This window comes from Solanum dulcamara, chromosome 6, assembly GCF_947179165.1.
Source record: "Solanum dulcamara chromosome 6, daSolDulc1.2, whole genome shotgun sequence".
NCBI classification, from domain to species: domain Eukaryota; kingdom Viridiplantae; phylum Streptophyta; class Magnoliopsida; order Solanales; family Solanaceae; genus Solanum; species Solanum dulcamara.
The window spans coordinates 27,426,317-27,498,405 of record NC_077242.1 but is presented as its reverse complement, the minus strand read 5'-3'; positions in this window follow the sequence as shown (position 1 = coordinate 27,498,405).

Genomic DNA, 72,089 nt, shown 5'->3' with positions numbered 1-72,089 from the left:
CAATAACGATGTTGCTTGCATAGGTTTAAAGTGAAAATATGGTATGGCTAGTGAATCCACAAATAGCTTAAAGTTAAACAAAGGTCCCATCATGGATTCTACCTTGGCAAGTAGCCCCTCCCTTCACGATGTGGGAGTACATTGGATTCCATGTTATAGCTCGCATGGTCTTAAGTGTATGTTGATGTTCTATCCCATACAAAAAGTATATGTAAAAGTATAAAATCTTCATGATGATATTTTGATGCATTGACCACATGATTCTGATGTTTTAAGGTTTTCAAGGTTTTACTAATGTTTTATGATATTGGTCATACATCTCATGTTCATATTGATTATGTCTTATATTCATTGTTCATGCATAATTTTCATATAATTAGTTTATTCCATGTACTAATGCACATTTTTTGCCTATATTATATCATAATATAGGGTTGGGTGATCATCGCACACCTCCCACTTGTTGCTAGAGTTGAGCTTTACTTTCTTATAGTTTGTGAGTCCTCTTTCTTCAAGGATAAGACTTTTATATTTTCATCATTCTTATGACCCCATGTAGTTTAGTAGAGGCATGTTGGACATCATGGAGTCTATGTTGTCATTTCATTTTGAGTTTGAGACTTGTTCCCTTTTACTTAGACTTTCCATGTTGATACCTTATTTCTGCATCTATGTCTTAGCTTTATTTCTTTAAATACCTTATGTATGCTCATGTATGATATGCTAAGAGGCTTGGTTGGGTTACTTTGGGATTACAATCATTGTGTCACACCTAGGGCCTAGTTTGGATTGTGACAAACTTGGTATCATAGCATAAGGTTTAAAGTATTCTAGGGAGTCCAATATGCCGCATCAAGTAGACTCTTATTCATTGGTGTGAAGCATGCCATATTTATGAATCAAAGGCTATGAGGCATCTTACGAAAAATTTCACTTATTTTATGATCTCATCGTGCGATAAAGTTGAACTCTAAGTTTTCTCCCTATAACACTTTCTCTTTGCGATTACAGAAATATGCCTCTAAGAAGAAACCACATCCAAAGGAATGCTGAGAAGACTCAATAGGATCCAATTGAAACTTTGAATGAGTAAGTCTTTCATGCGAAGTTCTTGACTATGTCTAGATACTCAAGCTAATAGAGAAGTGGTAGATCCCGTGAACACAAATGTGGGTGCGATCGCTAGCCGAGTTCATAAATTCACTCAGATGAATCCACCTGAATTTCATGCTCTAAGGTGGACGAGGAGCCACAAGAATTCATTGAGCGTATTACTAAGATTGTTGTGACCATGGGTATTAATCTAGTGGAGAAGACGGAACTAGAAACTTATATACTTAAGGGAGTTGCATAAGTTGGTGTGAGAAATGGAAGGATGAAAGGGGTAGAGATGATGGTCCCGTTGATTGGGAGAAATTCAAGAGTGCCTTCCTTGATCGGTTCTTTTCTTTGGAATTGAGGGATGCTAAGGTGCAAGAGTTCATCAATTTTAGCCAAAGTTATATGAGTGTGAGAGAGTACGCCCTCAAGTTTACTAAGTTGTCAAAATATACTTTTTTCATGGTTGCGGATCCAAGGGCTCAAATAAGCAAGTTCATTTCAGGTTTGTCTAATTTGGTGGTGAATGAATGTAGAACAGCTATGCTCATCAAGGGGATGGATATTTTGAGGCTCATGACACATGCCAAATAAATAGAGGAGGCTAAGCTAAATGAGAGGTCTACAAGGGAGTCCAAGAGGGATTGAATCGATGGTGGTAATTTCTCTTATGGTAAGTCTAGGAATGGTGGTTGTCCTCAATTTCGTGAAAAGTATTCTGGCCAAGATTCATCAAAAACTCAAGCTCCAAAATTTGATAAATATGAGGTACCAAACCCTAAGGTTCAAGGAGGAGCTCTGAGTATTCAAGTCAACCTTCCATGTAAGAACCGTAGAAAGAATCATAAAGAAAAATGCTTAGCGGGATCGGATGTATGCTATAGGTGTGGAATGCCTGGTCATCAAGTGAAGGATTGTAGGATTGGTTCCAGACCCCAAGCTCAAACTCAGGCTACAGGCCATTCAGATCAGCATGGTACTACTTTGGGTGGCGGTCAGCGCCAAAATATATTTTATACCCTTCAAACTCACCAGGAGTTAAAGGATTCACCCGATGTTATGACTGGTATATTCAAAGTCTTTGACTTTGATGTTTATGCATTATAAGATCCGGGTGATATTCTATTATTTGTTACTCCTTTTATTTCTATGAAATTCATAGTTAATTCAGAGATCTTGTTAGAGCCTTTTTCGATCTATACTCATGTTGGTAATTCAGTTGTGGCTAAAAGAGTCCATCGAAATTACCTAGTTTAAGTTTTCCTTAAAGTTTCTTCAGTTGAACTTGTAGAGCTTTATATGATAGACTTTGAAGTTATTCTTGGTATGTATTGGCTTCATGCATGTTATGTTTCTATATGTTGTAGAACCCGTGTGGTCAAGTTTCAGTTTTCTAATGAGTCAATCCTAGAATAAAAAGGTAGTAATTTCGTGTTTAAAGGTCAATTCATCTCATGCTTTAAAGCTCAAAAAATAATTGCCAAGGGATGCATCTATCATTTAGTTCGGTAGAGATACAAATTTTTAAGCTCATACTCTTGAGTCAGTTTTGATTGTTAATGAATTTCTGGAAGTCTTTCTTGATGATCTCCCAGTGTACCTCTCGAAAGGGAAATAGACTTTGGTATCGATCTTCTCCACAATACCTAATATATCTCTATTCTTCGTTATCAAATGGCTTCGACAAAAATGAAAAACTTAAAGGATCAGTTGAAAGATTTTTTAGATAAGAGTTTTATTAGACCGAGTATCTCTCCAAGAGGTGTTGTGGTTCTCTTTTTTAGGAAGAAAGATGGTTCCCTCCGTATGCGTATTGATTATCAGCAATTGAACAAGTTTGCAATTAAGAATAAGTATCCAATTATAAGGATTAATGACTTGTTTGACCAACTTCAAGGAGCAAGCTACTTTTCAAAGATCAATTTTTGATCAGGTTATCATCAATTCTGAGCAAGGGAATGTCACATTCCAAAGAAGACTTTTAGAACTCGGTATGGTCACTTTGAATTCTTGGTTATGTCTTTTGGACTAATGAATGCTCCTGATGTGTTTATGGATTTGATAAATAGGGTGGTCAAGAAATATTTGGATATGTTTATAATTTTATTCATCGATGATATTTTAATTTACTCTCAAAGTGAGGAGGAGCATGCCGATCATTTGAGGATTGTATTACAAATTCTCAAGGACCGCCAATTATTTGCAAAGTTTAACAAGTGTGAGTTTTGGCTGAGGTCAATTGCTTTTCTTGGTCATATTGTCTCCAGTGAAGATATTATGGTATATCCCAAGAATACCGAAGTGGTTAAGAATTAGCCTAGACCTTTGTCTCCTTCTGATATTTGGAGTTTCTTGGTCTTAGCAGATTATTATAGATTGTTTTTGGAAGGTTTCTCTTTCATTGCATCGCCCTTGACTACTTTGACTAAAATAAAGGTGAAATTCCAATGGTCTAAGGCATGCAAGAAAAGTTTTCAAGAGTTGAAAGATGGGCTTACTTTCGCTCTAGTGTTGACCTTGTCGGAAGGTTCTGATAGGTTAGTTGTTTATTGTGATTCTTCAAGAGTTTGTGTTGATTTTGTTTGGATGCAAAATTGTAAATCGATAGTCTATGCTTCTAGACAACTCAAGGTGCATGGAAAGAACTATCTGACTCATGACTTGGAGCTAGCAGTGGTGGTTTTTGCTTTGAAAATTTGTAGACACTACTTTATGGTGTCCATGTCGATATATTCATCGATCATAAGAGTTTGCAATATGTGTTCACTCAAAAGGATTTGAATATTCAATAAAAGAGATGGCTTAAGTTGTTGAAGGACTATGATATGAGTGTGTTGTACCATCCAGACAAAGCGAATATAGTTGTCGATGCTCCTAGCTAGTTATCCATGAATAGTGTTGCCCATATTGAGAATACAAAGAAAGAATTAGTCTATGATGTTCATAATTAGCCTATTTAGGGGTACGTTTGGTTGATTCCAAGTATGGTGGTGGTGTTTTATTTTAAAATGGTTTTGAATCATCTTTTGTGGTGGATGTTAAGTCCATATAAGATAATGTTCATATTTTGGTTGAGTTGAAGAAAGCAGTTGTCAAAAAGTCCATTGAGACTTTCTCCTGAGGAGGACATGGTATTTTGAGATATCAAGGTAGCTTGTGTGTTCCTGATGTTGATGAATTGAGGAAAATGATATTGTCCGTAGTTCATAGTTCTTGGTATTTTATTCATCTAGGTTCCACAAAGATTTATCGTTATTTTAGATAAGTGTATTGGTGGACTGACATAATGAGAGATATTGTAGAGTTTGTCGCTAAGTGTCTGAATTGTCAACAAGTGAAGGTTGAGCATCAAAAACTAGGAGGTTTGGCTCAAGATATTGAGATTCCTACTTGGAAGTAGGAAGTCTTGAATATGGACTTTCATTATAGGATTTTCTCGTACTTGTAGGCAACATGATTTGATTTGGGTGGTCATTGACCGAATGACTAAGTCAGCTTATTTTCTTCCTATTAAGACTTCTTATTCGGCTGAGAAATATGGTAGATTGTATATCCGGGAGTTGGTTAATATCCATGTCTATCATTTCGTACTGAGGTACTCAATTTACTTCTCAGTTTTAGAGATCTATCCAAAAGGGTCTTGGTACTCAAGTTAAGCTCAGTACAGCTTTTCTCCCTCAGATAGACGGTCAGGCTGAGCGTACCATTCATACCTTGGAGGACATGTTGAGAGCATGTGTTGTTGACTTTAAAGGTAACTAGGATGATCATTTGTCATCTATAGAGTTTGCTTATAATAATAGTACCATTATAATATTCATATGGCTCTATTTGAGGCCTTAATAGTAGGAGGTATAGGTCTCCTATTAGTTGGTTTGAAGTTGGTTAAGTTGCCTTGATAAGACCTGAATTAGTGCATGAGGCTATGGAAAAGTGAGATTGACTAGGGAAAGATTGAAGACTACCCAGAGTCGCCAAAAGTCCTATTCAGATATGAGGAGAAGGGAAATTGAATTTGAGGCTGATAAGTGGGTTTACTTAAAAATTTCATCCATGAAGTGTTTGATGCATTTTGAAAATAAATGAATATTAGTCCCTCTTATGTAGGTCCATATCAGATTTTGAGGCGGATTGGCAAGGTGGCATATGAGTTGGATTTGCCTTCTAAGTTGGTATCGGTGCATCCGATGTTCCATGTGTCCTTATTAAGGAAGTTTGTTAGTGATCCTTGCTCCATTGTGTCTTTGTATAGCATTGGTGTGAATAAGATTTTATCCTATGAGGAGGTTCCAGTTGAGATCCTAGACCAACAAGTTAGGAAGTTAAGGTACAAGGAAATAGCTTCAGTTAAGGTATTATGGAGGAACAAAGAGGTTGAAGGTGCTACATGGGAAGCCTAGGTTGATATGATGTCACGATATCCTCATATCTTTCCTTCTGTTCCTAGTTGAGGTATTGAGTTCCTTCATTATCCACTCCGTCTAATTTATATATTTCAGTCATTCTCATGTTTTCAAATGCATTCATATTCATGAAATGAGTTTTAAATTCATGTTTTAGCTTTGAAATTGAATATTTCGTGTTTTATGAATTTTGGATATGTTTTGCACTCATGTTAGGCTGGTATGCCTCTTTCCTATTCCATTCATGCTAGCTTGAGTCCTATTTGATAACGAATGTTTCCAAGGGGGAGATATTGTAAGACACTGGAAGTTGGTAAGATAGAAAATAAAGCTTAAAATGGAAATCTCAGAAAAATCTGGCACCAGGATAGTCCCACAGAGCCCACCACGGGCCATATTAGGTACCACGAGTCATGGAGTGCCCTCGTGGTGGTAACTAGGAAAAGGGGAAAAAAACTAAAAGGGACCACAAATGGGTCCATGAATGGTAGTCCATACCACGGATCGTGGAAGGGTCCATGGGAATCCCAACCTCCAGAGCATGTCAAGTTCATCCCCACGAAGCTCTCCATAACCTATGGAGTTTTTCAGGGGCCGTGATGAAGCTCGTGGAGGGTGAATCCCTTTATTCAGATGCCCCATAAGATTCACAAGACCCTTCACAGACTGTGAAGGACTACATGGTCCATGAATATCCTCCGTCTAGGTGCCCTCGGTCAGGTTATGTTAGGGGTATTTTGGTAATTTCTCTATTATCTCATTAATGTATTTAGATGTTTTTGGGATTAATTCTTAAACTATAACTAATTTCTAACACTCCAAAACCCTTATTCTTCCAAATGACAAGATCAAACCTCTCAAGTCTCTCCAATTTCTCTCCAAGGCAAGAACTATGGAAAAATATCTAAGCTTCCATTAGAAGGATTTAATTCAATCTTTCTAAGTCTAGGTATGTGGGAATTCATCTATGGGTCCTTTCACCCATGGAGTGCCAAGGTTCTTTCCAAATCTTTTTATGAATTCTTCTTCTAAAATTCCTAGTTTTATGAATTTTCATTGGGACTTCTCAATTATGATTTATCTTATGATTATTGATTAAATTATGCATAATTCAAATCACATTGCACGATTTCAAGTTGAATTTCAATAACCATGTTATATTATATTTTTAAGTATGATTTCAAGGATTTATGATCATGAATTTCAAAGGATTTCTATGAATGTTGTATGAATGATTACCAAGGTTTATGAATGACTCATGAGAAGTAATGAATGATGATGAACTACGATGTTCCAATGATGCTTCAAGACAAGTATAAAGGTTGTGATGAGTTTTTCTTACACACTTATGATAAAGATGATGAGTGAGCCACTCTTATGATTATTTTATGATGAAGATTGATTTCTATTATTGTCTTTCCTAATAATGTTGGTGACTATATTTTCATGAATTCCGTTGGAATAATGACTAAGCACCGAGAGGACATTAAGGTGGGGTTTAGTTAGGTAGCCAAAGTAGCTATTCGAGGGAATTCTAGTAGCAACCTTTAGTCCCTAACTATGTTGCCCATGTAGATTTAAAGTATCAATATGGCGTGGCTAGTGGATCCACAAATAGCTCAAAGTTAAAGAAAGGTCCCATCATGGACTCTACCTTGGCAAGTAGTCTCCCCTTCTCGATGTGGGAATATATCGAACTTTAAATTATAGCACGCATGGTATTAAGTGTCGGTTAAGATCTTATCCCACACAAAACGTATATGTAAAGGTATAAAGTTATCATGATGATGTTTTGATGCATTGACCACATGATTATGATGTTTTAAGGTTTTCAAGGTTTTACTCATGTTTTAAGATATTGGCCATGCATCTCATGTTCATATTAAGTATGTCCTATATTCATTGTTCATGCATACTTCTCACATACTTAGTGCATTCCATGTACTAGCGCATACTTTTTACCTACATTGTATCATAATGTAGGGCTGAACAATCATCGCGCACCTCCCACTCATTTCTAGAGTTAAGCTTTACTCTCTTATAGTTTGTGAGTCCTCATGCTTTGAGGATAAGATTTTTATCCTTTTACCGTTCTTATGGATTTTATATATTTTTATGGGCGAGCTAGGATTTTGTCTTATTCCCCATCTAGTTTAGTAGAGGCATATTGGACATTATGGAGTCTATGTTGTCATTTCATTTTGAGTTTGAGACTTGCTCCTTTTATTGAGACTTTCCATGTTGAGACCTTATTTCCGCATCTATGTCTTAGCTTTATTTCTTTAAATACCTTATGTATGCTCATGTATGATATACTAAGAGGATTGGTTGGGATCCTTCGGGATTCAAACCATTGTGTCACACCTAGGACCTAGCTTAAGTCGTGACGATTTCAATTGTATTGCCCATGACTATAGAAAAGTAATTGGAGAATCTAAAGGCTGAAAAATTATAATTTTTACACCGTTAAGCTTTATGCTTAATGATAGTTGCTCATATCGTAGGGAATGCCCGCGAAAATATACTTAAAGTTGCCCATTGGAGTTAGAATTTTTGGAAGCTTTAAGGAACATCATATTTGCACGTAGGCATCTATATTTTGTAGTAGTCTTAGAACATGTATTTGATCACTGGTTGTACATGTATATTTAATTTTGAAGTCTAGTTTGACAATGAAATTATAGTAACTTAAATTTGATGATATATTTTATTGTTTTCTAGTGTGTAAACCCAAGTCTTATAATATACTAAATTTACTATTTAATTTGGAATATTTGTATAAAGCATGAACCAGTTAACTACTCGTGAGTTTTTAATAGTTTATAACATGAGTTGTAGTAGTGTGGAATGATACAGAGAAATATTGCAAGGTACTTTCAATTATTTTGAAAAGTTGTTCATCCATAAATTGGAATTTTTAAATGGAAAAAATTTATACTTTTAACTATTTTGAATGGGCCTAAATTCACGACTAGATTATTATTAATATGTTTTACATTAAGCTTTTTATAGATTTTGCAAGTATTATATAAATTTTCTTTTTAAGAAGTGGCATCCTCCCAAGAGGGTCTCTATATAGTTGACTGAATCGAACGAGCTGAATACACCTTCTGACCTGAACCTTTGGAGTAGGAACCACTGTAATTGCCCACATTATTGGGCCTCTTAGACAATACCTTGGCTTGCCCACCCTGACGAACTTCCACAATTATCTTAACATGATCTGATACCTGATAGAAGCTTTTACCTGTAAAGGTCAAGTGCACAGACAATACTTGCAATTCAGAACTCAAACCTTTGACAAACAAGCGAACCCTTTCTTCCTATCATAAGTCTGACCCTTCATGAGTGGAACCCACACTAACCCTTCAATGGAAGAACTAATAACTAACTCAACTTAACCCATCAACCTATTTTTTGAAAAATAGACATGCAATTTATAAGAGTAAAAGGTTTAAAAGTTCTTATAAACTCAAATAGTTATCAAAAATCATTACGAAAAAATAAACCCCCTAGAATCTGAAAGTCATAGTACCAAAACTCAAAAAGTGATCAATAAAGGGGATGCAACCTCAAAATAAAATATCCTAAAGTGTATGTGTAAAAAGATGGACAAAAAAATAACGATGAATCCATGGTAGCCCGGAAGAGTAGCTCACCCCTTGGGTTCGAACAATCACGCGTCTTTTAACTGAGATTTCCCAATAGCCGCCTAAATATACCATGTTCTCAACAAATAAAGAGCAAGTGCAATATCAGTACACAACCACAGTGCACTAGTAGGATTACACAGCCAGTCCAAAATATGAATGTAAACAAGCAACTACAACATAGTAAAATAGGCCAACACATATATGCATGGATATTACAATCACAATATAACCCAGATTTCCAATCACAATATTCTAAACAGCCAATGAATAAAACATGCCACATGATCACACAAAGCACATGTTCGGTCATCTCATGGAACTCACACACTAACTGTTAGTGTACCGGTGCGGTACCTGAGCCAATAATATAAATATCTTGTACCAATGTGGTAGCACCTATAAAGTTTATTCTTCTATAACCCCCCCCCCCCCCCATTATAGCTTCTTAGCACCTACAAAGTGTATTCTTCTATAGACCCTCCCCATTATAGTGGCTTACATACAATTAAAGCTCGAAAAATCCCCCAAAATCCCCTATTTTATAATGCACCTTCAATTCTTGACAATCCAAACCAACTCTTTCATGCTAAGTTCATTTGCGAGAGTTCTACTCACCCGAATTTGATTCCAAAAAGTCCTATCCTTGATGTCTTGGATATTAAAAAAACCAATCTATACTAAGAAATCAACCCAAATCCATTCTCAGATTGTCCTAGACCTCACCTCGACCATATTTTATCTAAGACTGGCCTAGCCTATAATCTTCAAGTCACTACCAAAAACAAAAATTGGCCTAATTCTTTAACCATTTGGTAAATCCATAACGATCAGAATTGATCGTTACACTTCATCAATATAGACAAGCTACGTAGCATAATGGGAAAAGGTATGGAACATAGCCTAATAAGCAGCTTTGGTCATGTTGCCTTGCTCAAGGGACATAAACTCATCCTTCTCCTGGTCTCTCAAAGTACGTGGCTCATACTTTTTCAAGAACAAATCATAGAATTGAGTCTAAGTCAGTGGAGGCAAGACTAATGATCGATATTCCACAAAAGCTCTCCATCATTGCTTTGCTTTGCTTTACCCTGAACCTGAAAGGTCACGAACTCAACTCCATACTATTGTACAATGCCCAGCTTGAGAAATCTCTCATACTAATCCAAGATAAACTCAAAAGAATCCTCACACTCTAATCCATGAAACACTAGAGGCTTCAATTTGAGAAACTTAATCAGCATCTCATGTTTTATGAAAGTCATCACAGGGCCCATCACTGGATGAAAGAACACACATGTACCCAATACTTCATCCACCTTAGGGACTATAGTAGCAACATGACGACTAACTAGATCCTGAGACTCCTGCATCGTAGGAGTGGCTCCAATACCTACCAGCTCACTCAAAAATGTCAATACTTGTTGGACTGCTTTATAAGACCTAGGGGGAGAAACCTGTACCCTCATGCTGTGTTGCTGTCTTTGACTCAGCATCCTCTTCGATCTCTATCTCAACCTCTTCTTCAACTAGGTCCTAGGGTGGGAGAGGGGTCAGTTTCCTTAGTTGTGCCTATTTGAGCTCCACCCCTAGCAGGTGTGGCTCTTCCTCCTCCCCTTCCCTTACCTCGACCTTGGCCTCTGCCTCTGACTCGGCCTTTGTTGCATGTTGCTTGATCTACTACTAGGTTCACTGCTAGAGCTATTATCCTTGCACCAATTCTTCTTGTGTCAACCATCTGTAGAGAGAAGAGTGAAAGAGGTTAGATACCAATTTGGATCGCCAAATACCAATTGAAATCAAATTGTAGCATAAAGGGAGGAAGAAGAGAATTTTCCTAAAGTCTTGTAGTCTCCCGAAGAAAAGTATAGATTTCTCTGTACCATTCCATAAGACTCTACTAGACTTATATTGGTACAAGGAGATCAACAAACTTAGGACTCTGATATCAATTTTCTCATGATCTTAACCTGCCATGAGTGACACCTATACTAACCCTCCGGTGGTAGAACCAATAACTAACCCAACTTAACCTATCAAATAACTTAAAGATGCCCAATCATGCAACTGATAAGAGTAAAACATTTTAAAACAACCAAAACTTGAGTTTCCATAAACTCAAATAGTTATCGAAAATCATTTGCAGAAAAAATAAACCCCCTAGAACCTGAAGGTTATAGTACCAAAACTCTAAATGTCTTAAATAAGAGAATGCAATCCCAAACAAGAATTAATAGTATTAAAGTCTAAAATATCTAAGTCTGAAATGATGGACAAAGAAATGAAATTGAACCCATGGTAGCCCAAAAGAGTAGCTTACCCTTGGATTTGAAAAGTCAAGCGTCCCATAACTGAGGTCCCGTATCAGGTGCCTGAATATGCCTTATACTCAACAATAAAATATTAACTATAGTATGAGTATACAACCATAGGGTACTGGTAGGATCACATAGACAGTTCCAAAACATGAATTTAACAAGATACTACAGAATACTAAAATGGGCCAACACATATATACATATTACGATCACAACATAACCTAGATTTCCAAATCACAATATCCTGAACAACTAAGTTGAATTAAATATGTCTAACATGATCACATAATGCACATGTTCAGTCCTCTCATGGAACCCATGCACAAATTATTAGTATATCAATGGGGTATCCGAGCCAACCATTAATGAATTATACCAAGCGTGGTACTAGAGCCAACCATATAGTTATTTTGTACTGGTGTGGTACCCGAGCCAACCATATAGATATCCATACCAAGTGTGGTACCCCATCCAACCATTAATCATAACCAACATGCACAATCACAATCACAATGAACAATCATACTTGAAACCACATGCATAAACAAGTTCATTGTATAAGATTATCAACATGACATAATTTCACATTAACCTTTTAGTTTACTTCACATGCATTGTCCAAGTAATACTACAAAGTAGTAGACATGCATACATACACAGTTTGGAATCACACAAACCATCACCTACCTCAAATCAATCCTTGAAAACTTTTTAAGAATCGAGCTATCCCATTTTGCAATGCCTTGGCTTATTCTTGATCTAAAATAATAAATAAATACAAACATTCAATTACAATGGCCTATTATTCTAGATTATACTCAAATTCTAACCCCAGGACAATTCATGATCATTCTACCAAAATCAGGACTTGTTCCACCATTAAATCAAGTCAAAACCCTCCATCAAAAGTAATATTCTAGATTTTAAGGCTTAGAATGAATTAACTAGATTAAGGAGTAATTAACAAACTTTTATTGATGAACACGATGGAAAACTGCGTGAAAACTTCCCTAAATTGTCTTTCTCAAACTCAAAAATGAAGTTGCAGAAAATAAGAGATTTTTGGGACTTTTCTACACAAAACCCGACTTACCCTGCTATAGAAGTCCAACCTCGCTATATCGGTCCTTCCATAGCGGTTAACCCTGCTATAATGCCTGGATATCCTTGTAATAGCGTCTGCAACCCGCTATAAGACCTGCATAAAAGGTCTCACTATAGCAGAGTGGCATTTGCTATAGCAACTTGTACGGGATCAGAGACTCCAAAACCCCAAAAGCCCCTATTTTACAACACACTTTCAACTCTTGACTTTCCAACCTGACGTTTTCATGCCAAGTTCGATTTCAGGTGTTCTACTTACCCGAATTCAATTCCAAAAATCCCTACGGACTCCTTAATGTCTTGAACATTAGAAAATTTAATCCATACTTAGAAATCGTACCCAATCCATTTCAATATTTCCTTAGACCTCACCTCACCTAGATTACATCTGAGACTGGCCTAGCCTAGAATTAAGTCACTACACAAAATGTTGTTTAGCCTAATTCTTTCACCATTTTCTACCCATAGCAATCAGAATGGTTCGTTATGATTTGTCACCCTTTTTTTAAATATAACCAGGCCTTTTCTTTAGATTTAATAATTTTATCATAGTCTATGCTATAGTGTTCAAGGAAGCAGGATACAAAAATTAAGAATTCAAAAAAAATGGACCAAGGCAAACATATGGTTACCAAACGAAAGGCTACAAGCTTAAAGAGGTAACTAATGATATAATATCTGAAAATGCAAAAATTTATGAAAGCCTATTATCATTTTTTAAATAAAGAAATACTTATTATTTCGCTTCAATAATATGCAAATCAATTTCTAGACAAAAATATAAAACATGGAATATATGCAAATAACCATACTACACATGGTACAAGTCTCAATCAAGATGGATCAATTATTCTTCTAGGACAGACAAGGTCATATAGCCACCTAGAAAATAAGAATAAGTTATATACATAGTCACAATCATGAGTCTAGGTATCTAAAAGTCTACTTTTTTATTTTATACTCAAACACTTACAGAAAAGAACTACTCAAAGTCAGGCCTGAATTGCTAGTATCAAACAAGTCAAAAGGTCTTTTCTTTTCTCTCCAAAAAAATATTCCTCAAAATAAGAATATAAATGTAAAAAATTATCTGGTTCAAAGGTCCCATCCCCCTCAGAATAAAACTGAGGCCATAAATCAAGGGATGGCTTTATATATATATATATATATATATATATATATATATATATATATATATATATATATATACAAATAGAATAAATTCTTATGGCATACATAATTATCGAAAGATTTTCACCACACTGAAAATCATGTCTAGTCCTCAAAGCAATTTATAGAAAAAAAGAATGAAGAAGAAAGGTAATAAATATTTTCCTAGAGCCTAGCTAACACCAAGTTTTCTCAATTTTCATCAAGGGTCGTATGGCCACACACTTGAGCTCACTCATGCTCCTTACTTCAAATTTTTGGTACTCAAATTCTTTCTAATCTGCAAAAATAAAAATAATACAAAAAGTGATAATATAAAATAAAAATAAGAAGTTACACTACTAATTGGGTTACCTCCCAATAAGCATTTCGTTTATTGTCGAGGCATGGCACCAATAATTTCGCTGCTTGCCTGCAAATTTAAAGATATGAATTGCACCCCTAATTTTGCATCAAATTTTCTTCTCTACTCAATAGGTGGTGATATAAATATAAATGTCCCAACCAATAGATGTGGCATTTTGTACTTCTTAGATCTCAAGTGAGAAATGTAATTCTCCGATTTAGGCACAACTGATTCAAGAGCATAGACACATTATTCCTCCTCCTTACACTCTTTCATAGACTCCATTGACACGAGTAATATCTCATCATCTAAATATAATATGGAAAAAATATAGGAGTGAGTTACAATGCGTCCTAACCCATGAATTGTATTATTATTTGGATATTCATATTCACACACACTAGAGTCTTTAAAAATAATATTATCTACTTCCTCACATAACGCTAGTTTACTTTTTTCAACAATAACAACATCCATAAAAATATGGTTGAGTAATTGGCCCTCCAACTTTAGCTCTTCAAATTTGCTTGTAAGCATCTTTTCTTCCTCACATAATGCATAACTAAATTGTTGGGTGTCAAATTGATGTGTCACAAATTTATGACACTTTCGATGCTCAAAATATTGAATTAGCATGAGTTCTAAGCATATTTTCATAAATATAATGTGCATTTGTGTTTAATGTGCAGGAAAATCAAATTCACAACGTGAAAGGGCAAAATTATAGAAAATAACTGAAAGAGGAAGTTCACGAGACCCTCTATGGGCTGTGAAGACTTATATGGCCCGTGGACTTGGCCGTTAAAGAACTATTGTGAAGAATCAATAAATGCCTAAGGAAATCACCACTAGACCCTATACGAGCCGCGAACAATTTATGAATGCCGAAAAGACCCCAATAAAGGCCCAAGGCAAGTGGCACAGGACCTTATATAGACCGTTAAGTCTTACATGGTCCGTAAGGTTCATCCGTGAAAGAAAGGGAAGTGTATGGGACACTCCACGGGCCGTGAAAAACTATACGGCACGTGAAGGTGTTGTGTATACGTGAAGCCAAAGGAAACTGTGGAGCTAATTCTAATGTCACGGACGCCTATACAGGTCATGAAAATCAGTAGAGACCATGAAAGACAAGTGTGAACCAGTGTCGATTTAGTTTTTCTATTTTATTTAGGATTTGGTTTATTTTCTATAAATATCCCATGTAGGGTTTATTATTATGCTACGCACTTTTTACAATGTTTGGAGAGTATTGAACGACGAAATAGAGTTTTGAGAATAATTTTCAATCTTGAACGTAATTAAAGATTCTACCTTTCTTCATGGTTTGTTGTTCTTCCATAGTTTTGAGATTAATTACTTAACTATCGTAAGTTATTGTTGCATGAATTCTACATAAATTCTTGATGCTTTTCTTGCGATTATGAGTAGCTTTTCTTGCAATTATGAGTAGTTAAACTCCATAATTATGGTTGTGGAAACCATAACGGAATAACAAAGTAGGCAAATGTATAAATGATTTTCAATCAATAACTGAGCATGCATTGTTGTTATCTTCGTTTTGATTTCCTTTTAACGAGTGCACGCATTGAAACTTGCTTGAATTCATTACTTTCTCAGAAGAGGGGTAGTGATTAGGAAAAGATAACTACAACAGAGATTCGAAGTTACAAACCTTCGTTTATGGACTTGAGCTCGGGAGGAGATAGTCTTCTGAGATCCAAAAGAGCAGGGATTAGGTAGAAATACATTCTGAGACCGAGAGGTAAAGGGTGAAATTCATCTAATTGGGCCGGAAGGCATTTAGATGTCCATAACTTCCTAAATTTTGCATGCGACGCATTGAAACAGGATCACTGATATGATACGTCCACTGAGTTATATGTCATGGAGAACACAGTCCTAGTTATATTCTCATACTAATTACAACTCTAAGTCCATTTTACTATGCTATTGCGAACACTGTTACTAGTTACTTGATTTAACCAGAAAATCCTAGTTTACTTTATGCATTTTTACTTTTGAGAAATATTGATTAGAACTAAACATAAGTACTAGTAGACTTATTTCCTCTGCATTCTATGTGGGATCGAGCCCAACCTAGGTGGGTTCTATATTTGACAGCGACTGTTTTATACTTCTTAATTGAAGTGTAAGTTTGGGGCGTATCACAAATGTATCAACATTTGCACTCAACTCATCATTTAAATTGTGAATGTCCAAGTCAACCCTCTCAACTTCATGAATGAGCTCAATTTTTTTTTCTATTAGGTGCATTATCAGAGGCTTCATTCTCTCATGGAGACCCCAAATAGATCTAATAATTTTTTGCAAGGACACATACTATCAAAAGCACAAGAATTATTATAAGAATAACACTTATCACTCCACATTTTTTTCATAAATCATCTCAAGAAGAGTAGTAAAAATATATTTAAAAAAAATATTTATAAAGAAAAATAAATAAATAAATAAAAGAAATAAGGACTAAAAGTAGAAATAAATACTAAGGACAGTTTCTAAACCATATCTTCCGGCAACGGCACCAAAATTTGAAACTCTTAAATTACTCCTCGCACTAAATTATAAAGCGATCGTGGATCAGTATAGAAGCTTAGGGGTCGATCCCATAAGGAATATGGTTAGAAATCAGGTCAATGTATTATTTAATCTTTTAGTCATTTATTTCTAAAGGAGAATTTTGTATTGACAAGTAACAATTTATCAAGTGTTTGTCTGAACTAATTATGATGGTGGACTAGGACTGTGTTCCTCATAATTTCATAACTAGCAAGTGATCTATTCTCGTGCTTAACATACAAAATGATAAGTTCGCTACACCTAAATGTTATTCACCCCTAATTAGATGAATGTCATTCGAAATACCTACCAATTTTTGAGTGTTTTAATTTTAATTGTTACCTCAATTACAAATGAACTTTACATTTCACAACTCAAGTTATTAGATGAGGATTAGTAGCCTCAAATATCCATTGTTAAGATCTTTTTTCGTTGTATAGCTCTTTTATCAAGTAAGTTAATAATTAAGGTAAGTTATTACGTTTACAACCGCTACAAAGCAAGAAGAGAATAACAATATATGAATGAACACCATTCAAGAATCACTTTTTATGTTAACTTACTTCGTTAATTCATTGTGGTTTTCACAGTCTTAGCTATAAGATTTAGCTATTCATGTTTTCATACAAGAACACAATTAAAATTTATGATTGAAAACATAATTATGAACTTAAAAGATGAACAATCATAATTCAAAATCTTGAATTATCAAAACGGAATTACTAACCAAGAAACCAATGTACCGTATTACTTGAAATTCAACTGAAGTTAGCTTACAAGCAATAGTTAAGATCGGGTTCTCAAAACATAAGTACGTAACATAATAAATAAAAGGAAGAAAAAATAAATTAAAATTCTCCGATCTCAACATAATAAATAAAAGGAAGAAAAAATAAATTAAAACTCTCCGATCTCCACAGCGGGTTCTAGCTTTTCCTATGTTCCAAGCTCAAAAGTTCTCAAATTCCCAAGTTAAAGGTTATTATGGATTAGTTATAGATATAAAAAAAAAAAAAGTCTCAAAATAAAGTTACTGCGTTCAAAATAAATTGGGAAATCAAAATCCAATTGAATTGCATTTGCATTATGCGCATGTTGCTGCCGCCGCCGCATTCAATTGCTCGCCTGATGCTGCTCTTGTCTTCAAAATTTTCACACAGAAGGTGGGTTAATTTCAATTGAATTTATCATTCAATCGGACACATATATATATATATGACTTAGTCTATTAAATTATGTGTTTGATTTTTTTAAAATGATTTTAATTTTTTAATTTTTTGTGATTCAAATTTCTTCATCTTCACATCATTTTAATTCTACACATAAAATATCCAGCGTTAGACTAATCCACAAAATTCATGCTCAAAAACGATATTGAAAAGACTAAATGTGGGGCAAATAGTAATTAAATATATGTATTTTTTTACTTTACATCAGCATATGGACCTGCTCCTGAATCTAAGCAAATAAATACTAATCAAACACCAATCTATACGGTGCAAAAACCTTGCCACTTGACATTCCTCGTGATTGAAATATTCAATTTTGACAAAAATAAACAATAAATATTAACTAAAATTTAAAGACTAAAGTATTTTTATCCCAAAAAATGAAATTATTTTTTTAAAAAAATAAAATTAAAATATTTTTCTCACCCACTCCACCACCTCCCCCAACAATTTCCGTCCTTTTATTTTTTAAAATTTCTTATATAAAATACTTTTTAAAAAATTGTTGTCACGACCCAAACTGGGCCATAAGTGGCACCCATACTTAATCTCCTAGGTGGGAGAACCAACGATACAAACCCCAACTTACATTAACGATTCAACTTATAAACCACGACAATAATGCGGAGGCTCAACCTTATTAAAGTTAGAAATAACAAAAGCCACTAAAATCTATTACGTAACGTTCCCCAAAATCTGAAAGTCATCACATAAAGGACATCTAAATTCTAAAACTAAGTCTGGAAATGTCAAACACCAGAATAAATAAATAACAAAATGTGTCCGAAAACTAAGGACATCATGCCATGACCGAGAGGATCCATCAAGAGCTAGAAGGATAGCTCACCTTGAAATCTTATGAAGTGGAGACTGACTAGAGCTGAGGTTGAGTCGAAGTCGGTAGAACACTCGCTGCACTCCAAAAATTAAAACAAAGAAAAATACAAGTAGGGGTCAATACAGGACAACATGTACTGAGTAGGTATCATCGACCGACTCAAAATAGAAATCAATATGCATAAAGTAGTAGCGGGAAATCAACCATAGCACTTAAAGGTGGTAACCAACAAGATCAAGATCAGGTGACCACACAATGAACAATTACATAACCAGTCAACAATGTCAAGACCACACATGAGGACTCGGGCCTCCACATCACGCTTCTTTGAAAAATGAGTTATTGGAGATTGGGTAGCATTAAGTCATTTTAAGTTGTTCTTCTTTAATATTATCGTGCCAGAATGTGACACCCGATCCAATAATACCGTATTGAAATGTGACACCCGATCCAATAATACCGTGTGAGAATGTGACACCCAATCCAAAATACCGTGTTGGAATGTGATACCCGATCTAAATATACCGTGTCAAAATTGACACCCAATTCAAATATAATTAATTTATCATTCTTTATTATTACATTTCACTTCATTAGTAATATTTTATCAAGCCTCTTTATTCAAGACACCATTTTTGATAGAGAAATTTCAAGATTATAGATTTCACGGTCTTGGGATTTCAGACCAATCACAACAACATATCAACCATCCAAACCACAATAATTAAATGCATAGTAAACTTCACACATTACTCAATGACTATCAATCACTATTAAGAGTCTATCTATGATATAGAATAAAATCATAACCTACCTCAACCGAACAACCGAACTCAAGCAAGCTAATTCACCAATGTTTTTTCTCTCCTCAATGTCTTAGAACGTTTTCAATCTATCAAATATACAATATATTCGTAAGCAAATGAGTCTGTAGACACCATATTACTATACTTCTAGCCTAGATTCCAAAAATCATAGAGCATGGATCTATAATCGCATTTCTAATCTTGATGTCAATTAATTTGTCAAGTCTCATATTTCTTAAATTCAAATCTAGGGTTAAGTCTCAATTCCTCCAATTAACTTAAATCTAATGGTGTTTGTATAATCTAATACACCTAATGTTTAATTATTTATCTCAACATATCAAAACTTGAATCATAATACCATAACCATAAGAAAAATTTCCAACCCAAACTAAATTAAATCGTCAATACCCTACGATAATGAAACCAATATGCACGTTGCCTATATCATCCAAAACTGCCCACAAACTAGCCCCAATGGTTAACCCCTCATCAGTCATCATTAATTCTTATTCAATGCTGTCATCATACAATTTCATACGTACATTGAAAAAGCTTGGAGCTTTAATATATTCGTAATTGGAGAACGTCGCCTGCTCTTTGCCGTTCATGCACAACTTCACCAATTTGAGTTATGACTTAAAAATATCAAACCCTCTCCATTTATTTTAATAAATGGTATATAGTATTAAATAAATTATCAACTTAGCCCATCAATTAAATTAATGATTTAAATTTATCCCTCAACTAAATAACTGTAGTTATTGAATAGTCCAAAATACCAATTAAAATTTATGGGATGAGTATTTTATGAAATAAAAAGCTTTAGTACTCAAAACGACCTAATGGGTCGTTACAATTGTACTTCACCCCCTCTCCCACTCCTTCCTAAAAAATATTATTATTTTTATTTTAAAAAAATATAAAATTATACATGCCTCATCTAATCCTCCGCTCTTAATTTATTTATTTTTTTTTTATATATTTTTCTCGTTTTGAGTTAGATATGTACATATATTTTTAGAAAAATATTTTTTCCACTTGCGTACCAAATGTAACAGAAATAAAAATTGTATTTTTAAGAAAAAATTTGTGGCAACTAAAAAATTAAAATCATATGTTTATATCTAACACAAAATGAGAATTTTTTTTGGAAGCAAAGGCTTAGGTGAGGCGGGGTAGAATTTTTTTAAGAAAAAAATTAAAATAATATCTAAATTATTATTTGAACGGGGGGGGGACGAATTAAGAATTTTTTTTAAAAAAATTGAGGGGGCGTATGGTTAGAGAAAGTGGTGGAGTGGGATAAGAAAAATATTTTATATTTTATTTTATAATTTTATTTTTGGCGTGGGAGGAGGGATAGTAATAATTTAATCTTTAATTTTAACTTTTAATAATTTCTTTAATTTTTTGTCAAGGTGGAATGTTTTGTCCATGTTGAATGTGATGTGATAGTTTTTTTAAAATAAAAGAGAGAGTATAGTACACACCATGATGAAAGTGGAATAAAAAGAGAGAGGTGTGTTTCTCAAACTAATAAGTGATAGTTTAGGTGTGAAACTCACACTCTTAATAGTTTAGGTATGAAACTCAAAAAAGAGGAATAGTTTATATATGTTTTTGACACTTATCTCATTTTTAAATAATTTTGTAAAATTTTTTATTAAATTACTTGTTCGATTATTTGTTTCAAATTTTTTATTAATGGTTAAATCAATAATCCAATAAGATTATGTTTTCTTGTCACTAATTAATTAATTTATAGAATAACAGATTTAAAATTTTAATACAAATCCTATCTTCTGAATTCTTACTTTTCATGTGTTCATTTATATCATTCTTATTTTTTGAATGAGAACTAAGAGCCCGTTTGGATTGGCTTTAAGTTGATGAAAACACATTATAAGTTGTTTTTAGTTTTTTTGAGTGTTTGGCTGATTAATTTAAAGCAATTTTATGCTTAAAATAAGCCAAAAAATTTGTTGGATCTGTTAGGCTTAGTTTATCTAAAGCAGCTTATAAGGTGAAAGTAAGTTATAATCCCAAAAGAATAAGTTGAGCTATCCTAACTTAATTTTTGGGATTTATAAGTTATTTTTAGCTTATAAGTTATTTTAAATAAACTAAGTCAAACAGACTCTTAATGTTTGTTGCTTTTTTAAAAAAAAAAATAGATGTAAACCAAGACTTTTGAACATGCTTAAAGTATGAAGTTGCAGATAACTTTTTGAGTAAAAGCAACAAATATTGAGACATGGCTTGTTATTCTGTGCTACTTGAATATGAACAATTGAAAACAAGAAAATAAAGGAAAAATCACCTTATTTAGGACTTAATATTACTGTCTATAAATGGTCTTTTACACAGTTACTATTTTTATAAATTTTTAATTACAACCCTTAACAGATTGTGTTTAATTTATTTAAATTAACCATTTTAACATATTAAATCTTATCACAATTATTAGAAGAGATAAAAAAAAAACGCATTAATTTCTAGTAATAATCCATTACCGTATTTAAGTGTGAATTTTACCATATTTAGGCTTAATTCAAGGAAGTAAGATAAATAGAGTTATTAAAAATATCTATGGGCTAAAATTTCGCAAAAGAGGAGGTGTTTTTTTTTCTCTTTTTTGAGATAGTTACTCCGTTCATATTTACTTGTCCATTATTCTTAAAATAGATATTCAACAATATTTGTCCAATTAATAAAATCAAGAGATAATTTTACACTTAGTTCCTAATTTACCATCATCATTAATTATAGTCATTTCCCTATTACATTTTTCAAGACATAATATTTATTATATTCAAAATTGATATGGTAAACTTATTCTTCCACTTATGATTTTTAAGAAGTGTACAAATCAAAAGTAGACAAGTATTGTTGGGAGGAGGGAGTAATAATTAATACAACTACTATATTTTTCTCTCTCTTCAATTTGTATTCTTTACATATTTGAGTATATTTTTTTGTCATATTTAGGTTTAATTCAAGAAAGGAAGATAGAAAAACTTGTTTAAAATATCTGTTAATTAAGTGGGCTAAAATTTAGGAACCCATTGATTAACACTTTTTTTTTTCCTTTCTCTTTAATTATATTCAATTTTTAAAAAGAAAAACAAAATTCCATCATTATTTCTCCAAATATTTCTTCTTCTTATACAATAATCTCTACCAATAAATTAGATATTCAATTCGTAATTTTGATCATGTTTTATGAAATTCTAAATTATGATTTTTCGAATATAATATTTGCATATAATTTGAGTAAATCAACTTATACCATTAATAGAGGAATATCTTCTTTTTTTAAGATATTGGATATTTTAAATTTAGTTTTTGACATTAAACTACATATACTTTGTTTTATTAGTGGTACTATGCACTATTAAACATGTTTTCGTACTTTTGATCATGATTTATGAAGTTCAAAATTATAGATTTTTTAGTATAATTTTTGCATATAATCTATATAATCTGAGCAATCACTTGATATCATTTTAATACAGTTACATACCAACTATATACATAAAATTTATTGTATGAGTTTGATATGGTTGAATCTTTGGAAGTTCTGAGCTTATTTTGGTATTTTGAGGCTTAAGTTAGTTTAGTTGCGACTTTTCAGGTTCCGAATCAAAGAGACCTTGAATTCGAATTTCGATGGTTCCATTGAGTACAAAACGTCAAAATTAGTATGGCAGCATATAAAGTTTGTGTTCTCGGATTTTTGAACGAATCCCGAGCGTCCAATCCGAGATTTTGCTAAGTGTTGAATTGTTGATATGTGAGGTTTGGTGCAAGCTTCTTCGCATTCGCGGAAGCTTGTCCACGATCACAGAAGGCTACCGATTTGGCCTTCACGTTCGCGGAAGCTTGACCGCATTCGCAAAGGGCTTTGACCCTTGACCTCCGCATTCGCGGAGTAAAATGTCCGCGATCGCGACGGTATATTTCGTTCTAAACAGTATTTAATTCCCCAAATTGAGTTTTAAACCTTATTTCACCATTGTTGGATCTGAGGGAGCTCGAGAGGGATGATTCTTGAGAGATTTTAGAGGAATATTGGTTGGGTAAGTTCTTTTATCATGATTTCATCATTACCCATTAATTATTTACTGATTTTGGCTTGAATTTGGGGATTTCAGTTGAGAAAATTTGGGAATTTTCAAGAACATGGGGTTTTTAATGTTTTGATGATTTGGAGCTCATTTTAAGTGCAAATTCAATTCCATTTTTACAACTAAATTTCAAATACTTCAAGAATCATTTTCATATAAAATTTCTAGGTTTGCTATTCATTTTCGAAATTGTGTCTTTCAGGTATTTTGAGTCAGTTTTGGTCTGTTTTCCAAAATATCTATTTGGGTATCATTAGACTCGTGTTCCCATTGGAATTGCATATTTGAATAGATTATCTTGATTCGGAACATCAACGTAAGGATAAAGCTCAAATTCTGAAGTAGTCTGGCATTGAAAATCGAGGCAAGTGAATTTTTAAACCTTTGCTTAAGCTTGTAGGATCATGTATTCCTGTCTTATGTGTTGGAGAGTAATCAAAAGTGATTTTTGGGAATTATATGATATTCACATGAACTTGGTAATAAAGAATGGGGTAATAAATGGATAATGAGATGATTTAACATGTTGTGTTCTATATGAATCGATCCTTGGCTTATTGTGAACACTTGGATATATTGTTTGGATATGTGTTGTGACTTATTGATTATATCATTCCATCATTGTGTTTGACACGAACATTGCTAATTTGGATTAGTTCTGATATATTGAGATGGAATTGATTTGAGCATTATGCCGAAAAAAATGGTCTCGGCGAGTGATGATTATGCCAAAAGAAAATGGTTCCAGCGAGTGATGATTATACCAAAGAAAAATGGTTTCAGCGGATACATGGTCCATGTGTGACCTCCATGGGTTCCGACCTACTAGTTAGCGGATATGTATCATTGGGACAGACTTGCATCACTATATGTGACATTGCATTGCACTACACTGCATCATACATCTTTTGCTATTTCTGGACTGTGTTTACCCCTGATATTTTCATGATTCATACTATTGATTAGTGTGATTTGACTAAGACTTGAGCTGTATTTTTGTTGATATATATATATACACTTATGCTGTTAGACTGGCTGATTTCTATGTAGGTTATAGTTTGAGGGATTCGGTTGGTATGACAGGAGTACTTGCATTGTATTAGCTTTGCTTAGTTTAGTTGTTTACTTGCTAAGTACCATTGTTGGTACTCACTTCTTACTAACTACACTTGTGTAGGTTTAGAAACTGGACAATGACTCAATTTTCTTTCCATTCGAGGCTTTCAAAGGGGATTTGAGAGGTAGCTGTTGATAGCGGTAATCCTGTGTATTTCTCTTTACTTTTACTTTGTTCTATTAGAGAGACAGAGTTTTGAGACTTATATTTATTTCAGTATCTTTATATTTAAAGGCTTCTACATATGACAACCAGTCCGTGGGGGATTTTATAGTTGACTAAGACTTTTATTTTTATCTTCAAATTACTTATTTTTGAACTGTTTTTGCTTTTAGTTCTGCAATTATTGGGTTAGGATGACTTATTTGGTGGGAAATGATAAGTGTCATCACGTTCGAATTTTGGATCGTGACTAATGGTATCAGAGCCTCAGGTTTATAGGTCTCGCGCGTATAAACCAAGTCTAAGTAGAGTCTCGAGTATTAGTACGGAGACTTCTATACTTATCTTTAGGAGGCTATGAAAACTGTTAGGAAAGATCTTCACTTCTTGATTTTTTTATCGTGCGTCCTTGATCCAATTCAATTCCTACCGCTTCACTCCGTCCTCTCTCTTATAGTGATGACTCGTATTTGGTCCTGCGTGTGTGCAGTTGAGATGTCTTCTCTTGGTTATAATGTTAGATATGGTATTGAGGTAGAAGCGATATACTTATGAAAATGATGTGTGGTTAGATTTGGAATGATTTGCGATCCGAAAGGAATGAGTGAGGTTGTGGCTCAGTGATCTGTTTTGAGAGTATGGTGTTGGAAGGTGAGTAATAGTTGAGAGAATGCGTGAACATCTTATCCTGACGGTTAGTCATTCAGAAATGGGAAATACTACTTGTGTGGCTTATTCGATATATGAAGTAGTTTGACAATGAAGAATGGTATATTTAGGGGAATGGCTATGTTGTGAGAACCGTGCCTTTGGGGACTACAGTCTATGAAATTTGTCATAAAAGAATGTGTTGCATAGTGCATGATGATGATAATGTTACGTCAATTGGGACCATAATTTTTATGGTGATTGTATAGAGTGGGTGTACATCAGGAAGGGTTATGATACGTCTATTATTGCGATACTTGTATTTACTTGGGTGAGGTTATGGGCTGTGTTGCTTCTGCTATCGACTTATTCTACGAAATGGTGCCTACCATTTTCGGTTGGAGACTGAAATATTTTAGTAATGTATGGGGGTTCCGTAATGGGTAGAAAGGTGTAGACCTTCTGGGAATGGCCTATCCGTTGGATATGATACGTTTTAGTGGTGGATTTTTCGGGGCCTCACAGTATGGTACCAGAGATATATGGGTGAAGACATAAGTTGGCAAGTGCGAGTACTAGCTAGTGAAGAGTTACCAGCTATTTCACCTACTCAGATAATGAAGTTCAATGTTGCATTCACATTTGAGAAACCAACTGGTTGTTACTACAGACGCTTGAGTTAGAAATGGTTTATAAGGAAAAATCATAGTGGTGGCTCTTTGGTGGAGTATTAATAAGTTTGGATGATGATGTGTATTTCAAGGTTCTAATTGGGGATTGGTGAGTTCTTTCTTAGCCAAAAGGAGTGGATTGACATTGAAAGGATAAGCCTATGGTTAAAGAAAGTTCCATCAAGTATACTTGTATGAAGGCAAGTGAGTGTACTAGCGAGAGAATACTTATGGGGATTGATTAATTCACAGGATTAGACAGTACAACAAATTTAAGGTATCAGGTAGATGATAAGTTTAACTCCGTGATGATGGAAAGAGTGGTCGAGCATGGTTCGGGATGGACTCATAGTAGGATGCAACTATGTGGTGATGACTTTTGGTTAAAAGGATCAAGTATGATAATATCGACTTGCGAGCATCTAAGGTTGGGATTGCTACCACTTGATGAGTAGTGTAGTTGTATGGAAAGTTGTATGATATGTCAGGGACCACTCGAGTAGAATTGAAAAGAGTTTCAACTTATGAAGGGAGAATTAGTGAGATGTAGTTGGGCCTTCAGAATGAGGCAAGGGAAATAATATTTGCATTGATTACAAAATTCAAGGATTTAACTTCTGGGATGTTGTAAAGTTGTGTTTAGAAACACGTATTTCATCCGTCTTATTTTGGTTATGGAAATAGTATTTGGTGTTCGTCAGTCGGTTTGAGCATGCTTTGAGAATAAAGTCTATGGACGTTTTAGATCTAGCATTGTGGTAAGTTCTATAGGGTCTCGAGTCTGACGACCGACAAGATTTGGATCCCCAAGGAGGGACAAGGTAAGATCGATGTAAAAGTGTTTGATGATAAGCTAAGGTATGTGATTGCATAAAATTTTCAAGGTATGTCCTAATGTTGATTGATAAGGGGATTGCTTTACATGGTTTGAATCAAATCCAGGTTTTATAGTGTAATGTCTACCTTCATGGTAGTAGGTTTTGTTAAGGTATGGATTGTCAAGGTAAGAGATGATTGATTTGTGTCGATTGTTGAGCATTTGGAAGGGCAAGTGCATTGTCTGGGTTATAGAGTATATTACTTTTGATTATGAAAGTCCTCAAAGAAGTTTTCATTGAGGATTTTGGGTTAGGTAAAAAGTAACATATTTTGGATTCATGGCCAAGAAATAATGATGTAAATAAGGTAAGGAAAAGAACATTAGTCTGGTGCATCAAAGAGTTCGAGCTTTAGGTAATGGGGTCATGAGTATGAGTTAAGAGTTTGAATTTCCTGGCAATTTGCGCAATGGATACAAGCTAAAAAATGTGAACAAATGAGACCTCAGGTGTAGATCCCTTGGTTTCAAGTTGAAGGTTGTATAGGTTTTCGCCTTTGAGTTCAGATATGACAATACAAGGTGGGCTGGCTGAGCATGGATGTATGATGGGTCATCATCAGCTGTTCTGAAGGCTTGGTTTGGTGTTAGTTTGGGTGACGGACTATGAGGTATCAAAGATTTTGTGTTTTATGTGGGGTTGGATTGCTCAAAACTACGATATGCAACTTATGAATGCACTACAAGGTGAGATATAATTCTACATAGTTATTAAGGATTTCGAGTGGGATTTATATCGCTCTGTTGATGGGATTACACAGACTACTGCGGTGCATTCTATAGATCATGTGTTCTTAGTATACAGAATTATTGGGGTGATCAAGGTTCCTTTAGGTTTTGGCATGAAGTACATGATGGTTGAATAGCAGATGAAATTGGGTAAGTGTAAGATTGTGTGGAATTGATATTGCTCGTGAATCAATAGTTTTATCTCAATGAAAAAGTACTATGAGATTGGAGATTTGGAGTTTTACCAATTGGATGAGATCTGTATCTATCATGGGATGCTTAAATGGGAAGAGAGAGGTCCATAGTTAGAAATTTGAAGACAACAATGTATTGCTAAGAGGACCTGGATACTAGTGACAGTTTGAGAGTAAAGTGACTGGCCGATGTGATTATGATGTTCTGATGATGTTGAGAGTGTTGGTTTTAGTGGAGTATTGTAAGAAATATGTGAAAGTTGAAAAATTAAGTATGCCTACGATTGCATGAGACCATGTTGTTGATAGTGAAGTTAGACAAACAGGAATGTACGTTATGGACATTATGAAAGGAATATCTAGTGTTATTTGAATTCGGTTTTGTATATTTTTACGTGACCATCTACTTTGTGTCATACATGATTTGGAGTATGATTCCATGTCTATGCCCATGTGTGTTTTCACTTCCATGGATGGATTCCTAGTGGTGGATCGGATGTACAGATCCATGCTCGCTTGGTAGGTTGATCAATTCAGATATGACGGATTTGGTGTTGCCTTGAGGAAGTTGAAGGTTTTTGGAAATTCTACAAGTGTCACCTTGATTATGAGAACTTATAGAAGAGAGACTATATATATTTGCAGTGGCTGACAATTTTAAAGTACACCTCATCGTCGAGTTCATATTTTGGTTATGTATAAATGAATGCAAGGGGTCGTTGGTCCTAGTACTACCGCTCTGAAGGATTGTTTACAATCATAGCTACTGATCTGACAATTTTGATGTTGTTGTTGGAGGTTCTATGTACTTGGGGGTATCTCTCTCTAGATGGTTGCTTAACCATTTCATTCTTTGGGTTAGATATATTTGATTCCCCCGTGATAAGTATCTGATGTCTGTGGATCAGATTTGTGTGACTTAAGCTTGGGGAATGAGTTGATTGTGAGAATAGAATTCTGCTAGAATCTGTAACGGTTTGTGTGTTAGGAGTGGTTGGTGGCTGATTCAGGCCCACCCCTGATTTTTAATGGGTATTGGTTCAGAAGTTCTCTCGTGGTTATGTAACGAAGAATTTGTCCTGATGATTATGCTGTAAATTGGAGGAGTTCGAGACAGATTTGGTCCATGAGTTAGCCCCCATCTCTCTCCAAACCTAACGTGGTAGTTTCCCATCATAGGGCTTTCTATCTATAGGAGATCGAGACACAGCCCCAGGGCTATGGGGAAAGATGTGGATTTGCCAAAGATCTTTGGAATTCATTTATTTCTAGGCCGGACATCTTTTTCCTTAAAAGTCCTCACATGGTCAGTGAAGGCCCAAGGGTGGATCTATATGCTTCGGGGTGGTGAGACGAGGTGTAGCAGTCAATATGCCAGTGCCTATTTATTCTCTTGCCCGGGTAATACAGCAGAGTATCCATGTGCAAATCGAGCCTTGTGCGCCCTGCAAGAGATTACCAGGGGTCTGAATTCCGGCGAAATAGAAGATCTACGTGACCAAACTTTTCGACGGCGTTACACCATTGGGATACTTCGAATAAACACACTACGGCTTTTCAGCCTCCTGCAGGTCCCTTCATTCCCTCCGGTCTGGATTTTTCGCGTCGTTTCAGTCGTCGTGGTCGACGGGGAAGTGTAACAACGGATAACGGTCCTCACCACTCAATGGAGAATAGAACCTCTGTAATCGATGGGAACCTCGAAGCTGTCTGGGGCGCACTTTGGAAAGATTTTTCCGTATTTTCTTATGATGACACCACCATACCTTCCTTTCTTTTTCCTCTTCCATAGCTCCCAGACAGAAGCATTGCCTCTTCTAACAAAGTCAAAAGGGAGTGAGGACACACACCGTTCGGTGAGTGAAAGACGAGGAAATGCCGATTCCACTCCGGGGTTCTTCGCACCTGGATAGTACCAGGACCCTTGTGCCGCAACCTCCTCTTTAACCACCCTACTAGGGGGGGATGTGACCAAGCTAAGACCTTAGACGAAGAGAGTGTCGAAACTCGAGATGTTAGAAGGTGCAAATCTATCTTTCTTTATCGCGCTTTTGATCCTCTCGGCGACCGTACGTTAAACTACCAAAGAAACTAGGACTTGGGTCTCTCTCTTGGGCGGGGCATCAAGTACATCTATCTTTACCGATTAACCAATTTCTAAAGGCTGGGATGGGAGGATCGACCCGTTCAGATAATTCCGAAGAAAGACTGTTGGCTCCGAGTTCTTTTTGGGGGGGATGGTCTAATTTACTAGTGGCAACTGAATGTGAACAAAGTCAAGGAGATGGAATCAACTCAATAGAATTAGGTTTTTTTATGACTGCTGAAGTGACCGAACGAAATGTTGGATTGATCACTGAGCAATTCAAGAAAATAAGTTTCTCTCCCCGTCGGGAAAGATTTTTAGCGGGGAAGGCCTCTGGGTAGTGGAGAGAAACTTATTTTCTTGCAGAGCGAATTAACATAAATCTTTCCGAATATCCCCCCAACTAGTTGTATGGGGTGGGGTGCTTGTGAAAAGCTATGAGAAGCTCGACGGAACCCACGATTCCTTTTATTATGGATCTACTACCAGAAATTCAATGCGTAATCGTTCGGTCTGTTTTTTGAGCAAGAATCACAGGGCCTCATTAGCGTGCTCGTCTGCGAGCTATGCTGGTGTCATAACTTGTAGCAGCCAGTAATTGAATAATTACAGTGCGGATGAGACACTATTTGGCCTTATTTCAGGAGTTGCCTCCAGAAGATGAGGACTTTTTCGGAAGGAAGCAGTTCCTCTATGGCAAATTGGAAGCTGATAGATGGATGAATATACATTTGATGGCCTGCGAATCCTCTTGAAAGAGAGGGGTGCCTTCGGGAACGCGTGTAGAATAATTGAATCTCTTATTAGCTTATGAAGGAAGGAAGCTAGTGTAGCTTTGAAAGGAAAAAGGAGGAAGATGACTTTAATCTCTTGTTTCGGAGAAATAAGTGGCTCACGGGAACTCAAAACCACAACACAAGCACCCTTACTAGTTTTGGAGTTTTCTCCCTTTGCTTCCGGTGATATCAAAAATTTCGATTTTTCTTTTTTTAAGCCAAATGCAAAGAAAGCAGAAGATGCGAATAGGATCTTGATAATGGAAAATAGAGCCTGTAGATTCTTTCAAGCTATAGGACCAGTAAAGCGGAGCATTCACAAAGAAATGGTGTAAGCGTGATTCGAAGGAGTAAAGAGTCTTAGTCCTTTTTTCAGCTTGATCGGAATCGATTCTAAGAGACAGATCAGGAAGATCGTCCTTCTCTGTTTCTTTTCCTTCAGCAACCGCTCATAACTCGTCGCTTTACTTTACATTTGAAGAAAAACCACGGTCTTTCGCTTGTAGTTCTCATGTATATATCCTTGGTTTTTGCTATTTCTTTTTTGGGGGCTTTGACCCGGGTCTACATCTTTCATATCGGAGCTTCTGCTAAAGGAAGTGGTGATCCCTAGCTTGAGACTCAAACGGAGGAAGCCGACCTGCCAACAGACATTGTGGGAGAATACTCTTCACCATTGAGATTATTTCGTTTCCTTCCTTATCAGAGGAGGTCGAAGAAGCTCCAACCTCGGCGATCTAAGTGCGGGGCCGAGAATCTGTGATCGATCCGAAGAACCACGATTTCACCCCCTTATTCACCTGCATCCTTAGTGTGGGGGCGGGGCAGGGGCTTCCACGTCTTTTCGGTTAGATAATGGACGACGATAGCTTGCGCCATACCTGTAGTAGGAGATACCATAGTGACTTGGCTTTGGGGTGGGTTCTCCGTGGACAATGCCACCTTAAATCGTTTTTTTAGTCTTCATCATTTACTCCCCTTTATTTTAGTAGGCGCCAGTCTTCTTCATCTGGCCGCATTGCATCAATATGGATCCAATAATCCATTGGGTGTACATTCAGAGATGGATAAAATTGCTTCGCCTTCGCTCCGCACCTTCCCTTCCACACGGCAAATCTCATTGATTAGGTCTTCTGGATAGGGTAAGCGCTCATTTCGTTCTTGCTTGCTTTCATTCTGTTATGAGAGAGAGATAAAGAAGAAAATTCTCAAATTCCGAAAGGCGCTTTTCTCACTATCTATTCAATGAAATCCTTCAACGAAAGTCTGCGAGAGGCAGAAATGCAAGTATAGTTAGACGAAGCCGTAGGAACTCTTGCAACGCAGCATAAAAGCCTTGGCTGCCGCGCCCCTATTCAGGAAGGGGCTTTGGGTCCTCCTACTACAAGACATTTTCAAGAGCTTTCAAAAGCTTTTCGTAGAATGTGGTCAGAAATCCATAATAGAGTCCGACCACAACGACCGAAGTTACGATATGGGAGCAGGTTGGAACCTTTCAACTACCCAGTGCTGACCACACTGAGAGACACGAAAGCTTCTTTTTCAGAAAAAGATTCCAAGAGAACCGAATTTCTAGATTCGCAGATTTATCGATATCAAGTACGTAAAAAGAACGGCTCCTCTAGGGATGGAGGTAGGCCCAGTACCCGGTTCAGAGCCAGGGCATCTTTGGCATATCCACCAGCAGCGAAAGAGCTGCCTGGTGATCCCTAGGTTGCAGCACGTCGGAAAATTTCAAAAAAGGAAAATCCGATCAAACGAAGATTATGAATTAATCAAGTTTGGCGCGCAAGTGTGTCCGCACCCCCCTGAGTGGACGAGAAAAGTTAGTAACTATCAGTAGCTCCAACCTTAGACCCGCACCTGAACTAGCTACCCAGCAAGAAAGAAGCGAGGTCAGCTCCATCTCCTCCTTCCTTTGTCGAAGGCTCAGGATTGCAAAAACAAGGATCGGAGGACTTTTTCGGAAGGATAGAGTCATTGTATTCCCGTTTGCGACTATGCCATTCTTGGCGATCAGCTCTGCCATAAGAACTTGGAGTCCGTATCATGGGTTCATAGGCGGATCAAAGTCGAAAGGCAAAGCTGTTGGTGGGATAAAGTTGAGCCAAAAGATCTCGATTCAAATCGTTCCTGCGTTTCGGATATGAAGTCTCCTTCGAAGCTTTAGACAAAGGTTCTATTGAGATATTGGGCCCTTATGGTATCTCGCGGAATTAAAACATAAGAAACTTCAGAGTTATAGAATCAATCAATGGAAAAAGGAGACAACCCATTTATGATTCCAGCCGAGAAGACTAGTAAAAGGAAGGATCAAACTCCTTCGAATCACTGAACTCAACTAGACCGAACTCATTTAACCCGACCCTACATAAGTACCAATGCCCCTTCCCCTTTCACAGTAAACGGAGCACACCGCAGAAAGATTCTTTATGGCATCGATTGTACAAGTTCGTGAAGAGGCACTTCTTCGACGGTCCCCGTACGCCTGGCCTGCCGGCCGCAATCCGACATGAAACTTCACAGCAAACGATCTGCCGAAAGTCGTTTCAAATATTCTTCGCATCCCCTTTTTGTAGTTGGATCTCCAAGTTTTTGGAATGCGTTTGAACCAAAACCCTGAGGCGAGCATCGTCGCAGATCCGGCAAGCTCTGCAACGAGAAGAATGGACGCCTCTGGGGTCATGACGAGGTCCTAATTGTACGACTTTGGTATGATGTGGTAACGAACGAGTCGAAACAGATGGTGATCAGAGATGGAGGGTCCTGAAAAAGACACCGATCAGAGACCCTTTCGAGAAAAAGGAAAGTCAACTGGCACCTTCTCTCTTGCCACGCCTTTCACTCACTCGCTTGAATGGAAGAAAGATGACACGACCTTTTATAAGAAAGCCATTTAGAAGTATAAGCTAGAGTGAGAAAAAATCAATAAATAAAGAAAAGAGAGACTTTCTTTCTTACTCAAGGGATGAATGCAAGACTGAGCCCTGAAAGAACAGATACTTGACAGCTATGGGGAATTGGTCAACTCATCAGGGTATAATTGATTTCTTCTGTGTAATACTTGCGCATCCAACGATAAGATAAATGGCCTTGCTAAGAAGAATAGTTTTCTTTTCTCTTGCGACCTTCCACGCCAAGGAGGGTTGAAGGGATCGATCCCAATAGCCTTTCAATCTGATATATGGGAGAAATTAGGAGAGTTGATGCCTAACAAGAGTGCCTAAGACTTCAGAAAGCACCTTAGCAATTACCAGTAATGCCCCTATCGGCTGACTCCTTTTTTTAGGCAAGAAGACCACTAGAGAAGAAAGATATGCAGGAGCTAATGATAGAGGCAAGAACACTTTCCGGCCAAGTCCCCCGCTGTGAAGTAGGAGGTTTTCACCGACAGAGCGCGAGAAGTTTTGTGAAGGTAGAGAGAGATTTTCACGCCTTGCTCCCTCCTGACATCTATTGGGAGGGAACCTCCTTTCAGAGTGTGGGTAACCCCCGGTCCGGCCGCCCCTGACCTAAGAAGAACTATTATCCTTATGACTGAATCTTGTTTCCGATAGAGCACCATTGATTGGTCTATTGGCAAAGGAAACCCGGGAATTTAAGATTTTGTTCTGTCCTCCGCGCCAAGATGCTTTCTCAGCGATCTTTTCTCATCCTGAAGTTGATCGGTATTGAAAATCTTAAAAACCCGTAGGTTCCCAATTGCAAGATTTTTTGAGAACATATTCCCCATATTCGGGGACAAGGGGGGCAGCAGTAGCAAAGAAAGAAGCTGCTCACTCTGCTACAAGCGGGCAGGAAATAGATGTGGTGGAGACTCCCTCTCTTTCTATTAGCTCCTGTAGCTATGGGCATTAGGAAAGAAGAATGTTAAAGAAGTCCCTATAAGTACTTCAGTGACGACGACGTCGAGTTGACGGCAGAGAAAGACTCGGCATTCGGGTCGTTCTCGCCTGATGTCTACTCAGTCACCACGATGGGACCAGCGCCTTTTGCGCAGCAATGAACTGAAAGGGGTGCCGCGCCGAACGGAACGGATTCAAACTTCTCCTAGAAGGCTGAAATTGACCATTAGAAAACAAAACAATGATCTCTCTGACACTGGCTGTTCTTTCTACCTAAACTTGCGGCTCTTTTGAAAGAAGAAACGATTTGGTCTCAATAAAAGGCCGCGGTCGAACTCAAATTCTGGAAATAAGTCGGGGCCGTCATCACTTGTAGGAATGACATAATGCTAATCCATGTTCCCCACTCTTTTTCCTATTCAAAGATCAGCCCCCTGGCTCTGGCACTCTCGCTTAGCTACCACTTGTCTTTGCTTATTTTAGACTTTGACTATGTCGTCATCTATCTGTTATCGTACTTAGATAGTAAATTCAATTAGGAGCACAACGAGCTTAGATCGTCTTTCCTGCGAACATACTACCCACGCATCTAACCAGCTCGCGTGGTTCACCGGTTCCACCCCGACCTTCTCTTTTCTTTGTAATTGGACTTGCCCGATTTCGAATAGCGGTCCCGAATTCAAGTTGATTCTATTTCGACTCTTCCCCTTCTTGATTTCCGATTGATGAACAAGAAGGAAAATGGAACAATTGGATTTTGGACTCGCCCCAAGGCTAGCCTTTTCTCTCAAGCGTCTTGGTATTGGATCCGCTCTTCGCATGTTCAATAGTGATCTTTTGACCATTGAAAGGGAGCTTTTTCGATGATATCTATAAGAAGGAATACCTGTCGTAAGGGTTTCACTTGGTTGGGGCAGAGTTTCAGCCTGCCGAGGCTGACTAGTTAAACAGGAAATTCAAATGAAAGAGCCCAAACTAACCCAGTCGCTTTTTTTGCAGCCCGTTCCGTCTTTTAATCTTTTGTCTGTGAGCTCCTCTCCTTACAGTCAAGTGGTAAATCCAGCATGGGGCGTGGAAGGTTTCCTCGGGCCGGACGGAGATTGGCTTCCACCGCTTGTCCCTCATCACGCAGGATGAACATCTGAACTTCTCGACCAGGCTCCAACAAACCTTTACCGCGACCATACACGGAAAAAGCGTATTCAACACAGACAGGCTCAGGGAAAACATCCTATACTTGTTGTTGAAGAGGAAGTGAAAGGAGCGAGACCTTGCGGAGTAGGTACGGAAGGGGAGGCCTCTTCAGAGGTAGTTAAAACCCTTTATTTCAGGGAGGCAAGATAGGATCTTTCTTAAAGGACTCTTAATAAAGAAAGCTTTTTTTAAGAAAGCAAGCCTTTCAAGTAGGGCTTGAAAGAAGGCAGGCGATCCGATCAGAAGATAAAGAAGATAGACGAGAAGATAAGGGGCGAGGATCAATTAGTTAGCTAACGAAGTTGATGTGGTAGAGCGGTCGGCTGTTAACCGATTGGTCGTAGGTTCGAATCCTACTTGGGGAGATTTTTGAGTTATCGCTTTTCTGACCTAGCGCTTGCCTCCGGTGGTGTCCTTCTCCTTTCTTTCTAAACTAGCAGAATCGTGGGACAGCAATCAGTCAACATCGTTCCTCTTACGAGCATCGGTGATCGCCGACGAGAAGGTGACGGCCACTGTCTGCGCATAGAATCTTTTTTTGCCCTTCCATTCTGTTCTTACGGTGTCAAATACTAACTGATTTGAATCCATATTCTTTGGGGGCATTCTTGGCAGGGCAGCCTTTAGGCTATCTCTTCCTCTTTTCTAGGTTTTTTTTCTGAGTGTTAAAACGGTTTTTCAAGAAGTAGACACGGGCAGGGAAATTCCTTTCGAAGACCTTGCGTAAATTTTCGATGTGGTCGGTGTCTCTTGTCTCATTTGATTGGCTTTGATCCCTACCTTATTATGGAGGTTCTTTCGGGCGGGAAGCAGGCCGGACCCTGCGGGCGGGCATCTCCCGCAATGCAAGCACCATTGTTCGACACTTTGGCACGCTCTCTCTCTGGGGCCGGAATACCTGGACGGTAAGCCCTTCGTCGCTGCGTTCCGGTCGATAAAATCCTCCGACTCATCTACAACTCATCTTTGAAAACAAGATGCGCTCCTACGTGAGGAGAGTTTCCCCCTCATCTTTTTGCAAAAAGCCGCTCCACGCCGGCGATCAAATTCTTGGTGGGAATCATCAACTGTTCTGACTGCCGTATCTTTTTTGAACCGAATACTGGCAGGATCCAGTGTTCTAACACTCCTCAAAAAGAGGGTCAGACGACGACTACTTCACTTATTATTTGTGCATAAACTTATTTCAAGAAAAAAAAAGGGCACGGAAATAAAGACTCCCGTGACTTGGAATTACACCTGACTTGTAGATCTGCCAAAGTTTGATTTGAAAGTTCAGTTTGGTAGTGGTTTCTGATGATATGATCTAAGAATGAGTTCACTTAAGGGAGACAAATATCAAACTTGGAGGTTATGCCTCAGACTCTTGGTAGCGTCGAGTATCCTTCTTTCTTTTATTTTATGTTCGAGGACGAATATAATTTTTAGTGGTGGATGATGTAATGACCCTGAAGGTTAGTTTTAGAAACTTTTGTGAAATTACCATTTTATCCATCCCGATAGTTTCTCTGAGTCATTTCTAATTTGTATCGAGTGTTGGTTTTGGGAAATTCTATGAAAATGTTGAGTTTTTGGGAGGCTTTGAATTTTCAAAAGCTTTAAGTGTTCAAACGTGATATTTGGAACCAACCGAAGCTATAAATCGCGGAACGGAATTCCATCAATTCCAGCAGCTCCAGAATGTGGAATTTGTTCTAGGGGAGTTTGCAGAATCAGATTTATAGTTGTAATGAAGATTTGAGGTCTTGAGTTAGAAATTTAAGGAATTTTAGGCTAAGGTTTGACTTTGGTCCACTTTTGAAGTTCTGATGCCCGGAATGGGATACGATAACTCTGTTGGATTCGGAGGATAATTTTAGGTCTACGAGTGGCTTTGATTGAATTTTTGGAAGTTCCGAGCTCGTTTTGGTATTTTGAGACTTAAGTTAGTTTAGTTGTGACTTTTTGAGTTTCGGATCAAGGAGACCTTGAACTTGAATTTCGATGGTTCCATTAAGTCTGAAACATCGAAATTAGTATGGTAGCATATAAAATTTGTGTGCTCAAAATTTTGAACGAATCATTAAGGTCCAATCAGAGATTTTGCTAAGTGTTAGATTGTTGATATTTGAGGTCTGGTGCAAACTTCTTTGTGCTCGCAGAAGCTTGTCCGTGATCGCGAAAGCTGCTGATTTGGTCTTCGCGTTCGCAGAAGCTTGACTTTGTTCGCGAAGGGCTTTGACCCTTAACCTCCGCGTTCGCGAGGGGTTTGCCACATGCGGGAGGGATAGAACTCTACCCTTCGCGTTCGCGGAGTAAGTTGTTCTTGATCGCGAAGGTATATTTTGGTCTGAGTAGTGTTTATTTTCCAAAATTGATTTTTAAAGCCCATTTCACCATTGTTGGATCTTGGAGAGATCGGGAGGGATGATTCTTGAGGGATTTTCGAGGGATATTGGTTGGGTAAGTTTTTTTACCATGATTTCATCATTACCCATTAATTATTTACTGATTTTGGCTTGAATTTAGGGATTTCAATTGAGAAAATTTGGGGGTTTTAATGTTTTGATGATTTTGAGCTCATTTTAAGTCCAAATTAAATTCCATTTTTACTACTAGAATAAAAATTTCTAGATTTGCTATTGGTTTTTGAAATCGGGTCTTTCGAATATTTCGGGTCAGTTTCAGCTCGATTTTCAAAATGTTGATTTGGGTATCATTAGACTTGTATTCTCATTGGGATTACATATTTGAATAGATTATCTTAATTCAGAACGTCAGCGTAAGAGTAAAGCCCAAATTCTAAATTAGTTCGGGGTTGAAAATCGAGGCAAGTGAATTTTAAAACTTTTGCTTAAGCTTGTAGAACCATGTATTTGTGTCTTATGTGTTGGAGAGTAATCGAAAGTGATTTTTTTGGGAATTATATGATATTCACTTGAACTTGATAACGAAGAATGGGGTAATAAATGGCTAATGAGATGATTTAACATGTTGTGTTCGATATAAATCGATTCTTGAGTTATTGTGAACACTTGAATATATTGTTGTGATATGAGTTATGACTTATTGATTATGTTATTTCATCATTGTGTTTTACACGAACATTACCAATTTTCATTGGTTCTGATATATTGAGATGGAATTGATTTGAGGATTATACCAAAGAGAAATGGTTACGGCGAGTGATGATTATGCCGAAGGAAAATGGTTTCGGTGGATACAGGGTCTATGTGTAGACCCCATGGGTTCTGTCCTGCTAGTCAGCGGATGTATATCATTAGAACAGACATGCATCACTATATGTGACATTGTATTGCACCACATTGCATCATACATCTTTTGACATTTTTGGACTGTGTTTACCTGTGATATTCCCGTGATTCATAATAATTATTGGTGTGATTTGATTGAGACTTGAGTTGTACTGTTGTTGAAATATATATATATTTGTGATATTAGACTGGGTTGATTTTTATGCAGGTTGTAGTCTGAGGGGTTCGATTTGGATGACATGAGTACTTGCATTCTATTAGCTTTGCTTAGTCTTAGTTGTTTACTTGCTGGGTACCGCGTTGTTGGTACTCACTCCTTGCTAACTACACTTATGTAGGTTTAGATCCCGGACAATGACTCAGTTTTCTTTTCATCCGAGGCTTTCCGAGGGGATTTGAGAGGTAGCTGTTGATGCCCGCGATCCTTCTTTTTCCTCTTTACATTTATCTTGTTTTATTTGAGAGATAGAGTTTTGAGACTTGTATTTATTTCAGTATCTTTGTATTTAGAGGCTTATACATGTGACAATCATCCCGTGGGGGATTTTGTAGTTGACTAAGACTTCCGCTTTTATCTTTAAATTACTTATTTTGAACTGTTTCAGCTTTTAATTCCGCAATTGGTAGGTTAGGCTGACTTGTCTGGTGGAAAAGAATAAGTGTCATCACGCTCGAATTTCGGATCGTGACAGTATGAAGTTTGATGATCCAACAAATTTGTGAACTATCATACTTTTATAGTAAGTATTTAGAAAGTGTATAAAAGTTGATGTCCATTAGTAAGTTTGTATAAAGTTAATTTGCTCCTTCATTTAGTTAATTGTTGACGAATTTTCTATTTTATTAAAGTATTTCGAGTTCAGTTTTAAATATGTTCAATAAAAATTAACGCAATCAAGTTATACACTCATTTCATAACTCAGTGATCACTTTATTTATGTGTTTCAAATATTTTAATGATATGTCATCTTAATCGAAGTCAATCTATAGTAAAAAATTGTTATTTAATGTTGATATATAAACTGGTTACAATAGTATTGGTTAAAGTTAATCATAAAAAACAGATTATATATTCATTACTTATAGTAAATGACACTTTTTAAAAATAGATCATGTGAATTAATATATAACCAGATATACTCATTTCATTCAGTATAAAATTATATACAAACTGGTAAACTTAATTTATTTTAACGATATTTTAAAATTTTTCATTTATTAAATTTCTATATATAAGATGCTAATTGTAAATTGTGTAATATTTTCAAATAGAAATTCATTTTCAATTTTATGCATATTCAAACAAAAAAAATTATTCTTCTAAATAAAAGATTATAAGAAAATACACATTTCAAAAACAAAAGAGATTTCAAAAATAAAAATACTTATTTTCAAAAAAATGATTGTCAAATAAAAAAAACTTAAAAAGACATAATTTTTAAGCAGTAAATTTCTTTTCCATCGAATACCAACTACCTAATATATTTTTTAAAAAAAATTAACAAATAAAAAGATGAAGAAAGAACCAAAATAGGAGATTGATACTATTACTTATGTGATTGATAACAACCAATATAATTACCAACTAATTAAGAGAACATCAAGAAATTGACATATTTAAGGAAAATATAATGTTAATTAATTGATTAAGAATTATTTTAATTAATTTCCATTTGTTATTTTAATTAATTTATTTTTTGTTAGATATTAATAAAAATCTAATGTTATAAAAATTCTGTTAGAACTAATAATATTCACTATTAAATACATTATTTATTAAATTTTCTCAAAATAGGATAGCTGACGTAATAGCAAAGGAAGATGCTCGGAGAAGCTTTTTGTTCAATATGATGATCTTGGAAGTTCCTCCGGTGTATGCCGAAGAGGACACTTTAGGAATTGTTTTGTTACACAGAATAATGCAATTACTCCTGGTCAACTAACTAATGGCCCCTAACTCTAATAGAGGGTGATATAATATTCTAATGTTATTTATATAATCTTCTAATTAACCAAAGAATAAAAAATAAAAGAGCATTTTCTTATAGATTAAATTAAAATTAAATTATTAAAAATCAAAAATCAATAATAAATATTGTATTAATTTAATTTATTTAAAAATAAAAATTATATTAAATCGATCGATAAACACTCTACTCCTAATATCAAACATATATTAGCCTTTTTAATTTCAGTCAAACTCGTTCGTTTGACACTCCTAGTGCAAGTGCCAATGGTAGAGGTTGACCCTTCCTCTAATCCAAATTGCACGTTGGTTCCCCAAACTTTGGATAAGAACAAGGCCCTGCCGTCGTGGTATCACTAAACTTTTTTCTCTCATCTTTTTTGCCAAAAAGTAATATTATATTTGGATATTGTGTGATAAAAATGTGATCTTAAAATTTAAAGGTAAATTATACAAATTAGTAATTAAATCAGCATTATTATATTAAATAGAGTAGAATGTTGGCTAGTCAAAAATGTCCATATTTAGAAGCTAATAAAACATTAGAGATGACGATACTCAGATGAATGCATAGATAAACTGGGAGAAATATAATTAAGAACAAAATTATACGGGGTAAGAGAGAGTGATGTTTGTGGCAAACAAGACGGAAGAAGCGAGATTGAGATAGTTCAAGCACGTGAAAAGAAAGATGTATTCATAAGAAGGTGTGAGAGGTTAGATGTCACAGGAGTTAGGAGAGGTACAAGTAGGCCAAAAAAGATCTAGGGCGAAGTAATTAGACAAGACATGACACAACTTCATTTTACTAAGGACATGACTCTAGATAGGAAAATTTGAAAGTCGAGAATTAGGATAAAAGGCTATTAAATAGTACTTGAGCATTGTCGTGCTCTATGTGGGAGAGATAAGGGCTAGTTAGAAATCACAAAGTCTTTTATCTTTTAATGTGAATTACAATATGTTACTTCATTACTTTATATCTTGTTATTTTTTATCATATCATTCTTGCAATTTTCTTTTAATTTTTTTTTAGATGAGGATTTATCGAAAACGAGCTATCTACTTCACAAAAATAGGAATAAGGTCTGCATTCGTCTTACCTTCTCTAGATCTCACTTATAAGGTTACACCAAGTATATTGTTGTTCTTTGCTTATCATGGTAGTTACAGGGAGTTATAATATAAACATTATTCAAATGATAATTAACAATAAAGGGAATGTTATATAGTGATGAAGGAAAATTTTTATGTTTGAATAAATTTATATATATATATATATATATATATATATACACTTACTCTACCCTATAATGTAATGTGGATAACCAAAGAGTCCACAAATATAGAGACAATGAAAGAAGAAAACAGTGTGGGGTTTCCTTGGTCGATACACCAGACTAGGGGTGTACATGGACCGGGTTGGTTCGGATTTTTTACAAATCAAATCAAACCATTTGTATCGGGTTATTAAATCTATAAACCAAACCAAACCAATAAAAGTCGGGTTTTTCGATATCAATTTTTCTCGGGTTTTTCGGGTTTTTTCGGGTTTTTCGGTTTTTTCGGGTTTTTCTGGATTTCTTGGGTTTTTCATAGTATCTAATAAAAAGCACAGAGTAGTACTTCTTAAAAAGAGTTCTAGTACAAAATATCAACATATAAGATGGAGGCAGAACACTGTTTGAAGTTTTAACTTTATAATATAACTTTATAAGATGAGCTTTTTTTGTATATTATTTAGATGAGCTTCTCAAGTCCAAATCTAAATGTAAGAAAGAAAACAAAAATTATGAAAAAATTTTAATAAATATTTATAAATTACATTTTAATAAATATTTTTATGTATAACATAATTTAAAAGTAGTATATCTATAATCGGGTTGGTTTGGGTTCGGTTTGACTTTTTTTAGTTAAAACCAAACCAACCCTATAATGGTCGGGTTTTTTTTCCAAACACCAAACCAAGTCAAACCAAACCACTAGTCGGGTTTTTTTTCCGATTTGGTTCGATTTGTCGATTTTGTGCGGTTTATCGATTTGCCCTGTACAGCCCTACACCAGACAAAGGAAAAAGAAAAGAACCTTGGGGAGAGTACGTAGGGAATATTCTAGTCTAATCTAGAATTTGAAGTTTCCACTTTCCAAGGACAAATTTATTTATCTAATAACACAACAATAATACGAGGAGAAAATTGAATATATGGAGTGGTGGCCTGCACCTGACTGACAACAATAGCCTTCTGATTTTGTTTCTCCAAAGCTCGCAATTCGCAATTTGGGCAGTGACTATGAGGAGTGGAGTTTTTGGCCAAAAATATTTTTAAATTATACTTTAAATTTAAATGATATTTTTAAAATATATTTTTTGACAAAAAATATTCTTTTAAGTATTTGAAAGTTAACAATTTTATCTTTCAGTTAGATATTATCAAAAAATTAAGGGATCCTATAAAAACATGTGCAATTCATGTGAACAAAAAGATTTTCTGCATAATTCATTACCTGCTATAAAAAGCTCCTGGAAAAAAAATATTAAAAATCATAGACATCATTGCTTGTTGAAACAAAAAATGTTAGGAAGGTGTGACGAAAAGAAGCTGGGGCTTAATTATCTTCACCATTTTAAAGTCAAATTGTAGTTAGATCAATAATTTTTTAGTGCAATCTGATTTTAAGGTGATCAAAATTCTAATTATGTCTCGCATTCGAGTTTTTAATCAAAAATTTGATTATGTCTCGCATTTGAGTTTCATTCTCCATTACTAGAAGTGGAAGTCTCCTACAAACACCGCATAAGCATATTCAGTTGAGAAGAAACATATTTCAACTGGTTATTTTTTAATATTAAATCACAGGAGAAATAAATGAAAAAAAACTGCTAATTAAACTCAATCGCCCAAAAAGTTCACGATAATATTTTTGGCGTATTTTAGAATAATAAATACAAATGAGTGACTTGATTTTTGTAGAATCTGTTACTTTTATGAAAAATTCTAGCGGAAGGATGAAAATTGTTAAATTTTAAATACTTGGCGGATGTTTTCTGCTAAGAATAATATTTTAAGGATGTAATTTAAGTTTGGAATATAGTGTAAGGATGATTATGACCAAAAACTCGTCAAGGTATGGTAAGGTAAATTGTTTGAGTTTTTCTTTCTTTCTATAGTTAAATAAGTGAATTAATTTAAAATTTTAAAAAATTAATGGGATTTTTTTATATTTATTTTTTATTTAATGAGATTTTTAACTTCTTCTTTTTTATTTTCTAGTAGAATAGTTTAAAAATAATCAAAAGAATAATAATAAAACATATCTTTTAATTTATGTCATTAAATATGTTTCTTAAAGGTGTGTGAAATTTCAACAATTCACTTAATATGGATTAGAGGAAGTATTAAATTTCATATGGGAATTGAAATTTTTAATATCATAGTTTTGATATTATGATATTTAGGGTGGCATTTGGTCATGAAAATAAAATTAAAAAATTACTTTATTAAAATTATTGAAGTTGGAGTTGTGTTTCACCCTACCTTCTGCGAAGAGTATTAATTTGAATGTACTTTTTCAAAATATTACTTATATCCCCCCACCTCCATCCCCAATTTATAAAAATTGACAAAAGGACCCAATTTGACTAATTTATTTAAAACATATAATCAAATCTACTATAAAATAAAATAATATTTCAATATAAATCGTCACATTATTTCATAGAATAAATCACACATACAGGCTACCATATACTATTACACATATTTTTTTATTTTATTTGAAATTTTTGAAGTTGGAGTTGAATCAAGTTATAAATGAGTTATAAATCAATATTCTGAAATATTAGGTCTGTTAGAACACAATAGGCTTTTCATAGGGTGCATATGTTATATAGACATCACAAATTTTTAATGATTGCTTTGATGGAACCATTTCAAAACGTTAGACAGTTTCAAAAGTATAAAAAAGGTTAGAGATGCAATATTTCAATTATAATGCAAATGGACACATGGGTGTTTGCTAATCAACATCTCCATGTAGGGGTTATATCAGATTTTAAACAATAGTTGACACTGCACCCACTCTAAAAGATGGAAATCATATTTTAGCTACTGTGGTCTATGCTAAATGTTCAAATATTGAGAGATTAAGTCTTTGGAGTTTGGAATGAGCTTTATTCAGTAAGACATAATTTTTCAATTCCTTGAATGGTGGGTGGTGATTTTGTTGGGATCGAAATAATCAGGTGTTATGCGAAAGCTAGCAAAACAAACTTCGATAGATCATGAGTAAGAAGACAAACGAGAAATATACCAAAAGAGATACAAACATTTAACGTGATTCGATCAACCGACCTACATCCACAAAAGGATATGAGCAATTCACTATATAAACATGAGAGTACAAAATATCGAGATAAATAACCTCACACAATTCACTTGAAATACAAAGAGGTTCACACAAGTATTAACACAACACTTGTATCTCACTGTTTCTCCCCCTACATAGAACTCTCAAAGCCCCCTAGGACTACACTTCAAGTGGAGGAAAACAAAAAGTTCTCCATATTTGACTAGTCCTTTTTCTTATAGGAAAAAGTTTATGACTCTATAAATAGAGGCTTATTCCTTCTAACTTGGCAGCATTCACAATGTAGTCCTAGGGGCTTTGAGAGTTCTATGTAGGGGGAGAAACGGTGAGACACAAGTGTTACGTTAACATTCGTGTGAACCTCTTTGTATTCCGAGTGAATTGCGTGAGGTTATTTCTCTCGATATTTTGTACTCTCATATTTATATAGTGAATTGCGCATCTCCTTTTGTCTATGTAGGTCGGTTGACTGAATCAAGTTAAATATTTGTATCTCTTTTAATATATTTCTCATTTGTCTTCTTACTCATGGTCTATCAAGGTTTGTTTTGTTAGTTTTCGCATGACACCTGATTATTTCGATCCCAACAGATTTAAGGGATGAAAAAAAGATTGGTGGTTTACCTGTTTATCCACAGGAATATGAGAATTTTGCCATATGTTTAAATTCATGTATCTGATGTTAATTTTTAGGGAATTATTTTACCTGATGGAATGGTAGATTTGGTGAAAATTGTATTTTCAAGAGATTAGATAGGATTGTTGTTAATTAATTATTATTTGATTTGTATGGTAATACTGATCTACAACACTTAGCTAGAGCTAGATTTGATCACTCTCAATTTCTCCTCACTTGTGGGGTGACTAATACTTGTGTTGCTAAGTCTTTCAAATTTTTAAAGTTGTGAACTGAAAGAGAAGACTTCAAAAAAAATTATTCCGCAGAATTGGGCGTCTAAGGATTCTGATAACATTTTTAATCAGTTGAAGCAGAAATAGAAGAGGACCAAGAAAGCTTTGTCCATATAGAGTAGAGATAAATTTGGTGACTTTTTTAAGTAACTGGCTATGAGAGAAAATATTGAAAAAATTAAAGAAGTATACCCCCTTTGAGTTCTCGAGTGAAAGGGTCCAAGCCATAGAAAAATATCCTGTTTCTCTTTTTGGATGATCCTTTTCCTGTTAATAGATCTATTTTGCACATGCAAATTTAAAGCTTTGTCTTCACTATGAAGAGGAGTTATGGATACAGAAGGCTAGTGTTCAATGGTTTGAAAAGAGGGATAGTAACACTATTTTTTTCATGCTCTTCATAGGGAAAGAAAAAAAAGACTTGCACTGAAAAGAATATTGAAAGCAGATAGATCATGAACTGAATCAGAATCTAAGATATTTAAAGAAGGAGTTGAATTTTTTGAAAAGCAATTTAGGGGTGATATTACTGATGTTGAGATGTCTTTGTTACAAATAAATCTCTCAAGAAGACAATGATTTGATTATTGTTTTGCTAGATAATGTAAAGATTAAAAAGATGAATTTTGAATTGAATGTTGATAGTGCTTGTGGTCCTGATAATTTTACTGGGTGTTTTTATCAGACTTGTTAAAATACTGTAGTCCTGATATTATTTAGATTGTATACGCTTTTTTTAGGGTATTACATTGCCTAAATCAATTACTCACTCTAATTTGATTCTAATACCTAAAAAGGATATTATTCAATCCTTTTCAGATTGTTTGAGCAATTTTATCAACAAAATCATTTCAAAGCTTGTTCATAATAGACTTGAAGAATTGTTTTCAAGATTAATTTCTCAAAATCAATATGATTTTGTTAAAGGAAAAAATATTTTAAAAATATTTTGTTATCTCAGGAGGTGATTTCTTAAATTGAAAAATGGGGAAGCCTGATAATTTTATTTTTAATCAGAGTCTTGGAGAAAATGAATTTTGATTCTAAGATACTTGATATAATTTGGAGACATATTACTAATAATTGATACTCATTATTAATTAATGGACATGTTCGTGATTTTTTCCACACTATCAAAAGGGTTAAGTAATGAGATCCTATATCTCTTGCTCTTTTTATTATGTCAGCATAAGTGCTATCCACAATTATGAATCAATAGTTTAATTTGAAACGTATAGTCCTATAGATACACTATCTAGTCATTTTCTGTCAGACTTAGATAATCATTAAAAAACTTTAATGATTTATTAACTCATTAAAAAGCCTTAAGGTTTTATCCTTGTTTCTGAACATTGCCATCATCATAAGAATGAGTTGAGTTATTTGACAATGTTGAACCGCCATTCATAAATTTGTTTGATCTCTTTGAACCTAGTTCTTGGGATCTCTAGTCTACTAGGTAGAGTTACCATCATGATGACTTGTCCTTAGCCTTAACTCCATTCCCTTCGATGATCTTTCAACTGCCTCTCTAGATAGGCCTTTTGTTAGTGGATCTGATATGTTATCTCTTGACTTTACGTAGTCAATAGTGATAACCCCACTAGAGAGTAGTTGTCTAACAGTATTGTGTCGCCATCAAATGTGATGCGATTTTTTGTTATACATAACGTTCCCTACCCTACCTATTGCCGCTTGGATATCACAATGTATACATATAGGTGCCAAAGGTTTGGGCCAAAATGGAATATCTTCCAAAAAATTTCGGAGCCATTTAGCTTACCGGCCTTGTCTAAAGCTATAAATTTAGATTTCATTGTAGAGCGGATGATGCATGTCTGTTTTGATGATTTCCAAGACACTGTTCCTCCACCAATGGTGAAAACATATTCACTCATGGATTTAACTTCAGATGATCCAGTGATCCAGTTTGCATCACTATATCCCTCAATTACTGCGGGATATTTATTATAATACAAAGCATAGTTTTGGATGTGTTTTAAATACCCTAAGACTCGTTTCATTGCCATCCAATGTGTTTGATTGTGATTACTCGTGAATCGACTCAGTTTGCTAATAGTACATGTTATATCTGGTCATGTACAATTCATAATATACATCAAACTTTCCAAAACTCGTGTATAGTCCAATTGTGAGTCACTTTCACCTTTATTCTTTTGAAGTGCAAAACTTACATCAATTGGAGTTTTTGCAACATTGAAATTTAAATACTTGAACTTATCAAGTATCTTTTCAATATAATGTGATGTGATAATGCTAGACCTTGTGGAGTTTTATGGATCCTAATTCCTAAGATCAAATCAACAGCCCCTAAATCTTTCATGTCAAATTTGCTAGCAAGCATACGCTTCGTAGCATTCACATCGGCAGTATCTCTACTCATTATCAACATGTCATCAACATATAAACAAACAATGACTTCATGATTTGGAGTATTTTTAATGTAAACACATTTATGACACTCATTAATCTTAAATTCATTTGCCAATATTGTTTGGTCGAATTTCGCATGCCATTGTTTAGGTGCTTGTTTAAGTCCATAAAGTGACTTAACAAGTTTGCACACTTTCCTTTCTTTACCAGGAACTACGAAACCCTCAGGTTGTTTCATGTAAATTTCTTCCTCCAATTCTCCATTTAAAAAAGGCGTCTTAACATCCATTTGATGGATTTCAAGTCCATATATGGCTGTCAGTGCCACTAACACCCGAATAGATGTTATCTTGTTGCTGGCGAATATGTGTCAAAGTAATCAAGGCCTTCTTTTTGTCTATATTCTTTGACCATAAGTCTTGCCTTATATTTGTCAATAGTGCCATTAACTTTCATTTTCCTTTTAAAAATCCGTTTTGATCCTAAAGGTTTATTTCTAGGAGGAAGATCTACCAATTTCCATGTATGGTTATTCAAAATTGATTGAATCTCACTATTGACTGCCTCTTTCCAAAATGCTAAATCAGAAGAAGACATTGCTGCTTTAAATATTTGAGGCTCATTTTCAAGCAAGAATATCACAAAATCTGGTCCAAAGGAAGTAGATATCCTTCGACGTTTGCTACGCCTTGTATCCTCTTCGGTAGGTTTACTTTCCTTTGGTTCTTCTCGCGATCGTTTAGATATTTTACTTATGGACTCACATTCTGTTTTATACGGATAAATATTTTCAAAGAATTCAGCATTATCTGATTCAATTATCGTATTAATATAAATTTCGAGATTGTCCGATTTATGAACCAAAAACTGACAAGCTTTGCTATTTGTAGCATAGCCAATAAAAACACAATCCACAGTCTTTGATCTGATTTTTATCCTTTTTGGCAAAGAAACTTGGACTTTTGCTAAACACCCCCACACTTTAAAATATTTCAAGTTGGATTTTCTTCCTTTCCATAGTTCATATAGAATAGATTGTGTTTTGCTGTGGGGCACCCTGTTGAGTATTCGATTAGCTGTAAGGATAGCTTCCCCCACAAGTTCTGTGGTAAACTGAAACTTATTAATAAAGCATTCATCATTTCTTTTAATGTTCGGTTTTTCCTTTTCGCAATTCCATTTGATTGTGGTGTGTAGGGGGCAGTAGTTTGATGAATAATTTTATATTCTAAACATATCTCTGCAAAAGGAAATTCGTATTCACCACCCCTATCACTTCTAATCATTTTTATCTTTTTGTTCAATTGATTTTCCACTTCGTTCTTGTATTGCTTAAATGCATCAATTGCTTCATCCTTACTATTAAGCAAATACCCATAACAATATCGAGTGCAATGGTCAATAAAAGTAATAAAATACTTTTTTCCACCACGAGTTGATGTTGATTGTATATCACAAATATCTGTGTGAATCAATTCTAAAGGACTGAAATTCCTTTCAATAGATTTATAAGGATGCTTAGCATGCTTAGATTCAACACATACTTGACATTTTGATTTATTACACTCAAAGTTAGGCAATACATTTAAGTTAATCAGTTTTCACAAAGTTTTATGATTGACAAGTCCTAAACGTGAATGACATAAATTATTTGATTCAAGTAAGTAAGAAGAAGCTTGAACTTTATTATCATTAACAACCATTACATTTAGTTTGAAAAGACCCTCAGTGAGGTAGCCTTTTTCTAAATACATTTCATTCTTACTGACAACTACTTTATCTGAAACTAGAACACACTTGAATCCATTCTTGATAAGAAAACCGACAAAAACCAAATTCTTTTACATTTCTGGAATATGATAAACTTTGTTCAGCGTCACCACCTTGCTAGATGTCATTTTCAGAAATACTCTACCATATCCTTCAACCTTGGCCATTGCAGAATTTTCCAAATAGATAGTCGCATCAGGTGCAGCAGGGGAATAAGTAGCGAAGGCTTCACGGATTGCACAAACATGCGATGTAGGTCCTGAATCAAGCCATCATTGTTTAGGATTTCCTACCAGGTTGCATTCCGATAGCATTGCACACAGATCATCCATGCCTTCTTTATTCTCCACTATATTGACTTGTCCCTTTCCCTTGTCTTTTTTTGGGAGACGACAATCTGGGACTTTGTGGCCGGCTTTCTCACAATTGTAACAATTGCCCTTGAACTTTTTCTTGTTCTGCTCCTTATTCTTTCCAAAAGGTTTCTTCATTTTCTTATTTTTTGGAGCAACATCTTCAACGATGTTCGCTCCCATAATCATTGAATTTCCACGCGACTTCTTTTTGGCTGTTTTCTTATCTTCCTCAATCTTGGAACGAATCACAAGATCTTCCAACTTCATTTCCTTGCGTTTATGCTTTAGATAATTTTTAAAATCTCTCCATGAAGGAGACAACTTTTCTATCATTGCAGCCACTTGAAATGCTTCATTAACCACCATACCTTCAGTAATGAGGTCATGAAAAATAAGTTGAAGTTCTTGAACTTGGGTTCCAATGGTTCTGCTATTTATCATTTTATAGTCTAGAAACTTGGCAACCATAAATTTTTTCAAGCATGCGTCTTCAGTCATATACTTCTTCTCAAGTGCATCCCACAGTTCTTTAAAAGTTTTCATAGCACTGTAGACATTGTACAAATTATCATTCAAAATACTTAGGATGTAGCCTTTGCACAAAAAAATTTGCATGTGTCCATGCCTCAGTAATCATAAATTTTTTATTGGCCGGCATATCAGCAGCAGGCACAGGAGGGTCTTCGTTGGTGAACTTCTGCATACCAAGAGTGGTAAGCCAAAAGAACACCCTTTGCTGTCATTCTTTGAAGTTAGCTCTAGAAAATTTCTCTGGTTTTTCCACCGGTGGCACAACAGTCTGGCTTGTTGCAGCAACAGTCGCAGAAGTAGTAGTAATATCACTTGCCATTTTTTTTCACTGTCAAAATAGACAAACTTTCTTAATATTTCAGAATATTAGACTTTTTACAACAACGATGAAGTTTTTATACTCTTCAAATCGTTGTACAAGTATGAACTTTAATATTTCAACGAAATTTTTATACTCTTCAAGTCAGAATATTTATTTCATACGGAGTAGAAAACCACACAGATTTTAGTCTCCAAAACAGAATATAGTTTAATCAGAAAAACAAAAATGACAATAATTTCCTTAAGATTGTTAATAAACTGTATTGAAAAATATTAAACAGTACCAATAACTTCTGAAAGTAATAAAAGAAATAATCTGAACTGAAACTGAAAAATAATAACAGTATATGAAAAATTATTGTAAGAACAAAATCAAGCCCACTGAATACACAGTGTGTTCTTAAGGAAATTATTCTCCTCAAATTACCCGATGTTTTGGAATCTTTCCTCCCAGGATAGAACGATTTACTCACCAAAATAGAGGTACTGCAAATTCTGGTGACTGCGAACCACTCGAAGGCTGTATATCACACGATTTTAGAAAGTGCAGAAAGAAAAAGAAGAAGATGTTATTTCAAAAATTTCGTATGGAATATTCTGAGGATTAACAGATATTTATATAGCCTGTTTGCACCTTTTAAGAAAATGCATCTGTTGGGAAAAAGTATGTCTGTTGAGAAAAAGTTTGCAACTTTTCGGACAAGACAACCTTTTAAAAATCCATTGGAAAAAATAGAGGGAAATATTTTAAATTAATCCGAGAAAGAAGAAACGGGTCGGGTCACGGGTCAGGATTTTCAATTAATTAATTAATTAATTAATTAATTAAAAAATTAATTAATTAAAAAATTAAAGAAAATTTGGTCCAAAAAGATTATCAATCATATCAATTGACCAAATCCAAATCCAAATCCGTAGCCGTAGCCGTAGCTAAAGCCGAGCGAACGATGACGACGACGGCGCAATGGGAGACCCTCTTCTTGACCCTTTAGCAACATAAAGGAGTGATTCTACTTTTAAGTAGGAGACTTTTCTTTTCCACCATCTATGTGGGACAAATGCTTATTTCATACAACAAGAGAGAACAAATAATTTTCCCTCTACTTCTTTTTCCCTTCATTTCTCATTCAACCTATCAATTAAACTCAAAATCTTCCACTAGAGCTAGCACAGATCTATCACATTCTAGTTGAAAAAGTCTTCACTGGTATTGAATCATGAACTCTGTGAAAATCTTTGATTTCCAAATGATTACAAGTCAAACATGAGTGTTTATAGATCGTTGTTGATGGTCGGAGGTGGACGAGCTTGGTGGAGACGGTCACAACACCGAGGGCTTGAAAGCTGTCGAAGGAGCTGGAGTGTTGCTCTGAATTTTTTTAGATAATGCTTTAGTTTTTTTTTTTGTCAGCTTTCACTTTTGTGCCTAGATCAATGTAAATATTTCATGTTTTGATTTTTAATAAAAGGCCTTTTCATTTTTTTAAATAATGTCTATCCCTAGTGACTATCCACCTTTTTAATTGATAAAAATGACATGAGGTGCCCTATTGGGTCATTCTATTTAACTAATATTCGTTGTATGTTTTTATTTATTTATGAATATTCAGTATTAAATAACTTTAGGCAAAAGAACTTTTTTTTTCTTCTCCTGTTTCTGGTTTTGCGTTCAGGCGCACCTGGTAAATTTTTAGTCATTTTAAATATATGTTACAGTCATATATGATAGAGTACATACATACATGAAAAAAATATTAAATGAGTGTTGAGTGATTTATTAATGTTGTTATTTTAATAAATTTGACGATTGAGATTTGTTCTTTATGATACATCGAATTTATGTTTTAAATTTGAGTTTATTTGGAGTAACTCTTGGTGTTGAAATTTTAAAAATAAAATTATTATTATTTGGGCAAAATGTTTGAATGCACGTGTCAAATATTTTAGTCAATTTTAACATGTGTTTTGGTCATGTATGATTGAGTTCGATCACAAATGAAAAAAACTAAAAGGGTGCTAAATGAATTTGGTAGATTAATTGTTATATGACAAATTGATGATCGAAATTAGTTTTTTATAATACATGAAATTTATGTTTCAAATTTAAACTTATTTGGAGTAGATTTGAGTGTTGAAATTTAAAAACTAAAATTATTGTTTTTGGTCAAAATTTTTAGATGCACATGCCTGAAATTTTAATCAATTTTAACATGTGTTTCAGTCATTTATTACAAAAAAAAATGTAGAAACACATGAAAAATAAACTAAAGGATATTAAATTTGTTGCATTTTCACTAATTAATGATTGAGACTTATTCTTTATGATATACTAGTGTACTTGCCCGCGATTCTCACCAATAAAGATGATTGATTATCAATTTTAATTAAAAAAAATAATTTCCAAAATTAAACATATTTTATGATTCTACCATCTTTTTTATGGTTAGTGTTGGTGTAATATACCACAGATGTAATAAATTACAGTTGAAGATAAAATGACAAAAAATGAATAAAACGTATTCAGGCTGAGGCGCAGATATATCCCCCTCTTTAAGGAGATTCAAGCCCACTGCAACATAATTTACACCGATCCAGTAGTTATACTCTTGACTTGTCCCCTCCAAGATACAATAGCCCAACAAAGTTATACAACTCAAGCAATTCTGAATTTGTTGAAGAGTTCAAAGCTCCACAAAAAGAACACCTTCCTTCGATATATAGATACCCTCTTTTGTAGAGAGAATATAGTTGAAGACTTAGAATATTTTCTTGTCTCAACTCTCTCGTTCACTAATTCACACTACAATATTTTTCTACACTTAAACTTATTTCATCTCATCTTATTTGACATATATTTCATAAAGGAAGAAATACCACTATTTATAAGTGAAGAATTCTTTCTTGTTTTGAATAGAAATAAAGTGGCCAATAATGTAGGTAAATGAATGGAGGAATCATGTCTTGGAGGTTGCATGAGTTACAAGGCATAATGAGGTAGAATAATGGGCAAATAAAAAGTTAGAGGTTATAGGAGTTACATAGGAACTTATTGCTACATTCTACCACTAACTCATACAAATTAATCTTATTATTTTAATACTAAAATGTATTTTGCTCCAACATTCTTCAACTCATTTTAATATTGAAATAAGAGAGTACTTCACCAATTTAGTTGAAGGTAGACTATTATGCATAATGAAGGTGTGTTTTGCATTGAACCTTCACTTAGTAAAGCAGTAACCTTTATTCCAGAGTCAGTAGTGGTCTCAGACTTGACTATGACTGCTTAAGAGAAATAAAGTATCACTAATTACACACAATTATCAAGGTGTTGACATAAGCTTTTTTAGTCAGCACATTACCGCCTTGTGCTATCCCAGTTTCATGAGTATTTTTGAGAACAAGCTTCATTCTCGTAGAAAGCGGTCTATTTTCACACTCACATAGGTGAAATCTGTCAATGATGCTCCTATAATTCAATACCCACTCATACGAGATACAGACTTTCATTAAGAGTTGTTAAACTCAACTTCTACAAATTAAACGATAAATGCACTCACATCATAGGGATTGAATAAATTTTATAACAAGGCATCATATGGTTCGTTTTTTCCATTGAACCTGGTTATAAGATCTCTAATCCCAGATTGGATTTCCTCATATATAACTCAGATTTTATGAGCTTCAATATCATCCCCCTCGATGTGATTCAGACCCTTTATCTTGCTAAGGCCTTAGTTTATAAATCTGCAAGATTATCACAAGTTTTAACACAATTAAATTGATGGTATACCAGTGAGCAATATGATCTCACAATTTTGGGTTTTCTCCACATGAGTTTGAATTTATTGTTACAATAACGATTTTGTACTCTACCAATAATATTGATGCTATCACAATTAATCAAAATTAGAGAAGTTGATTTTCTCAAAATAAAGTGATTGATATAAATAAATCTCTAAATCAATTCACTTTTTCACTAGTTGAATCTTAAATTTTTTATTTGAACCTCCAAAGTAGTGTTAGCAAATAAGATAATTTACTTTTTTCATTTCCATCAAATAACACCAAGTTTTCTCATCTGATTTGCTTGTACCTGCTAAGAACTTTTACTGCAAACACAATATCAAATGAACTTGTCAGTCACATATCTCATATTTTTTATTAGGCTAGCAAACTCCTTTTTTCTTAGGCACATCATTTTCACTCAATTGAATCAAAAGGAGTTGCAAGACTCACACAACCAACAAAATTGTATTTCACAATTTTTGTCAACATAATGTGACTTGTCAAGAAAAGTTTCATCACATATTTTAATCATTTTTTCATTCCATGAATGAAATTTATTTCACCCAAATATTTAATGTCAAAATGGCTACTCAATATTTTTTTTAATCATTTCTTTGATAACATGTTAGAGCCAAATTCATCAAATCATATGCAAACAATGACATGTTTTTTTTTAAGATTAATATATGCACTTGTAATACTCTTTTTAAAAACATTTCTCAAATATGCAAAAAACACAATTTCACAATGATTTTTTTTTCTCATTTCATGAACCCCCACTATTTCTAGAATTTAAATATCACTTTGTGTTCATGAAAAGAAGTGTCATTTTATTCGTAAAAAATATTCGGTAAAAACCTTTTTTTCTTTACCTTTTCTCCGCTTGAATTGAGCAAGTAAAAATATACTTTACCCGTACATTTCTTCTCTTCCATCTCTTAAAGAGAACGACGTTGAAGTGGAATGATGTTGAGATCTCCTATCTTGATATCCGGATTTTTTCAAACTGTATTAGAAATATGAATCTCCTTAAAATTATTGATGTAATATACCATAAATATAATAAATTACAGTTGAAAATAAAATGATAAAAAATGAATAAATAAATATTCAGGCTGAGGTGCAGATATCTCGTCCTCTTTAAGGAGATTCAAGCCCACTGCAACATAATTTACACCGATCCAGTAGTTATACTCTTGACTTGTCCCCTCCAGGATACAATAGCCCAACAAAGTTATACAACTCAAGCAATTCTGAATTTGTTGAAGAGTTCAAAGCTCCACAAAAAGAACACCTTCCTTCGATATATAAATATCCTCTTTTGTAGAGAGAATATAGTTGAAGACTTAGAATATTTTCTTGTCTCAACTCTCTCTTTCACTAATTCACACTACAATATTTTTTCACACTTAAACTTATTTTATCTCATCTTATTTGACATATATTTCACAAAGGAAGAAATACCACTATTTATAGGTGAGGAATTCTTCCTTGTCTTGAATAGAAATAAATTGGACAATAATGTAGATAAATGAATGGAGGAATCATGCCTTGGAGGTTGCATGAGTTACAAGGCATAATGAGGAAGAATAATGGGCAAATAAAGAGTTAAAGGTTATAGGAGTTACATAGGAACTTATTGCCACATTCTACCATCAACTCATACAAATTAATCTTATTATTTTAATATTAGAATGTATTTTTCTCCAACAATTAGTTTAACATTATACATAATTTCTTTGATAAAATTTAAATTTTAAAAACAAATTTTAGGTTAAATATAATAACTATTCAAATTAACTGTGAAATTAAATATTGAAAATAAAATAATAATAATGCAAAAATATTGGGGATACAAACCCGATACAATCACCCATTTTTCCTTATTTAATTTCTTAATATGATCAATTATTGACATGTATATATGACTAGAAAAGGGGAAGCTCGTAATTATTTGAAATTCGTAATTTTTATTCATGGTACTTTTAAGTTTTCAAATACAATGATATTTTTTTCTCTAATACTAATATTAACAATCTAACATTAATATTAGAAATCAAAGGAAATTTAGAGATAAAAATATTGAAAAATAAATAATCACACATATTACTTAGTTAAAAATAATAAAATATGATAGAATTTTGGACAATTGAACCAAAAATTTAAATCTAAAATATTATGGATATTTGCTAACTTAATTAAATAGTACTTATTTAATATGATTTTGTTTTATGATAATGTAAAAATTCACTTATCTAAAAATACAATATAAGATGTATCAGAAAAAGATATCTAATTTAGGTTAAAAATATTAAAATCAATTAAAGTTAATCAGTTAACCTTGAGAAAGAGTTTAACAAGTTGCTATACGTAATTAATAGTGGATCGTTTTATAGCTATTCTTCTGGTTAGGAAGTATTAATACAATTTTTGATTTAAAATTTAGAAAAATAAATAATTAATATATGTATAAATTATAAAAATTTATATATTATTTATGTAAGATAGAAGATAAAATAACTAAAATATGAATAAGTAATACATAAATAATCAAATTTTTATAACTAATATTTACATAAAATTACATAGATTATTTTATAAGAACTCATTTATTTCATTTGTAATTTGTTTTTGATGTTTTATTCTCAACATTAATTACTTATATAGTCAATTATTTTTTAAGACCGAAAATTATTTTTCATGGGCCTCATTTTTTAGATGAATAAATAAAATGATAAGTCTTAAATAAAAAAAACTTTTACCAGAAAGAACACTTTTTAATAAATAATTACTGATTTTAGTGATACTTTTTATTTATTACCATCTATAGCAATATATAACAATATTATAATATATCTTTTATGTATTAAAAGTGAATTATGCACGCAATATAAATGTATTATAAATATTTTAAAATATATTATACTTGTTTGGTAAGAAATTGACACAATATATTATAAGTGTATTAAAGTGTGTGATAAATATATTATCAATGAATAAAACTTGTATTATATGTGTTTTATAAATTATTCTCGCTAATATGTATTAAAATTGTATTAAAAATATATTATAAATGTATTATATGTGTCTAGTAAAAAAATATTATTGCTATAAATGATAAATATTTTTTTAATATGATATATTTATGTAAGTTTCCCTCAAATAAATAAATCCGGAGTCCATAATTTCTGAAATTAACAAAATAATGTTACTTGGATTTGATCCTAAGACGTTTAGCTTGAAACATAAAGCCCTAACCATCAGGTAAAGTAGGCCACATATGATAGATGTACACAGCTGAAGGAGACATGTTGACGCTTAGCTGTGTACTTATTCCCCTTTCTTATATAGTAATTCATAATGTTGACATTTTTTTTTCTTTTTCTCAAATACTTGTAATTTTTTTTGATTTTTTTTTAATAAAGGATCAGAAACAAAACAAATAGACATAGAAATAGGGAAAAATCAATTAAATGTATCATGTCACTAATAAAAATCAAATTCCATAATTAATTTTACAACTAGGAAATAAAGGGAAAATAAGGAGAAACGAACATTTAACAAAGGATAAAATTGAATTATTATTTGTGTTTGTAATACCAAAATCTCCATTGAAATATGAATCGTGATCAGAAGCTTCATTAGAAAAGGTTCAAGTGGTCATAATATTTAATTTTAATGGGATTTTGGTGGATTAGTTGTCGTTCTAAAATATAAGAAATCTATGGATAATTGTAATTATATTTTGTCATGATCAATTATCACTTCTCTATTTATGAATTGATAATTGATCATGACAAAATAATTAAAAAATGAAATTGAAAACGAAAAGAATTGGTTAGTCCGTGTGTCTTGTAGAACAAAACAAAACAAATTGTAAAAAGGCCTCATTGCTTTACTCTTTTTGAGAAATATATTTGTTCACAAGACTTGTCGATAGAAGCATAACTTATTTTTCCTTATAAATGAGAAGATAAATGTCATTACCCGCCACTTGATCATCTAGAAGGGGAAGAATCTAGAGTCTTGGAGAGGTTAAGAGAAGACTCTAGAGCCTTGTAAAGAAGTCTTGAAAGACTTAGTATTCTCTAGGTGTGTAGAGAGTTCTAGAATAGGAACTTCTTTGTAAATATAAAAGAACTTGTATAATAATTTTTATTTACATTTAAGCCCTTAGGAGTAGTATAAATAGAGGGGGCCATTCATTTGTATCAACCGTCAAGCAACAGGCAATCTTCCAAAGCAATATACAAAGCCTTCTTCATAAAAGCTCTTTTGTCTTTCTTCTAATCTAGTGTTCCTTTAGCGATCTAGTTTAAAAGGCTTACTTGAGCTTATAAGATCGTGAAAGATTCGTGAGTGAGTTGTCAAGTGCCGCACGGAAGACTTAGTTGGAGTCAAATTTCGTGATAACGTGGTATCAGAGTGAGGTTGCTACTAAGGGAAATGGCAAGTGAGGGAGACATCAACGCCACTAATGCGGCCAACGTCAGGCAAGACATTGGAAAGAAGCACCGTAAGGAAAGGAAGAACTCTAAGAGGAATGAGAAAATGCCGCTCGAGCCTACATCAAGTGAGGCCCTAACATCCTATTCACCTTCGGCCACTGAGGTGAGTGACAATGAGAGAGGTGAGCAGCCCGTGGACATCACGCCCAGAATGGAGTGGATCGCAAGGGTGGATGCTGCATGAAAGGCAGTAGAGATCTTGGGCAAGCACTTGTTTAAGTTCGATGGCAAGTTCAAGACTCTGGAGGACTTCACCTTTAAGGAGAATGACAACATTCGGAAGGAGTTGGACGCGCGTAAGGAAGCTGGGTAAGAGATGAACAAGAAAATTACTTCCTTAGAGTGTCGGCTTATGGACGCACTAAGCATGATTGAGACCATAAGGGCCACGATGGAGGCACTCAAGGGAAATATGGAAGTTGGGAGATGCACTACGTCCAGTGGGGATAGGGATGCCAAGATTGACGCTCCCAAGTTACCTATGTTCAAAGGCGCTCGTGATGCATAGGAGGTGGAGAACTTCCTTTGGCGCTTGGAGAATTACTTCAAGTATAACAAAGTGAAGAATGATGAGATGAGGATCAACACGGCCATGTTATACCTCTTAGAGATGGCTATGTTGTGGTGGAAGTGCAAGGATTCTGAGATAGTGAAGGGGCTATGTACCATCAACACCTAGGAACCATTCCAAGATGAGTTCAAGAAGGCATTCTTCCCCAATAATGTCATCTATGAGGCCAAGTGCAAGTTCATGGAATTGAAGCAAATAGGCAGCATAAGGGCATATGTTAAGGAGTGTACTACTCTCACACTTCAAATTCCCAACCTCACAGATGAAGACATGCTATTCCACTTCATGGATGGGTTATAGAATTGGGCTAAGACAGAGTTAGAGCATTGGAAAGTTAGAACCATCGATGAAGCCATCACGCAAGATGAAGCCCTAACAGACTTTAGGCACGACAAGCATGATAGGAACAAAGGGAAAAAATCAAGGAGTGGTCATGATAAAGGTGGGGGAGATCGCAATAAGGGAAAGGAACAATACCCTCCCACCAAGATTCATGATGTCTACAAGCCCGATGGTAAGAAGTTTGAATGACAAGGCTACATCGAGAAGAAGAAGCAGACCATAAAGGGAAACTGTTGTTACATATGTGGAGGTCCTTATGGCTATGATAGAAGCCCAGAGATAAAGAACCTTGGTGCCATTCTGCGCAAGAGGAAGGACAAAGAGGTGCAAGACCAAGGTCAGACTTTGCGCACGACATAGTTAGGTATGATCAGACTATGCAGAGCCATTGCAAAGCAAGTAAAGAAGGTGGGAGATTACTTTGCGAAGTATGTTAACATATCTATCAATGGTCGGCCAACTCGTTCTATGGTGGACTCCAGAGTGGAGGCCAACATCATGACCAAGTCTGCTGCAATAAGGTTGGGGCTAAGCTATGGTCCAAGCAACACCCGCCTGAAGATGGTTAATACACTACTGGACGCCCGTGTGCGGAGTTTCTCATGGAGTCGACATCATGTTGGGCAAGTGGCAAGGTAAGACCAACTTTACTCTTGCTCTCTTAGATGTCTTTGATAACATCCTTGGGCAGGAATTCTTCCAAAGGTGACACACGATGATCGACCCCTACCTCTAACAACTTTTGGTTATTGAGCGAGAGGGGCTCTGCATGGTACCTCTAGTCAAGGTGCCAAACACGGAAAGACAAGCCCACCTATCGGCCATGCAACTTGTGAAGGTCCTGAAGAAGGAGGAGCCAAAATTCATAGCCACCATTACGAGCATGGATGAAGACAATATTGCTAAAGAGGCATTACCAGCTTGCATAGAGAAAGTACTTAAAGAGAACAAAGACGTGATGCCTGAAGAGTTGTTGAGACACCTACCTCTTAGGCGCGAGGTAGATCACAAGATCGAGTTGGAGCCTAGAGCCAGGCCACCCACATACCCACCATATCGTATGGATCCACCCGAGTTAGAGGAGCTAAGGAAGCAGTTGAAGGAGATCCTTGAGGCCAGTCATATTCGTCCATCCAAAGAACCTTATGGAGTACTGGCATTGTTTCAAAAGAAGAATGATGGCTCATTACGTCTATGCAAAGACTATTGGGCACTCAACAAGGTGACCGTAAAGAACAAGTATCCCATCTGCTCATTTCCAACTTGTTTGATAGACTTGGACAAGCCATGTACTTCACCAAGGTGGATCTAAGGAAGGGCTACTACCAAGTACACATAGCGAAGGGAGATGAGCCAAAGATGATGTGTGTGATGAGGTACGGGGCTTATGAGTAGTTGGTGATGCCCTTAGGCTTAACCAAAGCACCCGCCACTTTTTTCACACTCATGAACAAGATCTTCCATCCCTAGTTGGATCAGTTCGCAGTAGTATACTAGGATGACATAGTCATCTCCAACGACACCTTGGAGGAGAATGTGGAGCATTTAAAAAAGGTGTTTCAAGTCTTGCACGAGAATGAGCTCTATATCAAGTGGGAGAAGTACGAGTTCACCTAGTAGAGGTGCACTTCTTGGGAAATGTCATTAGACAAGGTGAGCTATGGAAACTTCGCGGTATCAAGGAGTGGGAGGTGCCCACAAAGGTAATCGAACTTAGATCTTTTCTTGGATTTGCTAACTACTACCGCAGGTTCTTAAGTGGATAATATACCAAAGCCACTCCACTGATGGAACTCTTAAAGAATAATAAGCCGTGGGTTTGGAGTGAGCATTGCAAGAAGGCATTCAAAGAACTTAAGGCTTCCGTGATAGAGGAATTAGTCCTAGCACTTCCCGACTTCTCCAAGACATTCGAGGTGCACACGGATGCTTTTGACTATGCCATAGGAGGAGTTTTAATGCAAGAAAGGCATCCCATTGTGTTCGACACTCGCAAGATGAAAAAAATGGAATGATGGTACACTATGCATGAGAAATAGATAACGACCATTGTCCATTGTTTATGCACGGGGAGGCATTATCTACTTGGCTCCAAGTTCATGGTCAATACCGACAACGTAGCCACTAGATATTTTTAGTCACAAAAGAATTTCATCCCAAAGCAATCTAGGTGGCAAGACTTCTTAGCTGAGTTCGACTATGAGTTGGAGTATAAGCTAGGCAAGGGCAATGTTGTGGCCGATGCCTTAAGAAGAAAGTTTGAGCTTGCTGCCATCACTATAGCACACTGTGACATTCAAGATGAAATCAAGGATAGCTTACAGCATGGTCCAGAGGCAAAGAGGCTTATGGATCTAGGGTAAGATAAGGCACTTCTGGATAGATGGAATTTTGCTTACCGCCGGATGAAGGATCTATGTGCCAAAATTCAGAACCATCAGGAGATAAATCATAAAGTAAAGCCATGATACATTATGGGATAGGCATCTAGGGAAGCGTCGCACAAGAGCACTGACCGAGGCAATTTATTATTGGCCACGCATGTGGGAAGACATAAAATGCAATGTGCAAACTTGTCTTGTGAGCCAACAAGACAAGGTGGAAAAACATCAATATGGAGGACTCCTGGAGCCCCTTCCCATAGCGGAGCGTCCATGGGATAGTGTGACCATGGACTTCATCACTTGTTTACCGAAGTTCAACGGGTATGGGATGATTATGGTCGTGGTGGATAGGTTCTCTAAGTATGCTAGCTTTATGCCTGTCATGATATGTTGCATTGCTAAGGGGTCTGTCAAGTTATTTTACTAGAATGTGGTGAAGTATTAGGGGTTGCCAAGGCACAATATTAGTGACAGAGACCCACAATTCACATGAAAATTTTGAAGAGAGTTGTTCGAGATCCTTGGCACGTAGTTGCACTTCTCCACCAATTTCCAGCCATAGACGGATGGCCAAACGGAGTGAGTCAATGTCTTGCTGGAATTTTACTTGAGGCACTTTGTGATCTCTCATAAGAAGGATTGGAAAAGGCTATTAGATGTAGCCCAATTCTCATATAACTTGTAGAAGAACAAGGCTACAGGGCGTACACCATTTGAGTTAGCCACAAGGTAACAACCACAAACTCTGCATTCACTATTGTTCGCGTTCGAGGGTAAGAGTTTGGGGGATTATCACATGGACAAAGGCTTTAAAGAATAGCTTGACACAACCAAGTCCTATTTGGACAAGGCAGCAAAGAAGATGAAGAAGTTTTTCCAATCGCAAGCGTCATCCCACTAATTATAAAGTTGGAGACATAGTCTTGGCTAAGTTTAACCTAAGGCAATTCAAGGCGTTGTGAGAAATATATCAAAAATTGGTGCGAAAGTATGAGGGCCCGTTCAGGATCGTTGCCAAGGTTGAAAAGATCTTGTACAAGTTGGTGCTACCACCACATCTAAAGGTTTATCCCATCTTTCATGCTAGTGTCCTCAAGCCATACCATAAGGAAAAGGATGAACCTAGCCGAGGTGAATCAAGCTGGGCTCCTATTACCATTACTACCTCCCATGACCAAGATATTGAGGACATTATGGACTACCAAGCCAAGCAAAAATAGGGACAATATTCCACTTCCATGTTCCTTGTCCACTTGAAGGGAAAATCTCTAGAGGAGGCCGCGTATGAGAGATATGAAGACTTGTGGCAATTTAAAGACAAAGTGCAAGAATTCTTGCAACAGTAGTACACCGCGGTCACCGCCACATCAGGTGGGGGAGAGTATCATTACCCGCCAATTGATCATCTAGAAAGGGAAAGAATATATAGTCTTGGAGTGGTTAAGAGAAGACTCTAGAACCTTGTAGACAAATCTTGAAAGACTTAGAATTCTTTAGGTGTGCAGAGAGTTCTAGAATAGGGACTTTTTTGTAAATACAAAAGGACTTACATATTAATTTTTATTTACACTTAATCCCCTTAAGAGTAGTATAAATAGAGGGGGTTATTTTTTTCCCCGAAGGGGGCCATTCATTTGTATCAACTATCAAGCAACAAGCAATCTTCCAAAGCAGTATACAAAGCCTTCTTCATAAAAGCTCTCTTGTATTTCTTCTAATCTAGCGTTCCTTTAGCGATCTAGTCTTAAAGACTTAGTTGAGCTTACAAGATGCTGAAATATTCGTGAGTGAGTTGTCATGTGCCACACGAAAGACTTAGTTGGAGTCTAAGCCCATGCCATAAAGCTAGTTATGAAACATTAAGTAAGGTTCGAGCTAGAACTAATATAAATTCTGAAGACAAAATAAAATATGTAAAATTAGAAAAAAATATTAATGAAACACTGAAGTTTAAGCTTTAAAATCTTATTACAAGAAAACAAAGATTTTTTTTATTTCTATTTTTTTCAAAAGTCCACCAATGGTGAGGTTCTACCACAACCTTTGTATTATCAAAAAAATCAAGTGCACGGATGAGGAAATAGATCTTTGCTTCCAGAGACAAATAAAGAATGACACAATTTATTCTTATGTATTTATGTGTACAAACACTGTAAGACGTGGGAGACAAAAATTTCACCTAATGTACAAGTTGTGGTGGGTACCTTGAGTGAAATATTGCACAAAATGGAAAGAGTTGTATCAACTTTATACGTAAGAACTGCTAACATCTTTAATCACAAAATAATTTTGCTTTGGCCTGATTCTGAGGTATGGAAATCCTTGTTGATCAAGCCTCATTATGGCTTTAATTTTATTAGGCAATGAGCCAAAATCATAGTAGTTAGCTTGGATTTTGGTTACTGCTCCAATGTTAGCTAAGTAATTAGCCACTGTGTTTCCCTCTCTAAGAGTGTGGACAAAAATAAAGTTTTCAGTGTCAGTGAGATGAGTGATCTGTTTTGTAGTATGCTTTATATGCCATAGAGCCCTCATTTTGTTGTTAATCACATCCACCATCACTTGAGAGTCTATTTCCACAATAACGTTCAAAAAATTGATTATAAATGCAAAGTTTCAAGCCTTGCAAGATGGCTATAGCCTCAACCCTGTTGTTGCTGGAATGGCTATAAAAATCTGCTAAAGCAAATGTTGAAATCCTAAAACTATTTTTATAGCATATGTGTAAATATAGTAGGTAGCTTGATTAGTCCTACATTTACTCCTATTTTAATTAGGTATTGATTTGTATTAATTAGGTATTGATTTCCTTTCCTTTTAAGGATATATATACTTAGCTATTTAGACCCAATAGCTTGTGGAAATAATCTAATTGAGTTCTCTCTCAATCTCTTGTCTTCTCACATGGTATCAAGGTGGCGTTTAGTGAGAAAACAAGACTAATAAGAGAAAAAAATATTGAATTTTTTTTTCCAGCAAAACTTCCACTGTTTCACGATTTTGACATTCTTCAGGGGGTATTGTTCATATACCAGCCTCACCATTATGATCGGAATCCTTGCGGCGTGGTGTTTTCTAGCCACTTTTTTGGCAAATTTTTTTTGATAACTTTTTTTCGATGAGACAACAAGTAGTTTTCAGGTTTTCTCCTAGAATTTACTCTATTTTTGGATAGTTATAGATCTATTTTATTCATATTCTCTATGGTTCGATATGTTTAGTAATAAATTTGTGAATTCCAGCAAACCAAACCATGACATCACCACAAAATCTTTGACAAGTAGTGCAAACTATTTATCTTGATCCTCCTCTATTAAACTATGGTAAAAAGGGAGAAGGCATTCAAGATCACTTGGTTAGACAGGCTAAGGATATTATTGTAAAATATAGGGGCAAATGGAAAAAGATTGATGCTCAATTGTGTAGTCTGTTATGGAGATCTATTGATTCAAAGTTGATGCAATTATTCCGGCCATTCTAAACTTGCATCTTAATTTGGGAAAAGGCTCGTGGGCTATACACAAATGACATATCCTACTTTTATAATATGGTTTATCTATTGACAAACCTTGAAAAGTAGGACTCGAATATGTCAACTTATGTTGGACAGATTTGGGAAATTATGAAATAATTTAATGAGTTAATATCTACCAATCCAAGTGTTGAAAAGCAATTAGAGCAGTTTCAGAAGATGTTTCTAGTTATTACACTTGTTGAACTTTTATTTGATCTTGAATCAGTACGAGATCTTATTTTGGCTAGCTCTACTGTTTCTATTGTGGATGACTTATTTGCTCGATTGTTATGACTAGCTACACCGCATATGTTGTCTAGTCATCTGGTAAACCTACAGATTCTTCTGTCCTAGCATCTCAAACTGTATTGCAGACTAGGAATCGATATGGAGGCCGATAAGGGAAACAACAATCAAGATGTGGCTATTATAACAAACTAAGTCACATTCGTGATGTATGCTATTGTAATGACCTTGAGGGTTATTTTCAGAAATTCTCTAGAAATTATCATTTTATCCCTCTTAGTAGTATCCCAAGTGATATTTGACCAATTTGTATAGTTGAGTTTGTTTAAGTCTTATTAGATAGTGAATTATGCAAGTTTTTGAGTTTCAAGGCTTAACTGGTTCTAAAATCGAGTTTTGATGCATGTTGGAGTTTCGAGTCTCGGAATGGAGTTCCTTCAATTTCATAAGTTTTGAAAAGTGAAAATTGGTCTTGGAGAATCGTCGAAATAAGATTTGGGATTGATACATGGATTTGAGGTCTTAAGTTGGAAATTTGATTTTAAATGAGCCAAGTTTAATTTTGGTCAACAATTCGAGTTCAGAGACTTAGATTAGATTTCTGATAATTCCATTGGTTTTTGGGTGATTTTAGGTCTAAGATAGGCTTCTTTATATTTTTTAAAAGTTTTGAGGGCATTTTGGTCTTTTTGAGGTTCAAGTTAGTTTAGTTGTGACTTATTGAGTTCCGGGTTAAGAAGATTTCGAATTGAATTTTTGATATTTTCATTGAGTTTGGAACGTCGAATCTAGTAGAAGTGCATATATAGTTTCTGTGTGAAATATATATTTCGTTCGTGATAGTGGGTTATCAATTCATATGGATGTCATTAGACCTCTCAATATGGATGTCATTAGACTTCTTGTGAAATATATATTTCGTTCGTGATAGTGGGTTATCAATTCATATATTGAATTCTAGGGTTGATCATTCGATAGAAGTGTTCGAGTGCAGTTTCGGCAATTGAGATAGGTTTGACTATCCTTCTTGAGACTGAGTTGGGGTAATTAGTTAATCCTATGTTATAGACTTTGGTATGAAGTTGTAGTATAGATTAGGACTGTTTAATTACTTGCGATGCCCGTGTGGGGGCTTATTTGTGCTGTATAGCCCATATGGGGGCCTTACTTGCTATCTTATCTATGTTGGGAATGTGCAATTCTTGACTTAACTATATTAAAGGTGCGAGGAGGTTATTTGACTTGTAATGTCTGCCTGAGGGGTTGAGTTGAGGGTTTTGAGTATAATTGAGTACTAAGTTGTATCTAAAAAAGGGTGAACATTTATTTGAGTAAAAAATTTCTTCCTATTCCTATATATTGAGGGTGAATATCATGCTTAAGGTGAGTTTAGAGAACTTGAACTTGGTGTATACATGTTGAGTAGAATATTTCTTCCATGTCATGTGTATTGTGATGCATTCATCCTTATTGGTTATAACATTGATCTTGGGAAGTGGAGAATTGTGAAAGTCTTTTTGAGAAAGAAAATATGACACCTTATTGATCCTTGACCATGAGCTAGGTGGCAAGTTGATGATATTTTGAGATATGATATAGTATATGGACTATGAGTCCCCCATGGGTACTTTTCTGGAAGCCTTATCTCAATAGGTGTATACGATAGATTGTGCGACAGCCTTGATTCCATCGTACCACCATATCATTACATCATTATATTGTATTGAATTGCATTGATATCTGAGATACTTAACCTATCTGATTAACTGTGATATTGAATTGTACTTATGTGTTTACTTTAATTGTGCCATTCTATATAAATTAGTAGCTAAGTAGCTGGAGTGGGACTTTTCAGTGTGCAGGTAGAGGCGTTCCTTAGTGTATTTTATAGGTTCGATTAATTTCTTATACTTAGCTTAACCTATTGAGTACATATGAATTGTACTCGCCCCTACTTCTGTATTTATTCTGATGCAGATTCTAGCCAGGGCATTCTGCGCAACATCTGATATTCTAGTAGATCCTATACTTCCAGATTAGTGGTGAGATCTCGAGACTTCAGAGCGTCACTAGTTTATCATTTTCTTTCAGTTTTTAGTTCTTTTTGAAAGACTTATGTGTATTTTCAAATTCAAATACTACATTAGATGCTCTTATACTTATGACACCTGGTTTTAGGATAATTTTTTTGTTGTTCTTCTTATTTCATTTATTTATGGTCTGACTTCCCTTTGGGAGTCTCATATAATTTTATATTTAGGCTTATATATTGGGACGGGGTTTGGGATGTGTGCCATTATAACCTTGGTTTTTGGTTCATGGCAAATTAGTATCAGAGTGCTAGGTTCACCAATCTCATAAGTTAAAGAACAGGGTTTTAGTTGAGTCTCGTGGATCGGTACGTAGATGTTCATTCTTATCTTCGAGAGGATACAAGATACTTATTAGGAGAAATTCCTTCTTTTGATTCCTTTCATGCAATTTATTCATATCAAGTGTTGTATGCCTCTAATATATTCCTTCTGTATAGATGGTGAGTACTAGAGCTAGAGTCACTAAGGGTGAGATTGCACTTGTTGCCCAAGCCCCAGTTCGCGGGTGAGGCAGAGGAAGCGGTGGAGCTAAGGGACGAGGTCGAGCGAGGAAAGAAACACCTACTCTTGGATGAGACAGATAGCCATCACCCGAGTTCGTGTATAAGAATGAGGATGATTATAGGCAGCAGACTAAGGAGCCGAGGCTAGCCCAACCTCCTTGTAATGACCTCTAACGTCATTTCCATGCTTTTGCATAATTGTTTTTATAATTTTACCCCCTTCCACAGCTTCTTTATAGCTCTTATGTGATGTTGGGATGTATGACACTCTCTCTAAGGTGTTCTGTTTAGTTTTGAGGTAGTTTGGCCATTTTTAAGGGTTAAGGCTTAAAAGAGTTGACTTTAGTCAACATCCAGTGATTCAGGCTTATATAAGAATTTTGATATTTCCATCAGCGTTGGTTTGGGTTTTGGAGTTTTTGTTTTGAGTTTGTGCGATTTGTCATTCTAACGTTAAAGTTTTGGCCAAGTTTGACTTCAGTCAACACTTCTCAATCGAATCTAAACATGAGACAGTGTAGGTAGTTAGAGTTATTGAAGGAATATGACATCACCATTCTTTACCATCCAGGCAAAGCCAATGTGGTAGAGGATGCCCTTAGTTGCAAAGCATCTAGTATAGATAGTTTGGCCTTCCTTAAGGCGGATGATAGGACTTTGGCTTTGGAGGTTCAGTCATTGGTTAGGCAGTTGGTTCGACTTGATATTTCTGCTCATTATGGCATTTTGGCCTTTGTGGAGGTTAGGTCTACTTTGATGGATCATATCGGTACATCAATTTGAGGATGACAAGTTGAGGGCCATTCAAGACAAAGTGTTGAGAGGTGAAGCTAAATCAACCTCTTTTGATCCATGGGAGTTTTGAGAATTAATGGTCACATTTGTGTGCCCAAAATTAGTGATTGGGTACGTATGATATTGAAGGAGTCTTATTGTTCCAAGTATTATATTCCCCCAAGATCGGCAATATTGTTTCATGACTTGCAAAAACACTATTGGTGGTGTGGCATAAAGAGGCACATTGTTGATTTTATGGTTAAGTGTCTAAATTTTCGACAAGTGAAGTAGAACATCAGATACCGGGTGGTCATATGCAAAGAATTTCCATTCCCGAGTGGAAGTGGGAGCGTATTACTATGGATTTTGTGACTGGATTACCCATAACATTGGATAAGTATGACTATATTTGGGTGATTGTAGAATAATTGACCAAATTGGCCCATTTTCTTTCGGTGAAGACTAGTTACAATGTGGAGCAGTTACCTAGGATCTACATTCGCGAGATTATTAGATTGCATGGAGTGCTTATCTCTATTTTGTCAGATTGGGGTTCAGTGTTCACCTCTTATTTTTGGGAGGCATTACAGCGTGGTTTGGGTATACGATTAGACATGAGTTCAACATTTCATCCCAAATAGATAGCCAGTTCGAGCGGACTATTCAGGTGTTGGAGGATATTCTTAAGGCTTGTATGATTGATTTTGGTGCTCGATGGGACCAAAACTTGCCCTTAGCGGAGTTCTCTTATAATAAAATTTATCACTCCAACATTCACATGACCCCGTTTGAGGAATTGTATGGTCATAGGTGTCGATCACCCATTGGGTTGTTTGATTCAACTGTGGTAGATGCATTGGATACTTATTTACTTGGGGATGCTATGGAGCGGGTGCACTTGATTAAAAGTCAACTATTGATAGCCCATAATCATTAGAAGAGCTATGTAGATGGAAGAATCCATCCCTTAGAGTTCATGATTAATGATAGTGTGTGCCTCAAGATATTGCCCACGAAGGGTGTGATGAGATTTGGGAAGAAGGACAAGCTTAGCCTGAGGTTTGTTGGCCCATTTGAGATTCTGAGGAGAATGGGCGGGGTGGCTTATGAGTTAGCCTTGCCCCTAGATTGTCAGTTGTCCATCAAGTGTTTCATGTCTCCATGCTTCGTAAGTATATACAGTATGAGTCCCATATGATTTCTTATTATGCGGTAGAGTTGGGTCTGGATTTTACTTATGAGGAAGAGACGATAGCTATTCTTGACAGACAACTTAGAAGGCTCTGGACCAAGGAGATTGGTTTAGTTAAGGTACAATTTCGGCATCGACCTATTGAGGAGGCTACTTGGGAGTTAAAGTCTGACATGCGGGTCTGATACCCTCATCTTTTTGAGACTCTAGGTACTTCCCCATAGCTTATGTTCGAGGACAAACATCATTTTTAGTGGTGGATATTATAATGACTTTGAGGGTCATTTTTTGAAATTCTTGAGAAATTACCATTTACCCCTCTTATTA